This window comes from Rhinolophus ferrumequinum, chromosome 5 (genome assembly GCF_004115265.2).
Source record: "Rhinolophus ferrumequinum isolate MPI-CBG mRhiFer1 chromosome 5, mRhiFer1_v1.p, whole genome shotgun sequence".
NCBI lineage: Eukaryota > Metazoa > Chordata > Mammalia > Chiroptera > Rhinolophidae > Rhinolophus > Rhinolophus ferrumequinum.
Window position 1 is genome coordinate 27291700 of NC_046288.1, and position 72089 is coordinate 27363788.

Sequence of the window (72089 nt, forward strand, 5' to 3'; positions counted from 1 at the left end):
TTGTAAATAAATTTTTTAAATTATATGAAGTAAACAAATTCCTAGAAAAAAATTCAAGTTGTCAAAACTTGACTGACACAGTTACCACTATAACAATTGCTACCTACCCTTCAATCATACCACATTTTGGACTTTGCAAAACTTGAAATAAACTTTTTACTTTACCAGCTCACTGAGATTCAGGAATTTGTAGAAAAGTTAATATAAATATTATCTGTAACTAATAAAGATGTCACATAATATTTACAGTCAATGTATCTTTTTAAAATAAGTCTTAAGATATATATATAGATATCTATATATATACACACACACACATATGTATTTATGTTAGATACTAGTCATCTCATATGCATCTCTTCTTCCTTTCGATTTGCTTCTAATATCAGAAATAACAACTATGAACTGGTACGATTCTCCAACTTTCAATGTTATTCAAGATGAGCCTTTCTTCCATTTTAACAAAGCCTAAAATTTCAGTGTTTATGTCACCTTTCTCCTCTTGGCCCCATAACCGTGGAAGTCCTGTCAGTTATAAAGGAAAAGCACATACATCATGTCATGTTATGGTCTTGTTGAATTATCACAGTTTAGTGAGTGAGTTATAGAATATACACTATTCCAAGGACACTCCCACAGACTGCATGTTACAGTTAATTCAACCATGAAGTTCTGATGTCAGCTTGGACAAGAATTAATTAAATGCTCTGTAGCAACTGGAATTATTCACCCCATGACAGCACTTCCTCTTCCTGGGTTTATATTTTCCCCCAAAGTTTTATGATGGTATGTGTATCTAGATCCATTTATTTTCTTTTTTTTTCCATTACTTTTCTCTAAGATAATTATTTTATTTTATTTTGTTTTCTTTTTTTTTAATTAAACATTATTGGGGTGATAATGGTTAGTAAAGTTACCTAGGTTTCAAGTGTACAGTTCTGTAATACATCATCTATATATCACAGTGTGTTCACACCCAGAGTTAGTTCTCCTTCCATCACCATATATTTGATCCTGTTTGCCTTCATCTACCACCCACTACGCCCTTTACCCACTGGTAACCACTAACCTATTGTCTACGAGTTTTTGTTTCTTTCTTTGTTTGTCTTGTTCCTTTATTGCTTTCAGTTTTATATCCCACATGTCAGTGAAATCATATGGTTCTCGACTTTTTCTGTCTGATTTATTTTGCTTAGCATAATAATTTAAAGATCTATTCATGTTGTCACAAATGGCACTATTTCATCTTTTCTTATGGCAGAATAGTATTCCATTGTGTATATATATGACAACTTCTTTATCCAATCATCTACCGAAGGACACTTTGGTTGTTTCCATGGCCACCGTAAATAAAGCTGCAATGAACATCAGAGCGCCTATATCTTTACAGATAAACGTTTTCAGATTTTTTTGGTATATACCTAGGAGAGTGATTACTGGGTCATGTGGTAATTCTATTCTTAATTTGTTGAGGAACTTCCACACTGCCTTCCATAGCGATTGAACCAATCTGCATTCCCACCAACAGTGTATGAGAGAGAGTTCCTTTTTCTCCGCAGCCTCTCCAACACTTATTATTTGTCTTGTTGATGATAGCCATTCTATTATAATTGGTGTGAGGTGATATCTCATTGTGGTTTTTATTTGTATTTTTCTGATGATTAGTGATGTTGAGCATTTTTTCATATGTATGTTGGCCATTTGTATGTCCTCTTTGAAGAAATGTCTGTTCAGATCCTCTGCCCATTTTTTAATTGGATTGTTTGCTTTTTTGTTCTTGAGTTGTTTGAGTTCCTTATATATTTTGGATATTAGTCCCTTATCAGAGATGTTGTTTGCAAATATCTTCTCCCGTTTTGTTGGTTCCCTCTTTATTTTGTTGATGGTTTCTTTTGCTGTACAGAAGCTTTTCAGTTTGATACAGTCCCATTCATTTATTTTAGGTTTTGCTTCCCTTGCCTTTGGCGTCAAATTCATAAAATGCTCTTTGAATCCAAGGTCCATAAGTTTAGTACCTATGTTTTCTTCTATGCAGTTTATTGTTTCAGGTCTTATGCTTAAGTATTTGATCCATTTTGAGTTAATTTTGGACAGTTACAGATAGTAGTCTAGTTTCACTCTTTTGCATGTGACTTTCCAATTCTCCTGGCACCTTTTATTGAAGAGGCTGTCTTTTCTCCATTGTATGTTTTTGGCTCCTTTGTCAAAAATTATCTGTCTAAATTTAGGTCGGTTTATTTCTGGGTTTTCAATTCTATTCCATTGGTCTGTGTGTCTGTTTTTCTGCCAATATCATACTGTTCTGATTATTGTTGCTCTGTAGTACAATCTGAAGTCAGGGAGTGTGATACCTCCACCATTATTCTTTTTGCTTAGGATTGCTTTGGCCGTCAGGGTCTCTTGTGGTTCGATACAAATCTGATGATTTTTTTGTTCTATTTCTTTAAAAAATGCCATTGGAATTTTGATGGGGATTGCATTAAATCTGTATATTGCTTTGGGTAATATGGCCATTTTAACTATTTTGATTCTTCCAATCCATAAACAAGGAATGTCTTTCCGTTTCTTGGTGTCTTCTTCAATTTCTTTTAAGAATGTCTTATAGTTTTCAGTGTATAGGTTCTTTACATCCTTTGTTAAGTTTATTCCTAGGTATTTTATCCTTTCTGTTGCAATTACAAATCAAAAAAGCAGTGGATTTTTGTACATTGATTTTGTAGCCAGCTACTTTCCTGTATTCGTTTATTGTTTCTAATAGCTTTTTGGTGGAGTCTTTAGAGTTTTCTATATATAGCATCATGTCATCTGCAAAAAGTGACAATTTAACTTCATTTCCCGTTCAATCCATTTATTTTCAATATCTTCAAAATCCTTCAAAATTTTTTATCCATGTCCTCTCCAACACTTGTTATTATTTGTCTTGTTGATAATAGCCATTCTAACAGGTGTGAGGTGGTATCCAATTTGATTTGTATTTCCCTAATAGCTAGTGAAGTTCAGCGTCTTTTCATATATCTGTTGGCCATTTGTATGTCTTCTTGGGAGATGTGTCTGTTGAGGTCCTCTGCCCATTTTTTAATTGGATTGTTTGTGTTTTTGTTGTTGGGTTGTATGAGTTCTTTATGTATTTTGGATATTATCTTCTTATTGGATGTTGTTTGCAAATGTCTTCTCCCATTCTATTGGTTGCCTTTTTTTTTTTTAATGGTTTCTTTTGCTAGGTAGAGCTCTTCAGTTTGATATAGTCCCATTCCTTTATTTTTGCTTTTACTTGCCTTGCCTTTGAGGTCAAATTTATAAAATCCTCTCTAAGACCATTGTCCATAAGCTTAATATCTATGTTTTCTTCTATGCAATTTATTGTTTTATATCTTATACTTCAGTCTTTGATCCATTTCGAGTTAATTTTTGGAAATGGTGAGAGCCATCTAGTCTTTCTTTTGTATGTGACTTTCCAGTTTTCACTCTACTGAATCTTCTGTAGTAACTCTGGCTTACATTACTTTTATTATTTTCTGTGATAAAATTGCACATACCTCTTAACAAATAATTATTATTTATTTTTTATTTGTGCCATGTTTGTTTCTCCAACTAGATATAAGGTCCTGAAGCGTAGGGTTTATGTCTTATATTAATTTTTCATACATTCTAGGTTCTTAATCAGAACTTACACGTTGATTGTCTGATTCCTACATCATAGAACAGGAAGCAAGACCCCTTCTTTCTATTGTTTACTTATTCCTATATAGTATTTGGCTCTTATTAATACTATACTATTTTCTTTCGCATTGGTAATAATATGTTGATTAGCTTGGCTAGCGAGCTAACAGAGGCTCTTTTTTTTCTTAAGCTGTTATTTCATTTAATTTTGTTAAATTTATTGAGGTGACATTGGTTAACAAAATTATATAGGTTTCAAGTATACAATTCTATAATATATCATCTGTATATTGGATTGTATGTTCACCAGCTAAAGTCAAATCTGTCACCAGATATTTGACCCCCTTCACCCTTTTAGAAAAACAGACACATAGAACAATATAATAGAATTGACAGCCCAGAAATAAACTTACATATACTTATATGGGCAAATAATTTTCAACAAAGGAACTAAAAACATACAATAGAGAAAAGAAAGCCTCCTCAGTAAATGGTGCTGGGAAAATTGGAAAGCCAGATGCAAAAGAATGAAATGAGATTGTCTGTCACTATACACAAAAATTGACTCCCAGCTCATGTTTGTCCCATTCTCTTTTATGAGTCCTTCTCATTCCTTCCTCAACTCTAAATCCTGCTATGCTGTTCTCTGGAAGTCACAGTATGTTTTCTTCAAATTCTTCATGTCCCCAGACTTTTCTCCAAACATCCTTGTCATCTTGCTCTAACTAGAACCTGACTTTCCTCTAGTACACAGGTTCCTTTGCCTTTTACTACTGTCCCTATATGTAGAGAGGGTATCCCCAGTGGCCTTGTGAAGCTGGGTGTCAGGGCTCAGTAGGGGCAGGAATAAGGGAGTTGAGAGGCTGTTATAGTTGTCTAGGTGAGAAAAATGGCTATTTGGACTGCACAGGTAATAAGAAATTGTTGAAGTCTAGTATATTTTAAAGGTAGAACTGGCAGGATCTGATGAATTAAAGGTGGTAGAAGGTTTGGGACCTGAGGGATTGGGTTCACGATAATGCCATTAACTGGGATGGTAACATTTAGAGAAATAGGGAATGGAAAATGGAAATCCAGATCTAGGTTTTAGACATGCTCCATCAGAGAGGGCTTTTAGATATCTATGGGGAACTGTTGAATTGGTAATTGCTTATACGAGACTGGAGTTTATTGAAAAGGTTGTAACTTGAAATATAAATTTTGGGCGTTGAGGTAACTGGAGACCAATTCTTGTGATGAAATGCCTAGACAAGTTGATTATTCCAATTGATGTCTAAAGAGAGTCAGGTATAGATTAATTGAGATGCCTCGACTATCCATAAACAAGAAACTGAATTGTAGATAACAGAAACTCAAAGGAAAGAAAAGATTTTAGGGAGCTACTTTGCCGTTATAAATGCTTTCATTTTTTCTTTTCCCAGAATGAACTCTATTCCATAGTAATAACAATGTTGAAAATGATTACTTGACTAATGAAGCTAACGTCTCTGGAATTATAGCAATTCAGAGAATGGGAGAAATGGCAAAGACGTTCTTTTCAAAAGGGAGCAGAAAATTAATTTACTAATAATTGACAAGTGAGCTTGAGTTTAGACAGTATTCTATAAAATATTAATATACTAGAAAAGTGTTAGATGTGGGATGTGAGAAAAGGAGGGGAGTCAAGAGAATAGCAAGTTTTGGGGCCTGAACAGCTAGAAAAATGACATTGACCAAGACAGGGAAGACAATGGATATAACATCAGGAGAAAAGACATGTTGCATTTGAGACGGTTATTAGACATCTGAATGGAGATAACCAACAAGCAATTGGACATATAAGTTTGGATTTGGGGAGTGAGGTTTGTTCTGAAGATAAAAATCTAGAAATATCATGTGTATAGAATTTCAAACTATGAAACTGAATGAGATCACCAAGGAAGAGTAACAAGGTCCTAGCTCTGGAGTAACTCAATGTTGAGAACTTCAGGAGAGGATAGCAACCAGAAAATAAGACGGGCTTATGAGGACAAAGTCTGAGGGTAGCAGGCAGTTGGGAGTATGTTGTGCCCTGGAAGACAAAGAAGAAGGTTAATGAAGCAGCAGGGGGAGGCGGGGGGGATCACCTGTGCCAAATACTATTGATAAGATATGTAAGATGAGAATTCACCATTAGATTTAGCAACATGGAGACTATAAATGTCCTTGCAAAGTGCAGTTTTAGTGAGATTATAGAGCCAAAGTCTGAAACGTGCTTAAGGAATAATGGAAGGAGCAGTGTAGGAGATAGTAAACATAGATCATTTTTTTCAATTTCCTACAACAGTCTTGGAACAGCAACTGATGGAGAGAGTGGTGTGAAGATAATATCTTTTTCTCTTTTTTTTCTTTTTTTGGTGTTTGTTTGTTTTAAGATGGAGGAAATAACAAAAAGAAAATTGACCATATAGGAGAGGGAGGAAAGAGTTGCTGGAGCAAGTTCCTTAAGTAGCTGAGAGAAGGTAGGAGAAAGTGGAGAGAGTGCGCAGGTATAGATATCGGCTTTCAATCCTAGTACGTGATCAACAGGTAGGAAGGCCAAGTGTGAGGGTGTAGCTGCCGGTAAGTGGGTAGAGATAGTGGAGAGTCTCTCACAAATACTTCAATTTTCAATGACACTGGATGGAAGCAAGATCATCAGTGGAGAATGCAGATGGATAAGCAGGTGCTAGGAGAGTTGAAGAGAGGAAAAGATGAGAAATAGACATCTAGGAGAAGGGGAGAGTGAACGGAGCAGTATAGTATGATGGTGGGGGAGCATTAAGAGTATGCTGGAGAATTCTGATCACAAATTTGAAGTTTGACCATTCAGTGTGGTGAAGTATTTTTCTCCTAACAAATTCAACTTCATGGTATAGGAAAAGAGAAGGTGGCGATATGGATTTAGTTAGAGTTATAGGAAAAAGCAAGTTTCACAGAGAGGTAAAACAATAGAAAAGCAAGACAGGAGTAAAAGGTTTATGCAAAACTGTTATTATAGTAATTGACTGTGGTATTAATTTACGCTGAATATGGCTGTGTCAAAGACGTATTGATTAATGAATGAATCATTGTCAACTAAGGGAGATATAATTGCATTTTATAGGCCTCCCTCTTTTACTCCACCTTGAGAGTTGTACAGTAAAAATTGTATTAGAACAAATGAATTATAGAGTCATGGTTATAAAAATTAAGGCCAACAAACATTTATTGATTATATTCCTCTTTTGGGATTTATTCCACAAGTACAGCCTAGAAGCTGATACAGATGTATCAGAAAACCATGAAATATATTGTATATCAGGAAGTGAATTCAAGCATGAGGATACTCATCATATAAACCATGTCTTTAGTGTGTTTTTTTGTATGTGTGTGTGTGCCATGTGGGAAAGTGGAAAACAAGATTTTATATAAACTAATATTGGATATTTGAAGGTACTGTGGTAAAGTCCAGAATTATAGAAATTAGAGCATAATACATTCATAAAGGCAATACTGTTGGTTTTTTCTATCCAAAATAATTTCTTCTTTCCTATTTTATATATGTATTGTTATGTTTGCTTATTGTTATTACCATCTTCACTCTTTATTTAATTAATCTTTATTGAGCACTGCTATAAATAGCATATTTTCCTATGGACCATGAAGTTTATAAAAATGAAATCAGTCATGTTCCCTACCCCTCTGGCACTTACAATCTAGTGTTGAATTCAGAGCTATTCACACATATCTATAAAACATGAGTAGAGAGAATAGGTACACAGAGCTTTAAAAATGGTAAGAAGCAGTCTGGAAAGAATATGGAAGGTTCTTTTTAAAAGATTTTTATTAAAAATATAGCTAACATGCAATATTATATTAGTTTTGGGTGTACACCATAGTTACTCAACATTTATATACCTAAAGAAGTGATCACCATGATAAGTCCAGCAACCATCTGACACCATACTATGCTATCACAATATTATTGACTATATTCCCTATGCTGTAGATTACATCCCCATGACTTACTTGTTCCATACCTGCAAATGTGAACCTCTTATTCCCCTTCACCTTTCTTCCCCTTTTTTCAATTGCAGTTGATATTCAATGTTATTTTGTTTCTTTTTTTTGGTTTTGTTTCTTTTTTTTAATTAATTATTTATTTTAAATTGATTGGGGTGACAATTGTCAGTGAAATTACATAGATTGCAGGTGTACAATTATGTATTACATCATCTATAAATCCCATTGTGTGTTCACCACCCAGAGTCAGTTCTCCTTCCATCACCATATATTTGATCCGCCTTACCCTCATCTCCCACCCCCAACCCCCTTACCCTCTGTCAATATTATTTTATATTTAAGGTGTACAGCATAGTGGTTAGACATTCATATAATTGAAAAAAGATCCCCCTGACTAGTCTAGTACCCACCTGGCACTATACACAGTTATTACCATATTATTGACTATATTTCCTATGCTTTATTTCACATCCCCATGACTATTTTGTAACTACCAATTTGTACTTCTTAATCCCTTCACCTTTTTTACCCTGCCGCCAATCCCCTCCCATCTATCACTCCAATAAATCTAGTACCCATTTGACACCATACACAGTTAATATAATATTATTGATTATATTCCTTACACTATACCCTATATCCCCATGACTACTTTGTAACAACCAATTTGTGCTTCTTAATCCTTTCACCTTTTTCACTCATTCACCTAACCCCCTCCCATCTGGCAACCATCTATTAGAACCATCTGTATCTATTACTGTGTTTAGTTTTGTTTGTTTTGTTCTTTAGATTCCACATATAAGTGAAATCACATTGTATCTGTCTTTCTCAGTCTGACACTCCTCTCAGCACAACACCCTCCAGGTCCATACATGCCACCACAGATGATAAGAACCCATTCCTTTCCATCGCTGAGAATACGGCAATTTCTTAAAAAACCAAACATGTACTTACCATACAACTGTTAATGTACTCTAGGCCATTAATCCCAGAGAAATGAACACTTACGTTCACAAAAAAACCTACACACCTACACGTAAATGTTATAGTAGCTTTATTCATAATATACCCAAAAGCTGTAAACAACTTTGCCCTTCAATGAGTGAATGCATAAAGTGTCGTATATCCATACCATGAAATACTATGCAGCAGTAAAAAAGAATGAACTATTGACACACACAACTTGGATTGATCTCTAGGGAATTAGGTGGAGTGAAAAAGCCAACCTACAAAGGATATATACTGTATGATTCCCTTATGTACCATTCTTGAATTGATAAAATTATAAAGATTTATAACAGATTAGTGGTTACCAGGGATTAGAGACTGGGGATACAGGGAGGGAAGGATACAGGTGGCTGTGAGTAGCATGAGGGGTTGTTGTACTCAAACTATTCTGTACCTTGACTGTGGTGGTGCTCACACAAACCCACATGTGATAAAATTTCATGGAACTAAATACACACACACAGTGATAATTACATGTTTTTAAAACTGGTGGAATCTGAATGAGGTTTAGGGATTTTCTCAGTATCAACTTTCTTATTGTGATATTTTATTATAGCTAAGCAAGATATCGCCATTGAGGGAAACTGGATAAGAGATACACAGGATCTCTCTGTATTATATTTTTCAACTCTACATGAGTCTATGATTGTCTGAAAATAAAAAAGCGTTTTGGTTTTTTTTTTAATAGTAATGAATTACAGAAAGGAGGAAGTCTTCCTCAGCTTAATCCACTTGAGGGAATTACGGAAGGGTTCATGGAGGAAGCATCATTTGAGCTAAACTATAGATCCTGATATAATCCAGTCACCCTATGATTAATAAGGTCTATCATTTTTAAAAGTTGAAATGAAAATTAGAATAACAATCAGAAAAAAAACTGGACAACATGTTTTGGAATGATCCCAAAAAAACTTCTTTTGTAGAATCAGAATTAAAAACAAACAAACAAAATAGCCCATTCTGTTGGTCTAATTATCTCTTCATTTCAAAAATATTTATTCAATCTATTATGATCAAGTACTAATTATTCCAAATAAGACTGTAATTTCATTATAACAATTACAATAGCACCATTTGTCAAGCACCTACTATGTTCCAAGAACTGTGCTAAGCACTCAAACATTACTTCATTTTAATCCCTACTGCAATCATTCAAGGTAAATATTAGTGAGTGTTTAAATCACAGGCTGTAGTCTAACAGTGTAAAATCTGGCAGTACTCATTCCTTAAAATCAAAGTGTAAACAATAATAAAGCTATGTTATCTACATCATACAAAAATAAAAGAGCAATTTAACAACATTTGTTGAAAGACTATTATTAGATACAGAGCACTTTACTAGGTGCTGTAGGAAGAGACATAAAAGATATAGAACTGCTAGCCCTCTGTACAATTAATAAATATTATTTGTCATGACTTAACTTTCTCCAATGAATTGATTAAAACAGACATGTCTAAGAATACTGAAACCCTTTATATGTTATCTTTCAAAAGATAACATCTTTCACTTTAAAAATATGAATCTGTATTATCTATTTCTCTGTACATATAAAGTTTGAACTATTAGTCATATTTTCACTGTGACCCAAGCTCAAATTCTCCAACTTTTGTAAAAGAAAATATCAAAAATATTTTTCTGAGGAATATGATGCCTATATGAAATTAAACTTCTAAAATTTGTCAATTTAAATCTCTTCAAGTTTGTTTGCAGAGCAGATTTTCATGTCACATGTTAATAAATTTTATTTTATTTTGGAAACACCTACAGAAATCTGCAAAATAATAATCATATTGCCAGTTTACATGGATTCATTTTTAAATGCCTTTTCAAAGATGAATTGTATTCTTTAGGTTTTACAAGACACTTTTATTATTACTCGAAGATACCTTTCTTCCTTGTGTCTTCCTGTAGCTTGCAGATGCCACCTAGAGGCCCAATTGCAGAATATATGAAATAAGGGGGACCAATTTTTTAATGGAACACTGAAAGTAATTTACTTTGAAATGTACTTTAAATCTTTGTTTAAAATTCATCATTTCCCTTGATCTTGTTTTCTTCTCAAAATGTTTTATTAAATGGAACAAAAACAGTTTCTGCAAAATCTTTAACTATCAATTCATGCCAGTTTTCATATTTTAGCCAAGTGCCTGAATTTTATCAGTTCATAGGCCAATGTTATTTGGGACAATAAAAGTCAAAATGCTACTGTTGGTTTTCAAAGTGGTGTAATACAGAACTTGTATGAGTAGCTTTATACAATTGAGGAAAGGGTAAGGAAAGATTCAGTGAAATCTCGCCATCAGCATGATGTATGCCACAGCACCATTCCTAACTTTATAATGGCCTAGACCACTTGAATGATGTGTCTCTAACAACTCAGCAGTAATTTACCAAAACTGAAATTATGAAGGTGGCTAATATTAGGTTTGTAATCTTTCATTTTGTATCTAAGCAGTTAGCAATTCAGTGCCATTTTAGATTTAGCAGGGAGTCAGCTTCCAGGATATCTGCTCTATATCTTCCCATCTGGACCCAGATAAGCCCACAGTGGACGCATGGGATGAAACCACAGCAGCGAGGGAAGAAGATCTGCTATTATTTCAGAATGTTGGTATGAACTCTAGCTTTCTTGGCATGATTATAATACATACTAATACCTGGACTTTATTCACTTTCAAGGCTTTGCAATTTGGGAAAGCTACAAACTAAAATACACAGGCACTTGGCTATAATCCCATTTCATTCAATAGTTTGAACTGATTCTCTCTTCACTCCCTCCCATTCAACCACATATAAATCTTACCACATACGTTTGATAGTTGTTCTTAAATAAATTTTCATTTTAGCCTCAGATTTTAAAAAGATTTGCACTAAACTAATTACTGATATTTCTCCATTCTCCCCTGCTTCATAGATTACCATACTGTAATATCAAGCAAATGGAAGATTTATTACTTTTTATTATTATATATTGATATCCTCAGTAGTGCAATTTTAAATAAATATTATTCACTTTAAGTTATTCAGAACAAATACATTATATAGAATTTGTATAAATATTGTCAGTTGCAAGAAAACAGAATCTTCCCCACATTTATTTCTGTAGTTGTTTGACACACACACACACACACCACACACACACACACACACACACAAAAGCTATATCTTGGTTTCTCTCTATATTTCCTTAACTTAGTTCCTATTCTTTTTTCATCATAAAGTATTTGATATTCTGCTGTCTCTGTTTGACCTTTCATAATGAACATAATCATTTTCCTCATTCTGCTGAGAAAAAAAAAGCACCCAATATTTTGCTGTATATAAAGATGTAGTTTTTCCTTTTTATATTTCCGTTTATTCTTTGTCCTGCACCTTAAAAGCAGAAATTTACTGAGATGATAGAAGCTGGGAAAATGAAGGAAGGGATCACTACTTATTGTATATATGCATGAGAAATTTATGTCTACAAGGCAAAAATTTCAATGACAGAAAACTAGAAAATAAATGAATATAAGTTGAGACTGAATCCATCTCACAGAAGCGGGATGCTCACATGTGGAGCAGAGCTAAGATGGAAATTATGCATCAGGCACACAGTTTCATTCTATGGTCAGATCCAGGGGATCTGCAAAGCTTCTTCTGCGATTCTGTTATTTCAAAGAATGGCTTATGAACAAAAATGCATTCCATTCTACTAGGTTTTTCTCTCTTAGATACCAGTTTGGGAAGTGATCCAGTCCCGGAGGGCAGTCACTCTCGTATAAACACCAGGCTTGTTGGGTTGCCCACATTCATCTCCCCAGCTCACTATTCCAGCAAGATACCAGATATCTCTAGCATCTGGACTAACCAGTGGTCCTCCGGAATCACCCTAAAGAAGAAGAAAGAGATTAGTAATTAATAACTCATCCACTATGGAGGAGTTTACTATTTCTCTAACTTGAGTTTAATGAAAGGGGAGCTTTCAAAAATCTTCAGTGTGTTCAGATGCACAAGTGATTCCCTCTAAGTCAGTAATTCACATAAAGGAGGAGCCCCAAGACCTGGAGAATTGGCTTAGCCTCAGGGTTCAGTACACTGATATTAAAGTCTCCATCTCTTTGGAAAACAGTGTTCATAACCTGTCAGGTATGTCAGACAAAACAACTGTCCATACTGGTTGCCTCTTTATCAGTGTGACACACCTCCCGAAAGAAGGGTGATGAGTCTATCACTGATAAACAGCACAAACATTAGAGTCAGCACCTGGGTTTAAATCTCAAGTCTGGCTTTTCCAAGCTGGCTAAGACCTTTAATTTACTTATGTGTAATGCTCCTAATAATACCTACGTCTGATGATTATTTTGTAGATTATGATTATTTTGTAGTTTGATAATTATTTTGTAGTGGGCAAAGTGATTAGCATAGAGCCTGGCACAGAGCAGGACTTAGTAAATACATATACAAAACCACAAATGCCAATTGTTTATTTCTTGTGAACTCCAGAAAGCTATCTCCTTAAAAGGGTCATAAAAACAAGGGACTGACTGATTATTCCTCAAATTCCTGGTATCATTAAGTATTAAGCACTCTATGAAACTCTTAATTAATTAATTAGCATATTATCTCATTAACTCCTGTAATTCTGGCAATGAAACATGGGATTAGGTTTTATTTTCTCCATTTAACAATAAAGAAACTGGAACTCGTACAAATTAAGTTATTTGCTTGCTGTCACATGCTATTCAGGGGTAGAACTTAAATTTGAATAATCTAGAGTGACGTAATTCAGAAGCCCATTTCCCCCCCACACACACACACATTATACTATCTTCCTTGTGAATTTTTCTTTTCCCATGTAAAAAATTATTTAACACTTATAATAGCTGAATTTGAAATAACATGTTTGTAATTTTTAAATCAATTACCAATAAGTGTTTACTGATGCCTTCATATGCAGCAGGAGATATAAAGAGACTAGAAACATGCCTTCAAGGAGCCTACAATCTACAGAAATAAGATGTGCCATACTATGCTATTTGAAAATAAATCATTTTGACAATTGAAACCTAAGTCTAGGCAGACCAGTTTAGGATAAAGAAATAGTCGATGCCAGAGACAACAAAGTTTAAATCTGTTTAAGAGACAGGAGTAAAGGAGTCTGAGAATAAAGTAATCAAAGAAAAAAGATGGCAAATACTTAACAGCAATACAAGAAGAAAACTACGGTGATGTCCAGCAAGCATCAAATTGAGAAAGATATAGTCTGTTCTGCTAACACAAGTTAGCCCACACACTGTTGGTGAATTGGGAGTTGTGTCAGTATAAGATGGAAGTGATGGTTTATATGTGTTTTGTCTCACTCAGGGAAGCCAGAATAATGGGAAGAGAATTATAATCTTTAGGAGAAAAGGAAAAAGCTATCAACTCAGCTATTCATAGGCAGAAGCCTTTGGGGCCCTATTTTAACAAAATGTTTAGAAAGTGTCTGTGCCTAGAATCACCGCCCACACATATACCACCACCACTACCACCACCACCGCCACCACCACACATACACAAAAATGCACAACCCAGCCTGGCTTAGTTCTTAGATCTTGGCTTGTTGCACTGCCTCCTCTGCTCAGGGCTTCATTCCCACGTGCATTGTGTCGGCCCCAGGAAGCTGGTATTTCCACTCTATTGTTTCTGTGCATTTTTAACATCCCGTAAGGCAGCCTCCAGCCACCCAGGGCATTCTACCTGTCTACACCATCCAAGTTATTTTTCAAGATACAATTATTTGTTGTTGTTAGTTCTCTAGTTACAAAGTTGCATAGCCTTTGCAGGGTCTGTTGGTCTGTCTCTAACCCTATTTTTTCCATAAATTCTAATATTTTTAATGAGTGGTTCAGTAAGAAATAGAACAAGAAGTCTATTCAGGGATGCACATAACAGAAACTTTTAAAATTAGAAGAAGCCAAACCAGGAAGCAACTTTAATGATCAAGATATGAAGTAATGAAGGAATAGAGTGTTAACAGAATGAATGGAGACAAAAGAAATAAATCTGGGAGAAATATTCTAGGACTTGATTAACTCCATATGAAGGAGATACAAGAGTAAAAGATTCCAAGAATCCTGATAACATAAGTGAGAAACTTGAAAATGGGAAATCCCGTTTAACATTGCATGATGCCCATTGAGTTTGTGATTAAACATATACAAATTTTAGTCTTACATTTACAACTTAAAACATATACACATAAAGGAAAATGAGTTGGGAGTAGATGGAAATATGAGACTAAATTTTGACAAGAGGTTAATTCTGGACATGTAGATTTAGAAGTCATTAAAGTGACAGATGAGTTCAAAGAAAAGATAGCTTCTTTCAGTAAATATGTAGAGAACAGAAAAATTTCATCTGAGATTTGAGTCTTGAGATAAAGCCAGGCTTAGACAGAGGGATAGAAAGAAGAACGAAAAGCAGAAACCAGAATAGAGTGCTTGGAGAGGAGGGGAAGAAAATAGCATATTTCGGAACCATAGAACCAAAAGAAGAATCATATTTTAACAAAGAATAGGTAGCAAAATGCCACTGAGATGGGAAAGAATAGGAGACACAAGTAAAGATTTTTGCATGTGAGGCTATTGATGATTTTTGTGATATTAAAACATAGGGAGCCAGTCAAGAGACAAAATTGTCGGTGCTAGACATAAAAGAAAAAGAATAAAAAAAGATGGGTGCCAGTTCCCTCCAGAGATAGCAAAGTAAAGTATTGTAATCCAGGGCTAAACTTGGTTATCCATCTTTAATTTCCCAAATTTGTAAAGAACATTCATCTTTAATACCATCATGAAAGTAGCATTGTAGAATACGGGATATATTTTTCAGATGAAATTGTATGACATCTGTGATTTATTTCAAAATAGATCTGGAATTTTGGAGTGGAGGGGAGGGCTGAGGGGATTGCGTTAGGATATACAGGGAGGAAATAAGATTTGCTACGAGTTTAAAATTGTTGAAACTGGGTGATAAGTACATGGGGGTTCATTGTACTGTTCTCTCTACTTTTGTGTGCATTTGAAATTTCTGTAACAAAATTAAAAATAAAAGACTAGAAAATAATACAGCTGTTCCTCTGATGCTTTTAGGAAGAAAGTTACTATAAATAGAGGCTGAGGTGTTTGAATGAAGATCATAAATGATGATCACAAATGTGAAAGCACAAGATGTTGTCAATGGTTTTAGTAAAGTTGGAGGCAAGTAGGATGAAGGTGATTAAGATGAGAGAAGGTCTACAATAATGTCTAAACAATGATTATAGATTCTGTTTTCTATGACTATCAAGAAGACAAATAAAATACAGTTGATTCTCATTATTCATGGTAGCTATGTTCTATGAAATTGCTGTAAACACTGAATTAGTGAATAGTCAATCATTGCTCTTAGGGGAAATACAGGGTTAGATTTCCCTGAGTCTCTAGTCAGGTTTTTGTCAACTAATCAATACATAAGCACTTCTGATGTGTGTTTTCTGTTTAAAGACACATTATTTAACATATATTATTGATTAATTAACATGGAACTCACAGCCAACAGAACTAAAACTCATGCCTAATGAAGTTTACCTAACATACACATTTTCTCCATAAAGCACATCACAGCCTTCTTGCACTTCAGAACTACAGTTGGGGACTATTTTAAATAGCAAAATCACCAACAAAAAGCACAAAAATGTGGCACTACATAGGCCACAAAAAGGACATAAGTTTGTGGTACTAAAGCCAGAACATGAAGGCAGCATCACTTTTTACAACCTGAGGTGGGAGCATGCTCATTGGGTGACTCAAATTTTTTACCACTTTGCACATGTTCGTGAATGACCATGAAAGCGCCTTGAGTACTGACTTTGAGATTTTCAAACAAATCTTAATAAGTAGGTAAATTCACAAGTATGAAATCTGTAAATAATGATAATTTAGTGTATTTTCCAGTGAAATTTTTATTAAGTTGGTTTATTTTAGTACGTTTATTTACAGAATCAACTTCAATTTTCTGTAGAATTTTGTAATGGACCCAATCTACATTGTTTCATGTCTTCCTTCGTGAACAAATAGGGCCTCAGAGCAGAAAAAGAAACAGTTCAGTTTTGAGCATGAGTTCAGTTTTGAGCATTTGCCAGAAGTGTGCAGAAAGGTTACAGTTGGGTAAAAGAGTTTAATGTAACCAACTGAACTAAAGTGACTGACTCAGAGGTAAATGTTGGAAAAGGACTATGGTGAAGTCAGCTGTGCATTAAGGGAAGTGAAGCCCATGAATGGAAAAAAATAGGTGCAGTGTGCACGAGAGAGAGGAAAAAATGGAAAGTTGCAACAACAACAAAAAAATCTTAGAAATGAATGATATCCACTCTATGAATCCAGACTGGAAAACATAAAGAATAGCATGAAATCTCAAAGACCAATATGAGGCTTAAAGAGCACATTAAGTATTAAGTCTGTCAAATCACAAGATAAAAATTATAGGTGTATTTAGAGACATACCCAAGGAATCAGTTATTGATTCCTTCAAAGATTTTATCAGCAGTGTTCGTGAAGCTGTAGACGTCATGGTTGTCATATCTGACGAAAGTACAAAGTTGACAGTGCTAGCCTATGTACTGGAAAGCAAAATCAAGGTTCAAAAAGATGTCTGTGCTCTGGACCCAGATGGAATAGACACTCCTTTTACCCAAGCGAAATACAGATAAAAACAAAAACAAAAAATCCTGGACATTAGAAATAAATATAAAAGGATTCTGAAAGGTAGAGCAAAGAAGGTCAATAAGCTAAGAACCTCAGAACGCAAGGAATGACACAGCAGTGAGCTCCCTGGACCCTGGTTTTTTGTTTTGTTTTGCTTTTGTTTTGTTTTTGCTGTTGTTGCTGCTGCTGTTGTTGTTGCTGCTGCTGTTGTTGTTGTTGTTTTCCCTTCATTTATTCTGAGCATGGAGCTGAAGAAACCAGCAACCTGGCAACAGGTGCAAATGAAAAAGAAGCCTCAAGAAAAGTTTTGTGTCTCTAATCAAAGAACCAGAAAGGAAAGTAACCTAGGAAGACAGAAAAACATTTAGACAATATCCTCTCTACTCTAGCCAAACACAGAAAACAACAAAAACAACAAGCAAAAAACATGTGGCCCCATCCCACCCCTGTCAGTACAGGCTACGTGGGGAACTGGGAATTCCACCCTTGCCATTGTGTTGAGGCCCAACGCCCCCACCAAACTGGTGTCAGAGAAGACTGAGTGGGGAGCCAGACTTTCATTTTTGCCAGGTGACAACAAAGGCTTCCTCTGTCTCTCCTGTGGTGACCAGCTAGGGAGATACTAGAGCACCGTCCAGTGGTAATGAGGTATAACTTTCCCTCCCACTAGGGTAATACCAGAAGAGACCTAGAAGAGAGTCAGGACTCTCACTAGTGCCAAGCATTAATGAGATCACTACCCCATGATGTCAGTGGAGGCCCCAAAGGGAACAGTAACAAGGTGTTCCATCCAGACTGATATCAGCGGAGGCCTACTGGGGAGCCTGAAATTCCACCTCCATCCAGCAAAATGAGGCACTACTCCTCCACCCAAGTGTCAAAGGAGGATGAGTGGGGATGAGGCAGCACTTCTCTATCTCCTCCAGTGTCATGTCAGTGGAAGCCTGCTAAAATAGAAGATTTAAATAACATCCAGACTCTCGTAGCAATACTCAAAATATCAAAGGTACATTTGAAAATCACTCTCATACCAAGAACCAAGATAATCTTGAATGAGAGAAGGCGATCAACAAACACCGACACTGAAATGACACAGATGTTGGAATTATCTAACATAAAATTTTGAAGCAGCCATTGCAAAAATGTCTTCACAAGCAATTACCACCATGCTGGAAACAAATGAAAAAAAAATAAGAACTTTCCGCAAAGAAATAGAAGATACAAATGGAAGAGTCAAGTGGAAATCTTAGAACTGAAAATACAATGATCAAAATAAATATTTTAGAAACTTACTGGATGGTCTTAACAAAAAAATGGAGATGATGGAGATGACAGAATTAAAAATCAGTGAACTCGAAGATACAATGATAGAAATTACCCAATCTGAACAGAGAGAAAGAGAAGTTGAAAAGAAAAAATGAACAACAGAAGCTTAGGGTCCTATGAGACTATAACAAAAGAACTAATATTCCTGCCATTAGAGCCTGGAAGGAGGCAGAAAAGAAGGTGGGGCTGAAAAATATTCAAAGAAATAGTAGCTGAAAATTTCCCAAATTTATCAAAGAACATAAACGTGCATCTGAAAAAGCTTAGCAAACCCTAAACAGGATAACCCAAGAGATAGTCTAGTCAAAAACACTAACAGATAAGTAAAAATAGAATTCTAAAAAAAAATTATTGTATGATTCTATTTATATAGCACCCTTGAAATTACAAAATTATGGAGATGGAGAACAGATTAGTGATTGCCAAGTGTTAGTGATGAGAGAGGGACTGGGGGAGGAAAGTAGGTGTTACTCTGAAAGGAGATCTTTGTGGTGATGAAATAGTTCTCAACTGTAGTGGTAGTTACATAGATCTGTACATGTGACAAAATGCCATAGAACTAGAAGCACACACTGTACCAATGTCAGTTTCCAGATTTTATATTGTACTATAGTTATGTGAGATGTAACCATTGGAGAACATTGGGTGGATGATACATGAGACCCCTTTGTACTCTCTTTGCAACTTTCTGTAAATCTATAATTATTTCAAAATATAAGGTGAACAAAAATTGTGCAGCATGCTAATAGGTCAGACTACTTACCTGGCATGCATCTCGTTTTCCTTTCAAGGAACCAGCACATAACATTCTAGGAGTTAAGGCATTATTGTAAACTTGAGGTTCATTACAGATTTTAGTGTCTATGAGATCCACCTGTACTTGCCGAAGATGATTTTCACTGTTACCTAAAGGGAAAAAAAATAGTCTCTATATTTGTAGATGTACATATATTTTATAAACCTGAAGAAAGTCTTTCATAATTATTGGACAAGATGTTGGTATAGAATCTTAGGATATGAATTTTTTCAAATATAGTAATATTTGGGGAGAGAATTCTTTCCTGTTTTAAATAAAAATTTAGATGCCTAGGAAAGAACCTCAAGTTGTTTAAGTAATTTCCATTTAATTGTTAAGCTTAAAAGGTATTTTTTGGAGTGTGGGGAGGTGGGCATAGTGGTTTTAGGATTCTCTGATCTTCATAATTGGATATATTAATGACCCCTGATCTCTTATGCTGTTAATTCCCTGGTTAAAAAGTTCAAATATATTTACTCTTTCAGACACCTTGCCAAGCACTATTGCAACAGTAGTACTGATGCACTTGATAGTAACCTACGGCATAAAGGAATTGATGTATCTTCTAAGTGACTTGGTTTACCTGCAGGACCTGACTTGGCCCAGGTTGATATGACCAACCCAGTAACATATTTTGGCATAAGACATTCCATTCTTTGAATGCCTTAGAATACTAAATTAGATTACTATGATTTGAGTTTCTCTTCAGATCCTCACCGTCATTTTTCCGTGCTCCAAATCCAGTCACAAACATCTCATCACCTGGGTGGAACTCATGGGATGCATCAGGGAGACAAATTCTGTGCACCGTGTTTGTGTAGGGAACAGGGCTGGAAAGCTCTGCAACTGAAATATCATAGTCATGTGATGGATATTTGTACTTTTCATGGACAATTATCCTCCGGATGTCTTTTTTCATTTTTGGAGGATTTATTGTTACTCCAAAGGAGGCAGTCCATCTGGCTGGGTCATTATACCTGGGGAGGAAAGTATGAAGAATAAATTCCACTCTACCATGCTACAAATATAATGATTTCTACTAAGCAATTTAGTCTACAGGTGTCAGTATAAGTTTTTCCTTTTAAAATTATAGTTTCTGTGTATAGAAACAAACTCTTTCCAATCCAAGAATCAGGTTCATGGGTCAGATCAGGTAGAAATGCCACAATGGCATGTTTCTTGGGATATACGTGCTGCTTTGCATGACTGAGTCACCCACTCCAGATCCTAAAGCCTTTAGACATTTCTGGGCATCAGTGACTTCAAGGGACATAAGGAAAGCATATCCTGTACAGAATGAGAGAACTAAATGTATTCTATGTGTACCATGTTAACTAACTATAAATATACATACACATTTCTCTGAAAACCAAAACGGCTACACAAAAATTGAACAAAGGATTACTACACCGTAAGCATTTTACACGGGCTTGAAAGGTTTCCATTCCTTGGAATATAACTATTCATTTGCATAATTTGTTACTACCAGATTCCTTCACATTTAATTGTCATCATGTGAAATTTCAAACCTACAATCTACCTATCCTCCATCTTTGATAGATATGCAGCAGAGAGATATGGCTCTTCTCCAGCTCAAAGTCCAAAGATGACATTAAAATTCCTGTTCCCTTTGACAAATTATTATTATTTATCAATGGATAATTTACCTACAGGGACTTCAGTGCCATTTCCATTTTCAGACTATAAAACGTCTTACTACAGTTTGTGTTTCCCACTCTTTGTGACACATATGTTCTTTACTATATACTAAACTCTTTATCAAACTTCATAAGGTATTTCCTTCTTCCCAAGCCCCGATACACTCTGCTTACTCCCAATCACTCTCGAGGTTCAGGACTTACATTCTAAAGCAATGAGCGGCACTCACAAGCCATGTGCCATTAATTAAAGTTGCTCCACAGCGATGGATCCCATCCCATTGCAGGCTGGCTTGCCACGGCCATTCACCCTCTTCTACCTGTGTCCCACCAACAATCCTGAGACTCTGTTTTGTAGTTTTACTCCTTCGAGTCCCACAACCTGCCAAAGAGAGATGATGCATTAGTTAGCAGTTGTTTTTAAGTATCAAATTATGTTACTATGTCCCAAATTTCTGATACTTTGTGCTCCAACGGTATCAAACATTTTCTCTTGTTCTTACCTTTCCTTAAACTGTGTGTTTCATTATTTAATTTTTATTCATCATGTAAGATTTAAATCAATCATTACCTCCTCTAGGATGCCTTCTCTAACAATTCCCTATCCCCAAACTGCATCAATTATGCCTTTCTTAATGCTTCCATTAAAAAAAAATTCTCTCTCTCTCTCCATATATACATGTATATACGTATATATATATATATATGTGTGTGTGTGTTTATATGTGTGTGTGTGTGTGTGTGTGTGTGTGTGTGTGTATGGAAAGAGAGAGGGAGTGCCATATATATACCCATATATACTGGGGCTGCCAAAAAAATGTATACAAGTTGACACTTTGGACACAATGGAAAACAGATAGTTTTCCGTAATCTGGACTTTCCAATAAGTGTCTGGACACTAATGGTAACCACGTTGAGCACCTCTCATAATTGCAAAAGTCAAACATGACTTGTATTCATCTTTTGTTATCAGTATATATTGAGTATTACAATTTTAATAGCTTTTTCCTTTCTTAAAATGTGTATACATTTTTTGGATATATATAATCTTCTTCAACATTGTTTATTACAGGGTTTCTCAACCTTGGCAGTATTGACATTTTGGGATGGATAGTTCTTAGTTGGTGGGGTGGGGAGCACTGTTCTGTGCATCATAGGATATTTAGAAGGATCCCTGGCTTACACATATTAAATACCAGTAGCATTTCCCACACAAAAAAAATGCCACCATGGGACATGATCTCTTGGGGGTCAAAATTGCCCTAGTTTGAGAACTATTGTTTTAGAATTATGTGTTCATGCACTAGTCTTGTACATCTGGTCCCATTAGAATATGAGCTTCTTTAGGCAGGGATAATGTCTCATCCTTTTTATATCCCTATTGCTTAACATAGCACTAGCACATAATATGTACCTAATATTGGTGGCAAGAATATATGCCATTTAGGTCATGGGATTATTCTTTGGTTCCACGTTTATTGAGTAGTACATTTTCTTTCATCTTTAAAGGTACATGTAAATGTATTCTGCACTAATTCTGTAACTATCAAATACATTCTCCAAATCCTGGTGGAGTACTTTGCTCTGAGGAAAGAAAATACTAGGCCTAGCATCAGTACTTTTAAAATATGAGAAATATATTATCTGGGCCTTTGGTAATTTCATCAGTATGTACTCCAACCCAATAATTGCCTGTGGTTTCCATAATATAGGTTTTAAAACATCAAGATTTTATTTATTGTAGAGTAATGCCTTTCTGCCTGTAGTTGAAAAATACTGATGTACAGATTACTTTTATATAATCTTTAGAAAACTTTTGTGAGAGTATATTATAGATATCTTTAATCAGAATATTAAGAAGTATTTTTTGTCTCTTCTTTTACAACTGCACAACTCACTTCCACTACACATCTGCCATGGGTCCCCCGACACATTCACTCCAAAACACTACCAATTTTATTATTCTTTAGTAATAAAATGTGCCTCAGAGATAAGATAAAGCACCATGAGCTGTGCACATATGAATCAAACTTTGTTCTGACCCTATAACATCACACAAAGTAAGGCTAAATGATTTAATGTTAACTCTTTACATTCAAGTAATGTAATTTTAATAAATATGTTAAACTTACAATTGTTCAGAAAGTTGTCTGTTTCCGTGTTGTTGATTTCTGAAATACACAGAAATGGTAAACAGGGTCAGCATATCAGAATTTCATAATGCCTCTGAATACTTCAAATACTAAAGGCTGCTTAATTCCATTTTAAGATAGTATCTCTAGATTGTGAAGAAAGTAACACAGTTAGTTTATCATAGATATGGTATGTGCATTGCCTTGGGGGAAGGGGAGAAAAGGGGAGATCTGAACAGTGTTTCTTAAACAGTGTGGATAAGAGTCACGTAGCGAGCACTGTCCTCATTTAAATTCCTGTTTCTCTTCACATTAATTCTGATTCAGTAGTTTTGTATTGAAGGCCAGGAATCTGAGTTTTATACCAGGAAATACATTCAAGTAGCCCATCTCTTTGGGTTAAATAATGGTCCAAACCACAGTATTGATTCCTCAAATGCAATGATATTTTTATTGAGCATTATTTCAGATTAATTTACTAACCCCGTAGGCATGGTCCAATTTGTATAACATATCCAAGAGGCATCTCTATAAATTAGTTCTCACTCCCATTTGAAACCAGTGTTATCCCTTTATAAGTTTTTTTTTTTCTGCTGAACTTGTAGCAAGAAAATTTGCTCTCATATTGTCATTCAACTCTAACCAATGGCTCCTTAGCTTATTGACTTCTCAAAAATTGGGCCCAAACCATAAGCAAACAATAAGCCAACTAACAGATACATAAAACTCTAAGCATTCAAATGTCCTGACTCAGGAGATTTCCAATGACCAAAAGTATTCTCTTTGAACATGGCAAGATGGGACCTCCAAATGCAAAAATCATGATGTTATTTTTTCTTTTAGATTTAGTAGTATTGATTTACTACAAACCTGTATTCTAGAAAGGCTTCTTTCTGACTTCCTCTATTCTGGCTCTTTTGGGGAGAAATGGTGAAAATAAGATAGAAGTGACAATTTATTCTTAGTAAATATTAAAAAGCACCACCACTGATCTCCCTGTTTCAATTAACCTGTTCCATTCTATCATTAGCTCTTCTTAGAGAAGGTTCTGGCTTTGCATGTTGATGCTACTGACAGGGTCAGCTTCATGTATGGGTGACTTGTGTATCCACACTGGGTCCTGCACTCAGCATGGCCTTGCACTTGGTTTCATGTGTGCGGTCTTGAATCTCTTATTAATTTTGTCTCATAACTTGCATTTTGAAAATGAAGTCCAGTAGGAAAATGGAGTATGGCATGAGCAGAGGAGATACATACAATACGTGTATCCACAGGTTTTTGTCATACCATTTGTATATAATATTATTAATACCCTACTAATTCAGGATTCTGGTGGACCCACAATGTTCAGCAAACTCCAGGTGAGTACAGGATAAGTGTGTGATGTCTACTACTAAAGTAAGCAGAGTGCAATGACAGTCCCAGGAGGCCGTGTTTTCTTTTTCAACCAGAACTTGCTTAGAATGCGGAAAGAAGGCAATGACGTTCTAATAGATATGAATAACCAAGGGACCCTATCATATTCTTTCTTGCTCTCATTATTCTTTGTATTCCCAACAACTTCTGCTGAAAATAATGACGTAGAAGGATTTTTTAGTCCACCCTCACTTAAGCTGAAGGTAGAGAGCATTCATAAAATGTGCATGTGTCAACAAGTGAAATAAAAAAGGTCGAGTTAGCCTTGTACAGTGTTTTCATTGATCTGGTAAAAACCAAAATACATGTATGTATGAGCTATGAAATACAGTTGTATAATTTTTGTGATTCCACGTAGAAGTTAAATGCTCTTATATTTGCATTTTAAATTGACATTTCATAGTATGAAGGTGAACAGTAAAACTCATGGTAGTAATTTAAATTTTTAGGTTTTTTTTTTTACTTAGAATGACATTAATTAACAAATAAAAATACCATGACAAGTCAAGAGACACCATGAAAGAAAAAAAGTCTTATATTTTAGTACCTTTAACAGTCCTTTTTAATTGCTTTTTGAAGAGTCCAACATTTTCATTTTGTGCTGGGCCCCACAAATTATGTAGCAGGCCCTGACTAGTGAAGTCTCCCTTTCTAAGCAAGTAAGGATAGCTGATCATCAGGTTAGGCCCTTACTTAAGTCTACCAGCTTTTATATTAGCACTATGTGTTCACTGTTTCTATTTGCCCCCTATTGTCTAGTTTCTAGTGCTGCCATATTCCATATTGTATCCACTAGCCACATATGACTAGTGACCTCTTGAAATGTGGCTCATCTAAATTGAAGTGTTCTATAAAAATAAAATATACACTAGATTTTAAAGTCTTAGTATAAAAAGTATATATAAAATATCTCATAAATTATTTTTACATTGACTACTTGTTGAACTAATAATACCTTAGATACATTAGTTTAAATATACAAACTATTTAAATGAATTTCACATGTTTACTTTTACTTTTTTAGTGACTACTAGAAAGTTTAAGATCATACATTTGGCCTGCACAGTATTTCCATAGACTAACATTGTCCTATAGCACATGACTTGGCTCTTAACCAGATTTTTATTACTACTGAGTAGCTCCTATGTTTCTTACTTACTAGTAGTGAGGACCTATCACTGCTTAATTTTCCCCCTGCCCCACAAAAACATACAAACAAACAAAAACAAACCCTAAGACTTTTTATATTCAATGTAAAATGTAACAAAAATATTATAATTTTTTTCATTGGTAAATGATCTAAGGGAAGAAGCTATAACAAGGTATATCAATGACATTAGAAGGCAAATATGTGGAGGGCATGAACCTTTCACACATCACACTTTCAGAACATAAAATATATAAAATACAAGCAACAAAAAAGAAGAGGAATAAATATACAATGCCACTTTCTCCGTTTATCATTAAATTCTATAGCTAAAGTGTAAGGTCCAATATAGAAATAGAACCCAGGCCCAGCAATTAATGACAGACTTGTATGGGAGGCATAAGTTTGGGATAGTATTAAAAATTTAAATACTTTATTAGAACCAGTTTGGTCCCAAAGAAATGTTCTGTTGGTTGTAAGATCCTATAACTAAAGGACATCCAAAATAATTTTTAAAAATCATTGCCCAAGACCAAACTTAACATGGAGCTATTCGATGTAAGAGAATTAAATTATATAAGAAAAATAAACTTACTTTTTATTTCAATTGATTCAGGATCTAATTGAGGGGGTCCTACAGCATCTTGCAGCTTTTCATGTAGAACATATTGAATAGTTTTATTTATGGTTTCAGGATCCTCAGTAGAGCGAAATCTAAAAATCAGCAGCATATGAGCCAACACTCCATTTTCCTCTTTACTATAGACGAATAAAAGAAAAATGTGGTTTCAAAAGATACAGTTCAGAATAAGATCTATGGTAATATCACAGTATGTTTTTTTCTTTATCATTCATTTTGAAACACGGAGACACACAAAAACAAGTCCGAAAATGTAATTTTAAAATATCCAATTTGTTTCCCTCTATATTCCTGTTGTTAACCACACACAGAACTCCCAAGTCAGCTTCCCCAATAGTAAGCTACTATGCTCATGGTCTCTGTTACCACCAAAGGATCTAGTTAAGTACATGTTTATTAATATAAAAAGACACTTGTCAATCACTCAAAATTATCAACTATAAAACATAATAAATATGAAATCAACTCTGGCTTTAACTTTCAAGTTTAATTCCCAGTGGCTTAAATCCAATCATTTCTCCTAAACAACCTTCAGGCTCTCCTAAAGTCCTAATCCTAAGCATATTAGAAAGCTTGACCAAACTGTATTGACTTCATGTGATTGTATTTTCAAGATAAAATATTAATTAGCCTTAGACTAAGTCACCATCTTTGACTGCTCTTTCTCATTGTCAGCTACTCCACCCCCTTTTTTTCACATACAATCAGTTCCCAAGGAAACTTACTCCTCCCTCTACCCTGCACTGACCCCTACTCACATAAACTATAAATGGGAATATAAATTAGAATCTTAGTTTTAGAGCTCAGTTTTGTTTATCTATTATAAAATTTATTATCTATCCTCCCTGATACAGTATTTCTACTTTTAGAAATTTAATCTTCAAATGCACTCTTGTTTGTGCAAGGAGATAAGTATGCATGTTTTCATTGTAACCTTGTTTTTAAATCAGAAAAATATGTAAAAAACAAGTGTCCATCAAAAGGGCATTGGCTAAATCAACCCTGACAAATACTTGTACAGCCAGCTAAAGAATGAAATAGGTGTATATGCAGTCATTGAAAAGATGCGCAAAATAAATGTTTAAGATGTGTTATTTCTGAGAATGAAGTTATTGGGAGCTTTCACTTTCTATTTGATGTAATATTGTGTTATTGAGATTTAAATATTTTGTGTTGCTTTTGTAATTTGAAGAAACCAATAGGGCTTTAAAGAGATTATTGTTATATATCTCATCACCTTTCGCTGCCTCAGCAACCCTGTACATCAATTCTTTCTTCTTCTTTTTCTTAGATGATCCCTATACTGGATGGCTAATGGAAATAAAAATAATAATAAAACACTCTGTCTACACCAGCCATTCAATTAATCTCTCACCTTCTTATCACAGCAAACCTTCTTGGAAGGATAAATTATGTTCTGCCTCATATTTACTTCATAGCACTCTGCTTCCTCCCCTTCCACTCCACTGAGTCTTTTCTCCAAAAGACTTTCTTGTTGATATGTTTAGTTGATTCTTTTCAGTGATACCATATTTCTTGGTCCTTCAGGAGTATTTGTCAATGTTGACCACTCTCTTAAAACTTTTTGTCTTTAGCATCAGTGGTGCCTCTCTCAGGACTTTTCCTTTTTTCCTGCTGCTTCCCTGTCTATTTCCTAAGTACTGTTTTTTCTTACATTTTCTTCAGTATTGTTGTTCTTCAAGCTTTCTTCATCGAACATTTTTTGTCCAGCATTACCCTTTTCCTGGGAAATTCCATTTATACCCACACCTTCTGATACTTTGAGTTGATAAGCAAATATAAATCTTCATCTCAGTTCCCTTTTCCTCACCCAAGTCAGACTCATATTTCAGGCTCATATGGTCCCCTAATATCTGAATTCAACACCTCTAAGACTATTTTCATCTTTTTAATAGTTCTACTTCTTCTTATTGCAGTAGCATGAGAAAAAAATAATGAGTAGCAAGATTACAAGGATAAAGAGGTAAATTGGAAAGGGATTTGGAATCTAGAATTGGTAGAACTTAGTTATTCATGAAATGTGAGGGGCCAAGAAAGGAAGAAATGTATGATGACTTGCAGGTTTCTCATTAGTGTGATTGGGTTTTCCTTGAGTTCAAGAATTTTCTGTGGAACTCCCATGAGGAAATGTGCATGGGCAGGTGTATAGTTCCAGAAATCAGGAAAACAGTTTAAACTAGAAGTAAAAACTTAGATTTCACTAATGTATGAAGACATGTGGGTGGATGAAGTCTCCTTGAGAGAGTGAAAATTTAAGGGTTGGAGAAGTAGATACAGATCCAAGAAAGAACAATATTTCAAACACCAGAGAGTATGGAATTTTCAGCAGAAAGTGGTCAAAGTAACACCTCAAAGTAACACCTCAAAAATGTCAGTGAAATAATAGAGTAAGAAATAACTGGGAGTTTTGGTCATTGGAAAATATTGGAAACAATTCCTATCCTATTTTTGAAAAATACAAATAATTTGCATTTAGACAATATATTATTTACGATCCTCATATAGTATTTTGCCTAAAATGTTATGCTCTGAACTTCTATTTCTTAATAGTTGATGGTCAGATCTGAGATCATCTTAAATATTTGGAGCAGAAAATGGTGGTGTGGAAGAACGTAAAGTAAATTCATAGGGAGAGCTAAGAGGTGAAAACAAACCTCATCTACAACTCTATTTCCTATTAAACCAGACAATGTAGCTTAGGTCCCTATTTGTGCTCATTGGAGTTTCCCAAAAAACAGTTCTATAACATAACTGCCGATAACACCTCTGTCCCTTGCAATCATCTTGCAAATGCTTTCTTTTGGATTTAGAGAAGGAGCAAGGCACCTTGTAACCCATGACTTACACAGAAAAGGTGCCAAATGAGTATTTGTTGAGTTGAATTGCATCACATCACAACACTTTAAACAGTATTTATTAAGGACCAGGTTAACAGCTTTAGCTTTAAATTATATTCGGAAGTCATCGTTTTAGATCTACTTACCTGAATCTGATAATGTGAGACTTGACAAATTCTTCCCTTAATGAAGATTTTTGAAATGCATTTTTCACCTGTTCCAAAAACATTCAAATTATGTCAACAAGAACAATTTTCTGAAATTCTGCAAGTTAATTCGAAGTTTAAAAACATTAAAAAATTAAAAACAAAAGAAAACACATTGACCGACCTTTCACAATGTGCTGAAACTTGAGGAATCTTTTTGGTATTCTACTCAGTGATTTCCACTGAACTCTGCTTTGGGAATTGGAGGAACCTGGGAACCATAATAGAGGGGCCCAGGAGTGACATCTGCTGTGCTACACTCAGAAAGAGATTTTAACATACTGTTTTTTGAAAAGTGTTTACACCCTGAGATACAGGCAAAGGTAGACAAAGGAAATGAAATAATTCTGCCCAGTGATTGTTGAGTCATAAAAATGAGTACATAAGAGTATCACATGATTCCCAATCCTGGTGGAAAAGTTGCCCAATATCCTGGCATAGTCTGTACCCAATTCACTCAAAATGCTCATAAGAAGGCCCATGTGAACTGGGATATTTGGCCTAACACACCCTATAAGGTTTACTCTAATAAGGTGGAAGAATGTATTTTGTGGAGATATTTCTTACTACTATAAAAAAGAATTCTAGCCAACTTAAATTTTTAAATTAGGAGTCGAAGTAAACATGTCAAGTGTTTCTTGTTTTCTGTGTGAGGATATTTACTACACACAATTACTACAAACTATTGATTAAAAGAAGCAAAGCCTTTTTATTTTTATGCATTTCATTGACTTTTGAGTCTTTGTGCCCAAGGACAGTTATTTCAATTACGACACAAATCAGCACAGTACAAATTTGTCCACTAATGACAGCATTCACTTAAACATTGTTATTTAAGGGTGTTGTTAATCAAATAATTTCAAAATTACTGTTCATTTTGAAAAGTATTAAATAAAGAGCCCCACCTATATTCCTTAATATTTAAGTCAGTCTGGGTCTCGTAAAATTTACTTTAGTGAATGGCACAAAGAACAAGGACAATAGTTTCATCTTTTCTTGACCTTTTTAGTTCCATTTCCTTTCCTTTATTTTACATATATACTTAGCTTTAAAGAAGAGCTTATCCACATATTTCCCTGGTTGTTTACCAGTAGAGATACAGTCAAGATTTGACCTCCTCCTCACCAAGGTTTCCAAATCCTCATACTTCTAGTCTACTAAGCAGTTTCCAGGTGAGTCACTGTCATTCTGTTTTTACTCAGGGTATTAGAACTGGAAGACAATTTAGAAATTATCTAGTCCAATGCCATCACTTCATACCATTAATTACCTCACAGACTATCAGGAAAAGTCCAAATAATTCTCTAAGTAATCTTACAATGAGAAGTTATCACCTAGGCCCTTGTTCTTTTGGCCTATATTGCTTATTTTTCCACTTTTTAAAATATTTAATTCATCCCTCAGGATGACTATTGATGCCTTAAGGATATTAGGTTGGTGCAAAAGTCATTGCGGTTTTTACAATTATGTTTAACCTTTTAAACCGCAATTACTTCTGCACCAACCTAATGGAATGAGTAGCCATGGATTTCCTGTACATTTATGTACCAAACATTGGTCCAAGTTTAGAAAATTTTAAATACTAAAATACTATTCAAATATGTGTTTGAATAGTTTCCATTTTGTGGTCTTTTGCTCAAAGTGTCTTCTTTAGGAAGGCTAGGAGACAACAACCCTCACATTCCAAGAATTTCTGGATTCTGCTGATTAGAGTGTAGCCTTAGCTAAGGAAGGAGGAGTAGGAGGGACTTGAAAGAATGGCTAAGGTTATTTGGTTCGTTTCTGCAAGCCATACTTTCCCAAGTCATGTGTTACCAGTTTTGTTTTATATCTCTTACATAGTGGCCTCTTCTCATTTTGCAAAGATATGCAAGATCATTTGAATAGATGTTTTAGAAGCTAGAGTACAAAAAAAATTATAGTATAAACATGATAGAAAATGCCCTAGAAATGGAAAAAAACAATGCTTACCATTGATTCAATTTTCTGGCTCATTTCTGTGAAATTTTTAGAAGCCTCTTTTCCAAAGTCACCATATAGTTTGTCACTTGTAAATGACAATGTGCTGTAGTAATTATAGGTCTTTCTTTGATCTACAAAGAAAGAGATAAAAACCCATCATACTTTTTATCAGATGTGTGTAAAGCATTGCCATTTCCCTATTTGGTCGTTACTGGAAAGACTGAGAAAGGAAAGAATGTCCTCACCCAGGTCATCTCCATCATCCTGCCCTGAGCTTCATGATTATCTCAGAAGGAAAGACAACAACATTCATCATCATGAGATTTAGAGTGTAAAAGCCATAAGAAATGCTTGGTGTTCCTGTGGGCTAATTAGTCATGTGTTATCCATTCCTGAGTAAACCACAGACGTAACAAGTCACACCATCCTAGCATACACACAAGGATGGATTCAGAAGCTTCCCATGAATAAATACATTTTTATATTCCAAAAGTAGATATCTTTCAATTCAGTAAACTACACATCAATTGTGGCCACAAGCACTCTGGTGTAAGAAAATTTATTTTGGCTAGAGAAGGAGATGAAGGTAGGGCTTAAAATGCTAGGAGTTCAGTATATAGAAGTTTAGGAAATTAGAGCTGCCACCTGTTAGGACCTTCCGGAGACACTACTTTATTTCACTTGGCTCCCCTGTCACTCTATTTATTTCCTCCCAACAGCAACGGGGATTGGCTTGTCTGCTTACTTAGCCACTGTCTCCACTTTCTGCATCCAGTTTAAACAGCCCGTGTTTTGAACCTGCTGAAGAATCAATGAAGCAAAGATTCTGTCTACCCTCCTGTACATGAACCAAGCATAGAGCTCTCAGAAGATTCATTCGACAATTATTAATGCCAACGACCTTTTCTGTGACAGACTCAGTGCTGAGCATTAGAATACAATGGTGATGATGACTATTGTGTATTTTTATTACAGGAAAATGGGGAATGCCTCCTCACCCAGTCTCAATCTCTCTCCTCTTCTCTCTTCTCATTCTTTCCCTTTTTACTTAAACCCCAGAAGAAAAGGAAACTAACATTAGGCATTTGTGTCCCAGGCGTATGTACATATTTCATTTAATATAAACCCTATAGGAAGATAAATGTATCTACATTTATCAGATACAGGATACAGTCTCAGAAATGTAAATAAATTGCCCAATCCCAACATGACATAGCCAGAAAAGATAGAACTGGGCTTCAAGCCAAGGTCTAACTCCCTAAGCACAAACTTTCTTTACATACTGCTTCTTGGGGTGGGAAAAAAACAAACCCACACACTGAAGCTACAACTTATGCAAATTAAAAAAAAAACACTGGTAAATTTCAAAAGAACATCCTGCCTGTCCAGAATACTTGGTGGGACAGAGAGGGAAGCCACCAGTCATACTCTGACAAGGCCTGGAGTGACACATATAGGAGATGGATGACAGGCTGGAAACACTGAAAGGTCAGGGTCTTCTGAACATTAGCCACCTAAGTGAGGGCCTGGGTGGGGGTTGCCTTCCTCCCTCCTTTCTCACTTCCCTTCCTGAATGGCCAGTGGAAGCTGAAAAGCAGGCAGGTCCCTGGAAATATACACAATTTCAAGTAAGGTTTTTAACTTATTGAAATAGTGACCAATAGTTTACCTTAGGTTAAAGTTGGGCCCGAGACTCTGCATTTCTAACAAGCTCCCAGGTGACGCTGATGCTGCAGGCACCTAACCACATACTGGATAGTAAGTTTCTAAAGAGAAGGAGAACACTCTTCTATATCCTTAGACCTGTTTGTGTTTGTTTGTTTGTTTTAATTATTATACTGGATCATTTGAAATTGCCATTTGTATAAGTCAAAAATGATCAAATATCAGCAATTTCATATGCTTCAACCAAATGACTAACTTATCTACAGTCACTATTTTACTTTACTTGATAGACTCAAGCAGGTCTCTAAGTGTCAAAATATATTCTCAGTTGCCAGAATTATATGACATGTGTAGTTGCTGAAAAATATCATTGGGAATATTAGCAGAAAAGTAAGAAAAATAAGGATGAACATGAGTTTGTTAATAATTTTCTAACTCATTTGTGATTCCATAACCTGCAATGATGTTGCTCATAGTAATAGATTCACCATCTGTCATTCAAATCACAGAGGGGACAGAAATGCAGTCCCAAAGAACACTGGACATAAACTGCATACACAATTGTACGCTATCCTGGGCTTTATGCCAAAACGATGTTTCTCCAAGTCTGATCGCTTCCATTTTTATCTCTCTGTTTCTGTAACAGATTTATTTGTTTAAGTTTGGTTATCTAGGTGTGCCATCTTCTAAATGCACATGTGCTATGTCCAGTCTGTTTTCAGTTTACATCTCCAAACAGAGCGCAGGTCACAAATATGACAGTAACACACATCACGACAGTTGATGTTTATTCAGGTGTGCTGTGTGGGTAGCGGAAGCTGTGTGTTCCATATTACTCAGCTGATCATCGAAACAATAGGATCCAGGAACAGGTTACTGAAAAAAATCTTACCAGGTTTTCATTGTTTGTATATGAATGAGATTTGTAAGCCTTATAAACCTTTGGCTTGGGAAGAGGCAAAGGAGAAGTAGTAAGAAAATTTTCCTGTCACTGAACAAATGAAACCTGCCCTCCCCACCCCAGCATTACTAGAAATTCCTTATGAAGTCAGACAAGCCAAAGTATGCCCCCAAGAAACTATCATAGGTATGACTCACTCATTTTTATCATTTAGTATTCAATAAACATTAATTAAGTTGTTAGTATGTGCCAGGATCCTCTTATGTTCTGGAAATACAGAGTGAATAAAATGTAGTCCTAGGCATCCGTGGAGAGGAATAATGATGCTTACAGTACCAGGGGACTCTATATATTCATAAGAGAACTATAGAATTGTAAACTTATTTTAGCTATTTTTTTTAATTAAAAATATTCTCCAGAGAAATTATCAAAATACAGATACTCCAAATTCAAAGACCTGTATGTGGACAAATTCCACTGGAAAAAAAAAATCTTTACATGTAATATTTTTTTCTTTAAACTGCTCAGAAATGATCCACCTGGATTGGAAAATTAAGATTGTGTCTGCTAGCAGAAGAAGATCACCAATTTAGAGATCACCATTTCTCTTTACAGGAAGACAGCTTCTGCAAATTCCCAATTAAATTAGAATCAAGTGACTAGATTCTTTGGTTACAGGGTCTTGAACATCAAAGCATTATCTAATCACCAAGGGAGATATTAAACCAATAGGTGATAGTGGAGTCGGCTAATTAAAACCTGAGGCAGATTAGAAGGAAACTTCAGAAGAGTTGTCATACTCTGGAAGAACAGTTCGGAAGTACCCTGGGGACCTTTCCAATAACATAGCAGTGTTCATGTTCCATCTAGCAGTGAGGTACCCAATTACCATAGAGTGAACCTCTTTATCATTAAGCTTCTCAGTATATCCTATCCTCTTTAATCACTTGTAATATACCCCAACATGAGATTTAAAATAACAGAAATAGGCACTTATTCAACAATATATCACTATGAACATTTCTCCAACTTACTAGCACAGAATAGAGCCCACTTATTCTCTACGATCCCTGATTATGCAATAAATTTATTAGACTGTCAGGGTTTCAGTGAATTGGAATTATTTTGAATCAAGGTGATTGCCCTAAGACCTCCAACAACTCAAAATGCTGGACTCTAGTCTGCCGTATTCTTCCCCTAATTAAAACTTAATGATTGCGTATCAATGAATATGAAAACTGGCATGCTATTCCCAGCAGGAAACATTGCTTCATCAAACACAGAAGAAAGAATCCGCCGCGGCTTGTGAGGATTAAACATGAGACAAGGCAGGTAAAGAGTTCTTTGTACCAGCTATGCAAATGAATTGTACTAATGAATGAATTCACCTGAGGCGAATCAAAACAGGAAGGTACTGTGAGAAACTATTTGGGGTAAATCACATGACGCCAGCACGGCCCATACTTACTGTATCTCACATAATGAACAGTGAGTCCAATGCACACTGCCAGGACAATCAGGGATATAAAGGTGAGGAGGCCAATAACCCACGGCTGGAAACAAGCTCTCTTCCTGGCCCTCACCACAGAAGACCTGAGAGAGAAAGCAAATGGATGGATTATATCACAGTGCACACCACACTCTCTCCTTAGGTGAAACAGATGCATATTTCTGGGGAATTCAGGACACTCATTTAGATGGTAGAGTACTAGTTTTGTTTAGAACACACCCTGGTTCCAGTCTGCTGAAACCAATCTGGCTCTCATTGCCTGAACTTTGGCAAGGAGTTTGACTTCTCTGTGCCTCAGTTCCTCTTCATAAAGTGAAGATGATAATGATAGTATCTATCTCACAGGATTGTTATAAGGATTAAATGAATTACTGTATGTAAAGTGCCTATAACAGTGCCTAACACATAGAAAGTGCTATGTCAGTGTTAGCTATGATTTATTGAGCTGGCTCTGTGCCAGACATTGAGCTAGGCACTGTAGGAGCGATGAAAATGTTTAGCCTGTTTCTACCACTCTAGAATCTTAAATGGCCTATGAAATGTGTTAGAGCTTGAACCATACCAGGTTCCAGATAGAGTTTCTAATTCAATCTCTTTCTATTTTTCTGATTTATTTCCAAACAAGCTTTGAGGACATAAGAGATGACCAGAGGTCTCTTCTAAAGAACCTGAGTGTTTGAGCTAATATTTACCTCTAAATTTCAGCAATGTTGCAAGAAATCTCTTCTTCATGAGGCTCCCACAACCTCTCTTATTTGTACTGCCTTCAAAAACATGTTACTGAAAAATGTTGGTCAACCTGTTTTTTTGTTTGATTAGTAAAGTTGGTGTTTCCTTTTGCTATAGTAGTTGCTAAGCAAACTCAAAAGCTGGAGAAAATGAGACAATAAGTCATAGTTGGCTAAAGAGTTTGCCTATGGTGCTGTTTAAATTTCTTGAAGTATTTATCATGCTGGTAGAATCAATAGCATGTATTCATACCCCCAGAGCACTGTCTGGTACATGAGAACTCAGGGGAAAGTGTGATGTTATCCTGGAAGAGCATCAGGTGTTGGATCAGAATACAGAGAATTCCAAAGTCCAGCTCTTTCCTTACCAGCTTGGACAAATCATTTAGACTCTGAGTTAAGTTTCTCCATCTGTTCACAAGGGACAGGATACCCATTCTGTCTAAAGCACAGGGCTGACTGTGGTACCCAGAATGAGATCATGAATGCAAAAACTTGCAAACTGCAAAGTAGTTTGCAATAACTATGTTTTGCTTACAGAAATCAAGGGGATTCTTTTTCCTGGTGATATATGACCCGGAAGTGATATTATCATTTTTGGTCCCAGCCACACCAACATAACATCGTATCTCTGCCTCCATGTTTTGTTCTATGAGAAAATTGTTGCAGAATTTAATAGCATCATTATCACTATATGACTCTGCCTCTGCTGAAGGCTCTGGGCTGTAGTGGAAGGCTCCCAGGACTCTCTACTTTGTCTCCTTCCCTTCCTCCTGTGACTTTCCCACAGGGTCATAGTCAAAGAAACTTCATCTTCCTCTTCCCAATCTCTTCCATCTCCAGCTCTCCCTTGAGTGGGATTCCAAACACCTGTTCCTAGAATAGCAATTACTGCAAGATACAAAGACTTCTCCACAAGGAGGTTATTTTTTTATGTGTAGATGTGCCTAAGAAGTCTAAAAACTGACTCCTGTTCCTTCATCCCTGAATGTTTGCTATCCCCCTGCTACAGAAGACAAGAGATGTATATAGCAGATGTAAGCAAAACTTGGGGGTGCGGTATACAGGGGGCAGAAGGCCTTCTCAACTAATATCAAAACATGCCAGATGAAGAATATGAATTTATAATTGTAGAAAACATGATACAATTATCTCAGGTATATGATCACTATGCAGAATTGTGAAATATAAGACAGAAGTTCTATTTGTTCTATAGGAACTTTTAATCAAGACAGAAAAGTGAAATAATGAAGCCACTAAGTTGATGAGATAGAGCTACATGTGTGAACATGCAAAAGGTCAAGGATATATTTTAGTGAAAATATGTTACAGAATAATATGCATTCTGTGTTCAGTTTCTGTAAATAATAAAATGATATGTGTGTGCATAGCAAAATATATAGAAAGAGATACAAAATTATGAACAGAAATAAGAGAGAAACTTTTATTTTTATGTATTTTTTGTGTTATGGTGGAGTTTTCCTAACAAGAAACATCATAGCTTTTGAATTAAAAAAAGAGAGAGACAGAAAGACAGAGAGGGAGATTGAATTTCAAAAAACAGAAAAATAACAAGGAAGATTATACACCTTTTTATGAGTTCCTATCACTGTCATGCCCAAGGATCAGTGTGACCTGTCCAGACCCCACCTCTCACAACTATTTCAGTGATGCAGTTTGGTGGCTTTGAAGGAGGTAAGAGGGAAAGAGAAAAGACAAACCATCAAAAACATTTTGAATAAACAAGAGAGTATGTTGCTGAGTCCTGCCACCAACTTATTTATTGTATAGTCTTACAGCAGCAGATTCAATTCACTCTCTTTTTTTCTCCGTATGAAAAACACAAATAATAATTCCAGACCCCTCCTAACATGATGAGCTATATAGAGATAAATATGATGAGGTATGTCATTACTTTGAGCTTCCAAGTAGAAAATCATTGAACAAATAGCAAGGACTATCGTTATTATCCTAATTATTTTAATTAATAATAATGGTAATAACCGCATTATTGAGATGTTTGTCATTTGAAATATTATCTCTTCCCTTTCCAGTCTGTACAGCATTGCTTTTAAAACAGATTCACCGTGTTTCTTAATTACTTTTTTTTTCTTTCTCAGCAAGTGATTCAATACTGAATTGCTCCAAATTAAATGTAATAGAAGTGTGCTAAAAAAAAAAAATAGTAAAATGAAGAAATAAAACCATTTCATATATCAACAGACACATTTAATTAACCTCCTTCTGCACATAAACCCTTATCCAATCATTATTGGTGGTCCGTTGAAACTTATCCGAGCCTCCTCATGTAAAATCACCTTCAGGCAGACGGTCTAAATTCTAATAGCTTCGGTGGTATCAGATTGCTTACTTTCTATTATTTTTCTATTCCATTTGGGGACATGTGTGATTAGACAGTGAATATACCAAGTGAATAGAGCAATTAAATATGGGTACATCTTTATGAGCCCCAAATTACCAGAAGACAAGTAATATGTACAGTTATATCGTCATTATCACTTTTTAATGTGTCATTTTAGAATAGTACTAAAAAAGAAAAGCAATAACAACAACAAAAAAGCAGGGAGGAAAAGGATACTAATACAAACTTCATGGCAAGCACTGGAGAATAAGTCAAGACTCACGGTGCTTCAACGTAAAGTTTACCAGGAAAACCCCGACTCAATACCACCACCGTGAACTGATTGATAGGGGATCTTGAACTCTTTGCTATTTCTCTGTAATGGTAAGCAGCACTGATATTCTTAGTTTGCATGTTTCACCAGGTCAGTCCAGCTGAGGTATTTTGAATAAATATGCACACTGTATCTATTAAGCTGGTGATGCCAAAGCATTAATATCAACTACTTACGCTAGAGGTCAGCAACCTTTTCTGTAAAGATCCAGTTGGTAACTATTTCAGGCTACATGTTCTCTGTTGCAGCTACTCAACTCTGCCTTTGTAGCCATACACAATATGTAAACAAGTGAGCATGGTTGTGTTCCAAGAACACTTTATTACTATACATTGAAATTTGAATTTTATAACATTTTCACTTGTCATGAAATATTTTTCTTCTCTTGATTTGTTTTCCACTATTTAAAATATAAAAATTATTCTTAGTTCAAGCACCGTACAAAAACAGGTAGTGGGCAGGATATGGCCTTTGGGCCCTAATTTACTGATGGCTGACTTAGCAATAGCCTACAAGTCAATGCTAATTGTGTTGGGAAGCTAGAATGAACTTTTCATTTTCTAGCCTCACTTTCATGGCAAATCTCATGTAATCTATCTCCAATCCCACTGCCACTGACCTTGTTCTCGCAATTCTCACTAAAACTTATCTTATAGCTTGATAATAGGTTTCTCTTGCGTCTCCCCAGTCTCTAAATCATTCTCCATTACAGTGAGCTGTGTTTCTAGAAATGATCTAGTCAGCGGCTGAGACTACTTGGGACCCAGTCAGCCTCAGTTAGCCTGGCATTCCCCTTCTGTCCCGTGAGCTTTCCAGCTCTTTGCTTTTGCTCCTGCTGCCCCCTGTGAGGAGTAACTTAGAGTGTATTCTTTGCTTACATCATAAAAGCTGTGTGTATTAAAGAGCCAGTTCAAAAAGCCCCCTCCCCTTCAGTTAGGTCTATTTACCCTTGAGCATCACGTAGAAGTATGGATCCTTGGGGATAGGGTCTGAGCCTTACTTATCTCTGTATTCTCTGACCATATGCTCAAGGATTGTTCTCAGAGGGAATTGAATTGAAGTTGGCTAACCCAAATTGAACCGACCGTTTGTCAGCACCACAATGTGGATTTTAATGTCTCTCAGAGCACTTCTGCTCTGCCTTAGTTTTAGAAAAGATTTGGAATGTTATACACAATGAAAGATAGGCCAGACATTGTGAAGAATAATTACTATTTAAGCCCGATTTCCATAAAACACTTTATATAATGATCAAGCCTTATAGTTAGTATTTCTGTTGCACCACTGTTTAAAAATACATGATTTTCCAACTGTGATTTGACCTATCAACTGTAAAGTGCTATCATAGTACAGAAAGTGACAAATGCAAATAAAGGGACATTAATTTCAGGAGACACATTTTATTTGGGATCATTGAATGTGGGATCATTTGGGATCATTGTCTGTATATTACAATATCCAAACAAAAGCAGAAAGAAAGAGACCACAATGAAGTAACAGGGTAATTAATACCTTATGACATTGCTGATTCCCTAAGTCAGCACTTAAGATTTAAATTTCAAATTAATAATTTTTTTTTCAGTTTTTGTTTTGTGTTTGGCTCTAGCTTATTTCTTTAGCTCATAGGCTTGACTCCTTGTCCTATCCAAACAAATACTTCAGATGCTTTTTACTTTGTAGAAGACTCCTATCAGCAGGCATTGGTGAGATTGTCAATCTTTTTTATACTTTCTAGAATAAGATTATAAAAATACTCCAGGGTGGAACTAAAATTTTGTCTATGTGTGCATGGATCATATAGTTTCACTGCTATTTAAAAAAAAATGGAAAGAAATTACTCCTTAATAAAATCACAAGGCATATATTCTGTCCTGTCTATTGTTAACACAGATACATCTATAAAGTGTCTAATAGCACCAGCCAGGTTCTTGGACTGAATCCTGTGTGCATTCCCTACGATAATAACTATGAAGAGTTCTCATAGAGAAGGTATAATTATAACAAAGTAGTCGTCTGATTACCAGACAACTCTTTCCATTTTCTTTTTACAGCACCAAGGCAAATGATGGGAAACTCAGTATATTTATTATAAATGTTTTTACTTATATTCCACCTTTTTCTACTCTGAATTAAGGTGACTTATAAAGAGGTACATGTAAAATACACAGTATTAAAATAAGTTCAGAGATACAAGAAGAAAGCAAAACAGAAATGAAAATGTAAGATGGGAGTACTTCTAAAACTATATTTCATAATTCCCACTTAGACATTTCCTTAAGTCAGTCCACAAAATTGTAACTTTCTAGCAGTGATCTCAAAAACAAAACTAAATAAAATAAACAAACAAACCTTGCTCAGATACATTATTCAGCACCCATAAGATAAAAACTGAGCAGTTGTTCAGCGGCTATACAACTGTTTTAATTCCTCATAAAAATGTGTAATGTAATGAACTATGTACTCCAAAATATTGGCACAGAAACAAACATTAGATTTATAATACTCTTAGAATGTTCCTCAATACTAACAAATGGCATCAATACTATTTAGTAAAAGCAATTTGACAGGGGAACAGAGTGAAATAGTTCAGATACTAAGCTCTGATAATTTTTAAAAATATCTGACAATACTTCCCTAATTATTATTGAAATGCCTCCAGATGGCATTTTCCCATTATAAAGACTCTAAAGATTATTGAAATTTTACACATGAAAACATAGTATTGCTTATTACAGTAGTAAGTTTTTAATAAACATAGTCTTACTTAGCACAGTAGGAAGCTTTTAATAAATATTATCAATGACAGAAAACCCTACCCCTCATTAGCTGTTAACTTAGGCAAAACCCATAGCAAAACCCATTCCTGTATTTAACCAACCGTAAAACTCTAGTAATAATATCTTCCCTCCCGCCTACTTTAATAGGAAGTTGTGAAGATAGCATCTGATATCATCAGACTTTGCTAGATACATTTATTACATAAGTATTTGTAGCAACTCAACACTAAGGAATGTCTCCGTTCTTCACTGTGTTATTATCAAGGTCTTTATTGAGTTCCCAACCAGATATGGGGCAGTATAGGAAATTGCAAACTGAGATTTAAGTTGACACTTTGCCTGACCTCTACAAATTTACAGTCACACCTAAATGGGGTGCAAAAAATGTAAAGTTATTATTAAGTAATTAGGTATGAATTTATAGACTTATAAATTGAGATATTTTAATCCTTCATTTCACTAATATACTTGTTATTTTTCCTCAAACTTTTTCCAGTTCAAGATAATAAATTGGTATGATCTGAGAGTAAACAACTTTAAAAGCAGTGTTTCCCCACAGAAATACTGACAAGGAATGCCATTGCAGCTTGTCATAGAGAATGTACATACTTTAAAATGTGGAATAAAAACAAGAATTAATAGGGAGTGTGTGAGTATGTCATGGCAGGTCTATCAGAAGAAAAATGATTGAGAAACCTGAGTCACAGACACTCTTGAGGCTGCTAACATGTAGCACAGACTTTCATTAAGCTTCTGCAGTGTTAGATGTTTTCCTACCAAATCTCTCTCATGACTTCGAGAGTTGGTGTGATATAGTGGAAATATCTCTGCAATGAAAGACCAATGACCTGCATCTGAGTCCTAAGGGCTTTCGTTTAAGGACTCAGTGCTTTCATCTAAGTCCTAAATTTCTCAGATGAGAAATCCAAGAGCCTAGTCAACAACACACAAATTTCAGCGTTCCCTAACCCCCGACTTGTGGGATGTTCAATGAGCTCTCATTTCCTTCATTTGTTAAAAAAACAATGGGCATTTTAATGGACTTAGATGCTCTCTAATTTTTACCAAAGCTAGTATTCCATGCCTCAAATAACCTAGAAATGGTTAATATTGTTATAATTAAAATTCAGCATTTATGAAACAATAAGCTGTAACATAATTCTTAACATGCTTCATTTTTCTGGTGGCTATCTGCCGGATAATTTGGAATGATAAAAATAAAGGACTGCTGGTCACTTGAAATAATCCAAATATCATACATATGAGGAAGACATAAAGTTGATTACTTGAATCCTAAGCCAGTTTTAAAATCCGTAGACCATAAGATTTCATTTTATGTAAACCACTGAAGGACCTTAAAATTGAAATATGCCAGTTGGAGCACATGCTGAAACTCTGTGGTATCCTCCAGTTTGCTATCTCCCTGGCAAGCACTATAAGCCATACACTAAAAATCCTTCAAATAATCTATAAATTTCTGTATATAATAAAATTGGATCTGAATTAACTTTGTAATGAAAGACAATTGGAAAATGTAGTATTTTAATGTTTATATTATTCTTCCAAAAGTGATATTTCTTGATTATTGTACTTCCTGCCCCAATTGCTGACCTGTAATATGTGGAAGTATTGAGTCTTAACTTTTGGATGGAACACAAGATTTGTGAAATTGATCATTATGCACTCACCCTGATTATACTCTAATATATTGGCATTTTAATAACATACAGTGAAATATGCTCAGATTCATGTTAGAATAAAGTAAAATTTGTTGTGCAAATTAATACCATAATATTATAAGGAAAGTGTTATTTACTCCAAAAGAACCAACTATTTTGAGTTACCAACATGTGTGGCTTTAATTCATATCTATATGGTGATGGCTACTAAATCTATAACTGCAGATCAGATCACTTGTCTAACTCCAGACCCATATATCCACCTGTTCATCTCAACAGAATATGACTCTCATCATTCAAACTTAACATGTCTGTGGTGGAGATTCACAGGAGCCTATCCCAAATATTTGTCCTTTTTCCTTAATAATAGAATCTTTGATTTTTGGTGGGGCCGTGCCACCTAGAAAATAGAATAATGTCCGTTGTCCATAGGAGTCTCCATCTGAGTAAGTTCTGACCACGGGAATCTCTATTCCAACGGCTAGAATCTTGATGCGTGTGTCATAGCCAGAATACACATGTGCCAGTTGGAGGTCGGGCAACCATTTTGAACCATGATTTGGAGGATATATGTTTATGTTGGTGGCACAGCATGATAGTAGGAGCCTAGATTCCTAATTACTTTGTGAACCTCCCTATCAGCCCTGACCTGCTTACCTCCAGACTTATGTAACATTAAACTGAAATAAAATTACATTTCATACACTACAGCCACTTTACCCTCCGTTTCCTGCCTCTCACAGCTAAATCTGATACTATTGCAATATGCAAAATAGATTAGTTACAATTAAGGTAAATTGTTACTTTTATGTAATTCTTTGGGAAAAGAGGACATGAAGAAATGTATTTACTAATTCTCTTACAATTTCTGTATATGAGAAAAATGATAAAGATATTTTTACTTAATATTCTCTAGCAGCATGATTTTGAGATAAATAAAATACATCGAATACTGATAAATCAGGAGATCAAGATTCCATCAAGGATCTCATTGTAACTAGCTCTATGACTTTAAGCAAATGACTTCCATTTTCTAGCTTAGTGGTCAAAGGTCTGGGCTTTAGCACCAGACAGATTGGATTTAGTCCTGACTCTGCCTCTCACTAGCTAAGTGGCTCTGAGCAAGTTAGTCACCCTCTCTGTCTACATTTCCCCACCTATAAATGGGGATGACGATAGGACCTAACTATAGGTTCTTCTAAGAGTTAAATGAAGTAACACTTATAGAGCAATTGGCATCCTGCCAGGCACGCAGTAAACACTCAACAAATGTTGGTTTTGTCATTATTCCTCCTTCATAATGAGAAATTAAATTGCTCTTTTTTTAATTTTTAAATTACTGTTCACATTCAATATTATTTTACATTAGGTTCAGGTATACAGCATAATGGTTAAACATTTATATAATTTAGGAAGTGACCTCCCCGATAAATCTAATACCCATTTGGTACTGTACATAGTTATTACAATACTATTGACTGTATTCCCTATGCTGTACCTTACATCCCTGTGAACTATTTTGTAAATACCAGTTTGTACTTCTTTATCCCACCACCTTTTTCACCTAGCCCTCCAACTATTCTCCTATCTGGCAACCATCAGTTTGTTCTCTATTATCTGTGAGTCTGCTTTTGTTTTGTTTGTTCATTTATTTTGTTCTTTTGATTCCACATATAAGTGAGGTCATGTGGTATTTGTCTTTCTCTGTCTGGCTTATTTCACTTAGCAAAATACCTTCTAGGTCCATCCATGTTTTCACAACTCCCCCCATAGCAACTCTGTCCCAGGTGACATGGCTTTACATTAGGCCTTACATGCAAAAGAGATTCAACTGGTAAAGGAAATGTGGAAAACCACTCATAGTTGGACCTGCCTGACTCTAAGAATCTGTGAGTGAGGCCAATAGTCAGCCATGAAGCATAGTTTAGTGCAAGGATTTAGAACTCTACTTATGAAGCCCAAATCTAGCTTTGCTGTTGAATCCAGCCCTATATGTTCAAGTGCTTACTTATGGCTTGAATGTATTATATAGATTGAGATATTGGTTTGAAATATTTTGGATTTATTATTTATTATCTCTGGTATTCTCTTGATTAGAAAGTTGAGGCACTGAGATTAAGCTGGTTGTTTGAAAAATAATGGAAAGTTAGCTTGCTTAGCCAAGGGAGCACTTGTAATTTCGGGAATCAGGACGTGGTGCAAGCAGCAGACAGTGCTAGGAAGTACAGAACTGGAGTTAGAGCACGCATGTTCAACCCCAGATGGGCCAATCACTCCCCAGAGACGTGGAAGTCTCAGTCTTTCTAATCATTGGTTTCCCTGTCTGTAAAATCATGGTAATACTAACATTGTCTACCTCACAGGTTTGTTGATAAGTACCAAATAATAAGAAAATATATGTTGGAATTATGTATAAAGAACATATACAAATTATATGTAAACACATATATGAACAATCTCATATGTATTCCTACTATAAGTACCTTCTCTGACTTTTACTACATGGGACCTGACAAGCTTTTAATCTGCAAAAACTAATTTTTCAAAGGCCATATGTTGCTATTTAAATGGTGATAGTAATAACAATCGCAGTAGTATCTCCTGGGTCACGTAGACAGCTGTGTTAATTTCCCTCTTCTACATGACAATATTGGATTCAATATACAATATACAGGTGAACTGGGAGGACAGATTCTATCTCAAGTATTGACTGGCACACATTTCTGTGACCACATGCAAATTATCTAATCTTTGAATATTATATCCCTTACTTTATAGAATGCACACAGCAATGCTTCCTGTCTACCAGCCTGGAAGGTCTATTAAGAAGGTTATCTATTGAATAATAACATTGCTCTTTGCAAATTTAACTTTTGTATCTTTAGACACACAAGACAGTTAAATTAGCGTAACAATAGAACCACCTCAATAGAAAAAGGAGGATGGTATAGCATTGTGATTAAGAGCATAGGTTTGGAGTCAGATACACCTGGCTTAATTCCCAGTTCTGCCATTTATGGCCTCTGAGCAAATAATGTTACCTGTCTGAGCCTCAGTTTCCTCACCTATAAAATGGGCATAATAATATAACCATAGGTTGTTATAAAATTAAATGTGCATGATGTATTTGAAAAGTAGTTGGCACATAGTATGTGTGAAACAAATGATAGCAATTATTTTCTTCTGTACTGACTCATAGTTTGACTATGAACAGTGCTAAATCATTCTATATCTGCTTTTGCAGCTTCAAAAATAAGATATCATCTGACAACCTCAGATAAAAGGTTGCAAAATAGAATTTAAAAATGACTGTATGGTATTTTGGATTCCCTGAAGCTTAGTTCTATCATCTCAGAATTACTATTCTAAACATCTCAGAAATTTCCTAACAACACAAGTGATACATGTGCCTGGGAGAAGGTTGGGTTTGCAGGTTCTGGCATGATTTGGTGTCTCTGCAGCCGATTTTTCTTTCTCAACCTCTCAAAACTTTCCTAATCTCTAATCCACTCATTCCAAATCTATTAAATTATACTTGAAACTGGACAGCATTCTTCACAATTCTCACCCACCATCTTTGACGAGACTATGTCCAAAAGAATGTGCTTAGAGAAGTTCTTAGTGCAGTTCTTTTAAATCCAAACCCTGACAAAGCCAAGATATACAACCAAAGCACCCAATTCACCACCTACCATCTTAGAAGACCTGCTCAACTACTGCCCAACTCACCCCATTCTCAAGCACTAAAGCCATCAGGCATACTTACAAACCTCAGTGCTGATACTGAAGCACATTATGTTGCTTTTTTATCTCGAATGTTTCTATTTATTCCCACTTTATATAGAAACAATGACATATTTTTGGAGAAAAGCAGACACCAATAAAGAATAACAGAGGTCTGTTGGACAGTTATGGTTACTACAGACTGACAAATTCCTTCAATGTAATGCTGCACTAAGATGAACTTGGTGTTCACACAGTAGCAAATGTTGTAATCCTTTTTATAAAATAGTGATGATGTAATTGAAGTGCTATACTCTCAATCACCTTTGAGATAGTGTGGAAAAGTTAGGTCACATTCTTCTTATCTTATTTAAATACAAAGACAGTTTAAAGCAAATTAAATAAGGGCAATCCGTGCATTCTTTAAAATGTTGTTAAAAACCTATCAATAAATATAAAATTATATCACCACCCTTCGTCCTTGAACGTGTCTGTGCATTATTTCATATTAATCTGTATATGATCTGTTTCTCTGTCTATACATTGCAGAGGCATGTATATGTATATATCCACACACATTTTCTCCATTTGTGGGTATGTTTGTGTGCATGTTTTCCATTTCTCTGTTAGAGTAAAAATGTTGCCCACACTCTTCTTTCAGGTCCCCACACGTGATAGACAATGTGTTACAATCGAAAAGGTGTAGACTTTAGAGTCAGAAAGACCAAGGTCAGACTCTAGATCCAACACTTACTAACCCTGGACAATCTGAGCTGCAGGTATTTCATCTGTTAAAAGAGTAATCACAATAACTGCTTCTCAAGGTATTGTCAAAATTAAATGAGATAGCATTTTACAAAATCTGCAATCTATAATCGGTGCTCCATAGATAGTTTCTTCCACACAGGACTGGGTACATAGTAAGAACTTGCTGAAAGCTGTTATATGCATCAGGAGTGATCTCGGTTGAAGGAGGAGTGAGACCCCGAGTTAAGCCCTTGCGGCACAATCATGTAACAATTCTGGGCCTAACCCTCAACAGAGGGGCCCTTCAGCATCACTGTCTGTTGCCCAATTTCAGGGGGACTATTACTAGATTAGTTGTATGTTGAGTTGTTTCCCTGTATGCAAACAGGTTTTTAATCCACAAAAGACCACGCTCCCTGTTTGACACCAACTACACAAATCACGTCAGGATCGTCTCTTCAGGTTCCCATACCTTCTGAAATTATCCTCTCATAAATGAGTACTCTTTTCCTTTTGTGGGAAAGGTGAGTAGGGAGAGAACATCTCCCATTAAAATATAATTATACCTATTTAAATAAGATAAAGAGCTACCTCTTTTAAAAGCTGACCATTTCATTTCTGCTTTAATTTCTTTCCGTCTTACAAGTTTTTCTTTTTTATAGCTTTACACTGTAGCAGTTCTTCTCAACCTTAATGCAAATAAGAATTTCCTATATAACTTTTAGAAATACATTTTCCACGCCTCAACCAGAGATTCATTAGAATTTCTGGAATGAGAACTGGACTTTTCTATTTTTAATAAGCATCCAGTGAATCTAATGCAGGGGGTCTATGGACCATGTAATGAGAGATAGTCTTACTCTACTGAGGAAAAATTAAACTTGTCCATTATTGTTAATTTGAATATTACTCATTTAACCTTCATCTATATAAAAGTATATAGATATTAATGTCTATAAATTTTGTCTCATTACCTTTAATTCTTATCAGTGGTTGCTGATGAATAGTTAGCATATATCCCCATCACCAATAAATATATGTAATAACTATATTTTTCTCTTCCCAACTGTCTTCCCTATAAACTTATTCCTGATAAAATATTATTTAACCTTCTACTGCGGACATGTGTTTATAAAATCCATGTGTTGATCTCTTCATGCTCAAAGAATAGTATAAAATAAGAGTTTGGGAGAAATAACAGCATAAGAAGAATGTTTATCTGGTCTAAATACTATCTTCTTACCCTTAAATTCTAAAATAGTGGCTCTCATTTAAAACAGGTAAAGTGAGGGAGGGACTATCAGAAATTTGGCAAAAGAGGAAGGAGCATGCCATTTGATAAAAGCTCTCTGCCTGTTTCTTATATGCCTTCCCAGTTATGAACAAATGTCTACATATATCCCAGTATTTCAATCATACCTCTTTCATCAAAGCATTCTTTTTGGTACACTTACTCTAGCAAATATGCATAGTAAATTTAATCCCTTTCCAGTCTAGTCCATTCTCTTAACATGTCCTAGGTCAACTCAAACATGGATGTGCTCCACTTTTTAAACGATCTTTAGATCAGGAAGATGTTTCGTTTGTTTGTTTTTTCCTTGTGAGGTACCTTCCATCTACTCAGAAGCAGAACTAAAAATAGGTACATATTTTCCTTCAAATTAGAGACTATATGCAGAAAAAGTCACTCCAATACCCCCACTTTATAGCTCCTCTACACAAATTCCAGACCCACCCACATCTAGCACAGAAAAAACCTGAAATCTACTTAATATATTGAATTTGATAGAGATTATATGTTTAAATAAAAGCACTCTTTTTTATGGTACTATTCTCAAAGATAATGCAGGTAAAAATGGTAGAACACAAAACCATCATGGATTATAGGGAAGTACTTGCAAAAGGCAGGGTGTCTTAAAAAGTCTGACTAAATTTGTAATATCTGTAGTTCTTAGTTGCTTCACTAACATGTGTAGAAGAATATTAAACTTCTCATAACAAGTACGTAGAACTTTCTATCAACTACAGAGCCTGAGTGTTTTTCCCTATTAAGATTCCACTGGAAGTTTTAAATTTTTCAAACTATTTTCATCTCAAAGCAGAAATTAATTTTTTAAAAATATACCAATATGTCAATCAGAGAAAATAAAAACTTAAGCTAAAGATAAAATTCTTTTCAGGGTCCAAACTAGTACACTGAAACCTTGTTATTGTTTAGTTTCAAGTTTGATAGAAAACAACCACAAAATAATTATGATTTACCTGTTAGAAAAGTTGACTGTAGCCAGGTGCATCATTGGATTTATTTTAAAAATCCAACTATAAAAATTTAGTCACATTGTCTTCTTAAGTTATTTTTTATTCTTTCAAAACATCTACTTTTTAAAAATTTAAACTATTTACCTACAGAAATAAATGTGATTTGGATCTTCATGATTTCAGATTATTTTATCATGTATACCTTCTAAAACAAGAGTTTTTTCTCAATAAGACAAAGCCCAAGCTAAAAGTATGTTCTGTTCTTCTTGAAACAAACAGAAAAACTAGCTAACTAAAAGACAGCTGTAAACACCATGTAACTTTATCTTTTGTTGAACTCTTCTGAAAGGGTATAGAAAAACATTTTGGAAGGGGCATAAGAGAACAGGAAACACTAATATAAAAATAATAGAAATCTATTTCTTGACAATTTCATGTTAACTATCAAAAATATTTTTCTATATTAAACAATAAATTAGAGATCTACACATTCTTTGGTGGGGTTTACATTATTTTTAAACTGCAAGCTAACTTTAAGAGGAAGGAAAAGGGAACTCACGGATACATTGTTGACCAGCAAGGAAGAGTCCTGTGGAGATCGAGGTCTGCAATCAAGTGTGTGCATTCGAGCTCTATCAGCAACTTAGTGGGTTGGATGGAGGTGAAGAAAGAAGTCACTGATGATCTAAACAGAACCAGTCTGACTGGTCTTGGCTAGTGTGGTGGGGCTAGTTGTGTAAGTAGTAGGACAAAGTCAAATTTATAGGCAGCTAGAGAACATAAATCATTTATAAGAACTTTCTAGGAGTGGGAACTTGAAAGCTATTGTCTTAAAATTATAACTTAAAAGGGTTAACATAAACCAGAACATTTACAAAAGTCAGATGTTTAAATCTAGAAAGAAACTTTAAAATCATCTTGATCAGCCTCCTCTTGTTTCCAACAAAAACACCAAGGTTTAATTAAGTTAAATGACTTGGTCAAAATCACATAGTTTATGAACCACCAAACCAGGAAAACACCCGTATTTTTTTAACTCATCTGACATGCATTCCACTCTACCATTCATATAATGAAAGTTTTCCTTGGGTACTGACTGTAAGTCAGTTGTTGAAAATATAACAGAGATTAGAAAAGCATTAATATTTTTAAATTATGTGGCATCATTCTTCTAGAAAAGTCAAATAGTTTGCAAATGTTAACTGCCAGTTGAGACGGTATATTTCTTTCATTATACTGGAGACAGGCATATCAGCCAACACTGAGTCATTACTGTCTTATTTCTGGAAAGTAAATAATGTACTTTTTAAAGTGTGTTCATACATGTGTATGCAAATATCTGTGTATTTGTGTCAGGTATAATCTTTAAATTGCCTTTCCTAATCGCCATAAACTAGGTTAAGTGTTTCTCCTCTGTGCTCTCATGGTATCATAACACACACCATGTTATACTAGAGTTTTCTGTTTACTTGTAGCTCAACTCCACTAGACTGTGAATTTTTAATAGACAGTAACCCTATTCCTAGCACAATATGGGCTCTCAAAAATATGTGTGGGAAGGAAGAAGGGAAGGGAGGTATAAAAGGGTGTGTGTGACCAGTCCTGAAAATCACCATAAAGAAAGCAAACAGATACTGTTTAATATTATTACACATCCATTGAGTCAATTGCTCATCTGAACAGATGTAGAAGTTGGGATGCACAGCAAAGTGTGGGCTTAAGCTGCCAAGAATTAAATCACTCTCTAGAGGTACCCAAAGAAACCTCTATTTTGGGGCACACTGTACTAGAGACTAGAGAGAGCAACTCCTCTACCCTTTGTTTCTAGCCAATCACTTAATACTTTAGAATAACATGTATATTTACTTGAAGTTATTCAATATTTAGTATCAGTTTTCTGTTTACTCACTTAAAAGTATAATTTAGCCAAAAACAGAGAGGCAACAATAATGAAGTAAAAACCTCCATGTTATGAGATTAAACTGTTCTTATACAGCCTTTAAAAAGTGAAATCCTCACTAATAAAATGTTAACACTGGCTTAGTGATACTATATTGTATTTTATACTCATATTCTATGAAAATATTGATTACACTCTTGCTTTCAAAGAAAAACAGATTCCTTCTCAGTGTAACTTTGGGCCAAGACTTGTCAGACTCGTTTTAACAGAATCTCATGACTTTATTTATTTTTTTTACCAAAATCCCAATTCCAAACCCAAATAAATCTTTTTATATGGTCCTATGGTCCTGTATACTTAGGTTTAGGTATACCTAAAGATGAATTTTTTTAATCCTACGAATATAAGCTAGAATTTATAGAAAATTAGAGGTTAAAGCAATATTAAATAGAGGCTAAGTGGATGTCGGCCTAAAGATATCAAAAGATAATCACAAGAACTTGCTATATTAATGGCCTTCATTCAAGCTACGCAAAGAGCATTAACAAAAAAATGAAGTTGGACCACCTCCTTACACCATATACAAAAATAAATTCAAAATGGCTTAAAGACTTAAATGTAAGATCTGAAACCATAAAATACCTAGAAGAAAATATAGGAAGAAACTTCTCAGACATTACCCGGAGTAAGATTTTTACTGATACATACCCTCGCTCGAGGGAACTAAGAGAAAAAATAAACATATGGGATTATATCAAACTAAAAAGTTTTTTCACAGCAAAGGAAACCATCAATAAAACAAGAAGGGATCCTACTGAATGGGAAAAGATATTTGCCAATGATATATCTGATAAGGGATTAATATCACAAATCTATGGAAAACTCACTCAACTCAACTCCAAAAAAAAAACAAACGATCCAATTAAAAAATGGGCAGAGGACTTGAAGAGACATTTTTCTAAAAAGGACATACAGATGGCAAACAGACATATGAAGAAATGCTCAACCTCACTAACCATCAGAGAAATGCAAATAAAAACCACAATGAGATACCACCTCACCCCAGTCAAAATGGCTATCATCAATAAATCAACAAACAGCAAGTGCTGGTGCGGATGTGGAGAAAAGGGAACGCTTGTGCACTTTTGGTGGGATTGCAGATTGGTGCAGCCGCTATGGAAAACAGTATGGAGGTATCTCAAAAATCTGAAAATGGAACTACCTTATGATCCAGTAATTCCACTCCTAGGTATCTATCCGGAGAAATCCAAAACTTCAATTCAAAAATCTTTATGCACTCCTATGTTTATTGCAGCACTATACACAATAGCTAAGACATGGAAACAACCAAAATGCCCATCGGTAGATGACTGGATTAAGAAACTGTGGTACATTTATACAATGGAGTATTATGCAGCCATAAAGAAGAAAGAAATCTTACCATTTGCAACAACATGGATGGATCTAGAGAACATTATGTTAAGTGAAATAAGTCAGACAGAGAAAGATAAGTACCATATGATCTCACTTATTTGCGGATTCTAAAGAAAAGAATAAGTGAATGAACTAATCAGAAACAGTTTGGGAGACAATGAGGAAAAACTGAGGGTTGCTAGATGGGCGGGAGGGGTGGGGGGTGGGGGGGAGGGTGAGGGGATTGGAGGGCAATCGGTGACCATAGGATGGCCACGGGCTTGAAAATTAATCTGGGGAACGTAATTTGGTGGTTACCAGAAGGTAAAGGGGTTGGGGGGTGGGGGATGAGGGTGAGAGGGATCAAATGTATGGTAATGGAAGGGGAGCTGACTCGGGGTGGTGAACACACAATGTGATTTATGGATGATGTGATACAGAATTGCACACCTGAAATCTATGTAATTTTACTAACAATTGTCACCCCAATAAATTAAAAATAAATTAAAAAAAAAAAAGAGCATTAACAGTGTGTGTCCTCAAATTCCATGATATTACTTACATTTTAGTAGAAATTTGAAGAATGACAGGGAAAAAAGGGAGGAATGAAAGATCAGATCTAAATTATTCATAAAATAGAGCATTTCATGTATTTAAGTTTTTCTTTCATAGTTATTCTTCGAGTCGTAGGATACAAAAGCCAAGTCAATCATTTTAAAATTCATTGATCTCAAAGAGAAAACAAAGGCTCTTAGAGTAAAACTTTGTCTTTTATTCAAATATTTATTTCCTGTGTTGCTGTTTTTTCTGAAATCACAAATATTATTCTGCAATCCTTTCGTCCTAAACTATGGCATAAAGAAAATGTATGTAAAGATTTATTGTCCTCTTTGTCTCTGAGGTCAGAGCAGTCTGTCTTCCTGTGTCCTTCTGTGTAATGTGAAAGCAGAGTCAGAAGGAATATATTTGTGGACCTGAAACCCACAGGAGATATGTTACATTGCATAACTAGTAAAATAGCAACATGACCACAGGTGTTTTTACCAGCCAACAAACTATCCCATAGGCCTTCCTATACTTATTAATGTCATAACAATGAGGCATGTGATGGCTGTAAGCATGAGTATGCTAAAGAAGTACAGTGCCAGTGTGGCTAGTCATGGATGATTTTTATCACTGTTTAAATATCCCCTACATTGAAACAAGTTTCTTTTTTATATGCCTGATAATACATGGATGTGTATACATGGTAGTCTGATTAATTTATGGAAGCCCTAAAAGTTATACCTAGGTTATGTCTCTGTAATGCTAAAGCAATCCTTTTATTGGTCAATTTATTGGGTCGTACATTGCAGACTGACCAATGTGAATAAAGTAGTGAATGAGCTACTTATCAGATAAACACAGCTATTGTCATTTTCCTCCAATCATGTGTTGTTTTGAAGGTACCTATGCACCTTAATTTGTTTAAGTTGAGAAAACAAAGAGCATCAAAATTATTAACCTTCTGTCTCAGCAAAAAGAGACCATGTAAAAATACCGCTGAAGAGCAAGCTATTACTAGTTTGTCACTAACTTTCCTTTTCTCTGTCTTATTTTCTTAGCCAAAATGTGGTTTGTTTTCTCTGTTCCTCTATTAGATATTCTGCATCTGCTATTACTATCTTCATGATGCTGGAGATATTTTTTTGCATTGATGGGAGGCTCTGCTCAGCTTTACAGTCCATAATGATACATAAAGTAAAAACCAGAGATAAGGTTTTTACAATTAATAGACAATAATAGTGTTAAAACAGTATTTTTATTGTGTAATTTATGAGGATATACAATACAGACTGGTTAATATTATTAAGCTAGTGAGTAAATGACATTTTGGGGTCCACTTTAATTTTAGAACAGTGTTTTACAGTTAGTCTTATAAAACTTTTTAAGATTAATCAATTTCATGTTGAGGGATCAACTTTCAATCTTCTGAACAGACTCCTCCTGGGATATGAAGTAAATTTATCTATACGCCATCTCTTTATAAGTAGCCACTCCCCAAAATATAAAATAAATTGATAAAATAGCGATCAGATTAAAGAAAACAGAACAAATGCAGATAGGTTCTACACATCTTTTTAACATACTTGCTCTAAGAGCTGCAAATTTGGCTTTGAACTTCCTAACAGTAAGGATAACAAAGGAAACTTAGAAAGTTTATAATTCTCATTATTGAAAGGAAAGAAACATATCAAGAGAGGAATTTCCCTGCCACTAAGTGGATGAAGATATTTCTCATATATGGTTACACTGAGCAATGCATTGAATAGTATAAGTAATATTTTATCAAAAACTAGAAGAGTTTTATATAACTATTTCTTATAACAATTTTTTTAATTAAAGTTTATTGAGGTGACAATGGTTATTAAACTTACATAGGTTTCAAGTGTACAATTCTGTAATACATCATCTTATAACAAATTTAAAGAGACCTAAAAACATAACCTTGAGGTTGAAGTTGGTGACAGATTTTTATAGGAGATGTATTTATGTGGTCATGAACGTGTATTTCCACTGATCTGGCTTGATACAAGGTAGAACTCAAAGTACCTAAACTAGAGGTATCATGTTCCTTAGATGAACTTTCTTAAATATCACTTCACTCAGAACAGACTAGGAGATAGTCTGAGTTCACATCCTGACAAAGGCCTGGAGATTTAGTATTATATGTTGCTGATTGAGGGAAGATCAATCTTTCTTAAACCAAAGGGGCAATTGACAGAATCAGTACTTTATCAAAAGAGAAGAGCAGGATGAAGTTTCACATTTAAATAAAATAAAATCTAATGAGATTGTGATTTCAGATTTGTGTACTTTGACTCCTTAGTAGATCTGGTGTGGTTTGTATTATTATGTTTCATTGCTTGGTTACTTGTGTAATGTATTGCAACAGGTACATAAATGAGAAATAGTTTTATATATAATAAATGAGAAATAGTTCCAATCAAGGCTTCTGCATCGAATCTCCTTTTCGTATTCCTTAATGAAATCTTGGCACATGCCATCATTTTCTACGAATTTCAGTTATTAGAACCTTTGTCTAGATTAAAACTTTAATTGTGCATCTGATACAACTATCACCTGCTTTTCCCCTCAATTCAAGCTTAAACTTGCTGGCTGCTTGGAGTGGAGAAGTTGGAAGGAAGTCTGGCTTCTCAACTCCTCTCTCTTCAGCTCCTCTAACTTTGGAATCAGAGAGGAGCTAGAGGTAGTAGACATCTTACATAATCAGCCATGTGTACAGTGTAGGAAAGTTCTCAGGTATGTTCCTCGTTCAATTCAGTTTTGTCTACTGCTAATTGAGTCTGCTATTGAGAGCTCTGTGCTGCTGATATGCTTGGTTTCCTTTGGATGGTGTTCAGCTTTACCCTCGCCCCTCAATCACTGAGGAATCCCTCAGGGAAAGCAACTATGTCCAGTTTGGGTTGTGACACCATTTCTGTCCCTAACTCCTTCCTGAGTGGAGTTTCCCTACTTAGCAGCCATCCTGCCCCTTTCCTTTGCTCCATGCTACTTTGCACATAGCCATTGTAACCACTGAGATCATCTTCAGAATCCTCCAAGAGCCACAGAAGACCAGGAGAGGGTAGAGGCAGATATTTATTCCCTCTCAAGAACTCTATTCCCTCTCAAACTCTAGACTACAGCCCCTTCTTACCCCATTAGTATCAGCTATTCCAGGGGGCTCTTCTTCAAAAATATGAAGACTAGAAGTAAACAACTGCCTTTGGTTCATAGGTGGCTCCCAAACTTCAGGTGGCAAATACTGAACTTCTCCAGATGGACCTGTGTGTTCAATAGCTTCCAGCCAGCCAGCTGAGGAAGGAAAGGCCAGTCTCCCCTCTTGCAGACACACTGACACAATCATTACACATGATTCTCCCAATGGCCTTCCACCATTTGGCTTCAGGAGGAGACAAGAATACTCTTTCGGGTTCCTTTGGAAAGAGGAGTAACCTTTTCCTATGAACACTGTGCTCTCTAGGAGTTTGCTGCTTTTCATCACTCTTCTCCCTAGTTTTCTCCTTATACATATTGGAAGCTGGGTGCTGGCTGTTGTTAGGAGAGCAAGTTATTTCACCTCACTTTATTCCTACCCTTGGTAGGGGAGAGTGTCGGTCCCCAATTTTTGGCATCTCTTTGGATTCTCTCATAGGAGGTAACTTAGCTCTTCTTGTCAATCATGAGCAACAGAAAAAGCCTTACTCAACATCCTAAAATCTTGTTTACAAGTGTATCTAGTTATGTGCCTTAATTTTCATAAGATTTTATACTTCTTGTGGTGTTTTATATCACGATGTTCCATGATTTTTGTTGATTCATTGAATGTATCTATTATAAATCTAAAATTATTGTTTTCCTACGATTTCACTCCACTCCACCATGTGAGCCTTTGATGTGCTCTTAACCCCCTGAATTCAGTTCTACCTTTCAGCCTTTATACTTGTTGTTCCTACTTCCTAGAATTCTCTTCCCATTGATTTTCCCAGCACTTATATAACTTAAGCTAGGTGGCACTGGTAAATGCCTAGGCTGGGATTTGAACCCAGTCATGCTAATTCTAGTTTATAGGCAGGGTTGTTAGTTACTATACTTTAATAGTGCATTTTTAACTTCTGGATTGGTGGTTTTCCGGTCTTGAAATATTTTTGATAAGTCATTAAATTCAAGACTTTTAAAAAACACCTGTAAGACTGAGTTTTGATCTGTAAGACTAACCAGTAGAATATATGTATTATTTAAATTGCCGGAGGGGAAGCATTCACTCTTCAACATCAAGTGAAAGGTACAAAGTCTAGGTGGATTTCTTTTTTAAATTTATTTACTTATAGTTTTATGTAACTCCTCATTCTTAAAAGTGAGAGAGAGATAGAAAGGAATATTTAACAATATTAATGATTTGATGGATGACTGTATAAAAGATATTTTCTAATACAAGAAGTCTAAATTAAATGAGGTTAGGTGGTACTAAATTAATTGAATTTGAACTGCAAAACCTAGCAATGTTTGGCACATATGTCTCTGTTTGGAAGTTATAAAATGATTTTGATTATAATGAAGGGAAAGGGTAACTGATTTTATAGTCTCCTTTAAGGAAAAACTTTGTTCTTATTCATTTTTTATTCCTCATAGCATCTAGCACAATAACTAGTACAGCAGAATCACTCAAAAAACATTTACAGAATTATCAGAAATATTGTTATAAAATATGTTGTTTTTACTTAGTATTTAAAACTGGACCTAAGTGAACAACTCTTTTATTTTTTTCTCTAAAAATCACAAACAAAGCTATTTCGATTACTGGAAGCCACAGCTTCCTGTCACCATCCTGAACCCTAGTTTACTATAGTAATCTGTTTTTGTATGTATTAGTGACTCGTATTATTTGTTACAACAATAAAATTGTAACAAATACACAAGTGATAATGAGACCTGCCTTAGATGCAGAATCTCTAAAAGTATGAGATACAGATTATTAAAATAGAACCCCTGAACGGACTGTCAGAATGAACATGCTATTTCTTCATGATTTGAAAAGATTAAGTATCAAAGATCCAGTATCGAAAGTCACTGTATGTAGCATTTTTATGCCTGGTATATATATGAAAGGAGGGAGAAGGGAGAACTAAAGTTGCAAAAGAAAATGTCCAGACATAAAATAGTCTTGCTGAAATAACTTGAGGTGCAGTACATACTATATATTTGCGGGAAGACAAGGAAAGGTTAAGTACAGGCCTTTCTGCCTCTATTTTCTCATTCAACTCCATTACTCAGACCTGATTAACTGTATGTGGACGAGGCCTATCCCTCTATCTCCACCTTAGATGAGTTCATGATGATTGGGTGTATTTGCTTCTGAATTACTCAATGGGAAATAAGTTTCCTATCATATTTACCGAAGCAAGATGGCTTCAGAACAAATGCCAACGTCACCACCATAACCCCATTCTTTTGTTGAGAAACAAGAAAAACTAAATGTAACATTTCTGAATACTGAGAGAGTATAGTCTTTTAACAATAAAGTAATCAAAATAATGAGTTGAATATGAAAATAAAATTATATTTGAATTAGTTGAATGCATATATTTTTAATATTTACTATATTTAAGTACTATACAGAGTTCCGTGGTTAGAAGGTGAAATGATTAATTGATCTCTGCAAGCAGGGAGGCAGAGCAAGAGAGGGAGATACAAATGCTCCATGTGTGGTAAGAAAACAAAGGGCTGAGGGAGGAGGAAATGGAGAAATTGATCCTGCTTGTCAGGGACTTCACAGAAGGCCAAGGATGCACAAATGATCAAGATTTCACAAGGATAACAAACAAAGTTCATTCTGGGAAGAAGAAGCACCCTGAGCAAAAGTACTGACACTTGAATAAAATACACAATACATTCATAAGATGTTCACCAAAAAAGTTCAATGTGAAAGGAATATAGTTCTTTTTTTGAACTCACACCCCTAAGTAATTAAATTCTTTGTGCTAGCCCATTCTTGATAGATCAATGCATAAGAATCCTGGAAACATGTTCCATATTGAATGCCATTTTTTACAATCCCTTTACTTCTAAGAAACCATTCTGCATGGGGCTGAATAAGAGTAAGTTTTCATTCAAATATAGAAAATTACCACCAAGACAGCCTTTCCTTTTCTCTCTTCTCATTATAATGCATCACTTTCTCTAAAGACATCCCTGAGGCGCTTAAGCGACCCGGCTTTGTGCTCCCTAGGACATAGTACTTCACCTAATGTAGCACTTACTAGCCCATTTTGTAATTGTCTCTACATTTGTTTGTGTCCCTCATGACAATGTACAATCCTTAAAGACGGGGATTTGTCCTTTTTAACCACGGTGTACTCGAGTCTTTCTTAAGTACGAGACACATAGTTGGTACTCAGTAAAGATCTATTGAATGTACAAGTACCTTCACACATGTGGTTTGTGAGTCCAGTATCCTCTTGCAGGGTACTGATCCAGGCCTGACCGGGACAAGATTCATTAGGGTTGGCATCCGAGGAATAATTCCTAAGGTAGGGCACACAAGCTGAGGAGGTCTGTGGTGGGAAAAGCAAGAGGACTGAATTGAAACCAAAGTCCTTAAAAAGAATAAAGTTTTAAAGTCAGAGAAACAAAATTGAAGGGCAGAAGTGTGGTTTTTAGTGGGGAGAAAAGCCTAGGCTGTGCCTCTGAAACGAGGGACCTTGTGTTCATAGTGATGTTTGTCAGGGTGTCTCAGTCGACAGGAAACTATAAAACCAGCATGGACCATCTTCCTACAGTGTCAAATGTATTCAATGGTGAGTAGTTTTAAAACATTCTATTTCTATTGAACACATATACATGCAAATTTTCACAGATTTTGAAAATAAAAATGAGATTTCAAAATAACTCTACTTTAAGTGAGCCATTTCATTTCGTATACCCAAGTTCCTAGAGTCATGTACTTTCCCCCCAACGTTGGAAATACTACAGTACAAATTTTCGATAAAATTTAGGGTAAAATGATGAGCAAAACCAAACTTTCAAAAGAATAATTGAGCATAATTTGAGAGGGATTTTTGGACAACTGACAAGAAGAATATTGAGCTATCTTTAACTTAATTTCTCTGATTTGCATAAAAGTGAGTTGTATGGATTAAAGAACAATGTTACGTAGGTAAATACTTCATAATGTTCAAATTTTTCTTTTTATAGAACATTACATAAAACAAAATTGATCAAAATTGATCATTGAAGTTAGGTGATGGGTACTTGAGAGCTCATTACATTATTCATTTTTTGGGGGGATTTATTTGAAAATTTCCAACTAAAAGTTTAAAGAGACAAAAATAATTCATGCTTATTTATAGATAATATTACATACAGGTAAGCAAAAAAAGAAAGAAAAGAAAATGTAAAAGAAATTCCATTATCCATATACCAAAGTTTTATAGTATTACTTTTCCAGACTATTGATAGATACAGATAGACTGATAATTTTTAAAAATCTCTAAGAAATGTAATTCCACGGCCCCGATACTGTCATATTGTAGGATTAATTTTCTCGTAGATAGATAGATACATAGATAGATAGATAGATAGATAGATAGATAGATAGATAGATAGATAGATAGATAATTTTTTAAGTGGTGTTAGACTCTCCAAATGCATTCCATCCTACTCTCCAATGACAAGCAGCACTCTGATTTGGGAAACTGACTTTAGCTCAATGAGTGATTCTGATTCTGTCTGGTGTAAAGAGGATCACATTCCCTTTGCCAAATGAGTTTATTAATCGACATCTGATGCAATTCTAGCAAATGATACATGAGAAGATGGTTGCTAGAAACTTCTAGAAAAGTTCCTTTTATAATATCCATTCTTGCCTTCTCTATCTGAATATGAATTAGGAAGCAAGTAGTTATACTCAATTGCACCTGCAATCTATCTTGTAATTATTTTGGGAACCCACTATAGGATGAAGCAGATATTTTGGGTAACAGAGCAGAGAAACAACCTGGTTCCTTGATAATATTGTTGGGTCACTGAATCAACCAACCCTGAAGTCTGCTTTACCTCTAGACTAGATCAATTGGGTTAATAAATCTAATAATTATAATTATAAAAATAAATATATTATTTTTAATTCATTTTGAGTTGGATGCTTTGTTAACTTGCTGTCAAAACTATCCTAGCTGACACCATATGGTTTTGTCTTTTTGTCTACTTAATGTTATATCACAAACATCTGTCCATGTCAATAAATTCAATTCCAAAGCATCATTTTGAATGTCTCCACTGTGTAGTTGCACCTTTCCAACATCTCCAGAGTTAATTATGAATTCTTATTATGCTGTCAAAGGTATGAAGTTCTTCAGCAGTGAATCCATTAAGGACACAATCCCAATATCCGTACCCTTTCTGCAGGCAGAAGTATCCCTCCAGTGAATGACAGCTATAATAAGGTAACAACTTTGTGTTTAAAACCATTTTACCTAAGTTCAACCAAGATGGCAGACATTTCTTGTGGACCCATGGAAAGTTTCAATTGGGGAATAGGTTACTATAACTTGATGTTAGAACAATTTTGCCAGCGTATGTAGGATGCTATGCAAAATTCCTCCTCACTGAGCTCCAGGCAAAGGTAGGGCTCTGGCACAAGATTTGTTATAACAGTTTTCCCAGGATACTCATGTATTATTCAGAAGTGTCAGAAAGTAATGACTCCCAAAGAAATGTTGGCTGTAATAGATAAAGGCAAGTTTTGAGAAGGTCCCATTTAGGGAGTTTTAAGCTTGATCTGTCGTGTTAACCAATTATTGTTTGACTGGCTGCAATCTCCTCAAAAAAGGACATTGTATTACCAAATTAGTATTATCTAAAGAGAATATACAATAATTTCTCTTTTAGTCATAGCATTCCTATATGTCATTCAAAACCTCCAATATAGGTGAAGAAAACATGAAAAAGAACAATAGTTCATATGTGAATAATCACTCAATAAATAGTCATATCAAATACTATATCATGATAAAAAGAATATGATTATACCATAAATATTGCAAATGTCAGTGATATACTGAATTTGACTGCATCTGTGCCACTTTTCTGGTTACTTTCCTTTATTTAAGGTGAATGTTTTGTCAAAAATCTCAAATACTCATATCATTTTGGATTTCATGCACAGGCAGGTCAATTTATGTCGTGTTATACCCCTTTGTTCTAATAAAACAATGCTGCTGGGGTCCAACTGGCAAGGGTCCTAATCCAGATTGCTTTATAAACAGAAAATTAAAAGAAAAATTATTGGCATAAAATAGAACTACAGTGGCTATTTACTACAATTTACTCTTCAATTGCCTAGAACATAATCAAAGACATACCTATAGCTCCAAAAATATCCCCACCAAGTACAATCCATGTGCCTCCAAAAACACCCCTTTCCCCAGGGGGAAATTACACAAAGTCATGTCTATGAGACTTTCACAAGCAAAGTCCTAAGGTCAGTGTTCAAGTCGAAGCTTTCTGTACAATTTCTTTCAGTACAGTTGAGTTGGACTCTCCTGCGCAGTTTCAAAATACCAGTCTTGGGTTAGATGATGAGTTTCACTGTTCTATCAAATCAGGGCCCCAAGAAGAAATAGACGGCCCAACTAAATAGGAGTAATTGTTTCAAGGAGGAATTGTTTACAAAGGGAATATTTACTAAGGTGTGGATGTGGGGGAATTACAAGGTATAATGCAGGAACCCAGGGTTTTATAGCAGCTGAACTATTGCCTCGAGGCCAGAAGTTACCAAAGGAGAGAGAGTCACCTAGAGTGATTTGGCTTGAGACAAGCAGTGACCTTCAGTTGAGGGACACAGAAGGCAATTTTGAAGGAAGAGAATGAAGAGATAAGTACCCTGACCTTTCCTTTCCTGTCCTTCTAATCTGCTTCTCTGCCTCCCCATTAGCGGAACCCAATTGGAATCCCAGGACATAAGAATCCTTCGATGTTGTCTATATGGTCAACCTCCCAGGAGTAAAAGTAGGGTAAAGAAGGGTGGAGGTTGGACAATGGATTTAGGACAAATAAAGGCACATCAAAATCAGAGTAACTACAGTAAAAGACCTCATTTAGAGAAAAGAAAGGGGGAAAGTGATCTGTTGTTAGAAGCATGTACTATAAAATGTTGTGACTTGGTTTCTGGGAAGTAGGGAAATGTCCTTAACGAGCCAATCTGCACCTTGCTTCCCAGAAAGACTCCTTTGTCCTGTAACTTTCAAGGCTGCTTCCAGGAGGGATATTGGGGGAGAGTCTCCCTAGATTGCTGTATTACTTTTGCAAATCCAAATCATTCCGCATAGGTGTAGATATTTAAGACTGAAGATTGCATTGCAAACTGAGCAGTATCTGTTTCTAGGTCTAGGGCTTTGCCCCCTCCTAAAAATTCAGTTACGAACAATCCCCAACTTATCCCCATGGTTGACTTACAATTTTTGACTTTATGATGGTGTAAAAGCAATACCGATTCAGTAGAAACCGTACTTCAAATTCTGAATTTTGATCTTTTCCTGGGCTAGCAAGGTGCAGTACTTTGCTCACTCATGACGCTGTGCTGCAGCAGCACCGCAGCTGCCAGTCAGCCACACCATCGTACAGATAAACACCCAGCACTCCACAGTGTACTGTGTTGCCAGCGTTTTCTGGATTTTGTGTTCTGAGCACATTTGTCACGATAGACTAGTCTGAGCTATGATGTCTGGTAGGTTAGGTGTGTTAAATGCATTTTCAACTTGTCAATATTTTCTTTTTTTTTTAATTAAAGTTTATTGGAGTAACAATTGTTAGTAAAGTTACATAGATTTCAGGTGTACAATTCTGTATTACATCATCTATAAATCCCATTGTGTGTTCACCACTCAGAGTCAGTTCTCCTTCCATCACCATATATTTGATCCCTTTTACCTTCATCGACCACCCACCTTCTCCCTTATCCTCTGGTAACCACTAAACTATAGTCTGTGTCTATGAGTTTTTGTTTCTTCGTTGTTTTGTCTTGTTCCTTTGTTGTTTTCAGTTTTATATCCCACATATCAAAGTTGAAATTACATGGTTTTCAACTTTTTCTGTCTGACTTATTTTGCTTAGCATAATAATCTCAAGATCCATCCTTGTTTTCACAAATGGCACTATTTCATCTTTTCTTATGGCAGAATAGTATTCAAATGTGTATACATACCATATCTTTATCCAATCATCTATCAAAGGACACTTTCTTTGTTTCTATGTCTTGGCCACTGTAAATAAAGCTGCAATGAACATCGGAGCACATATTTTCAACGTACAATGTGTTTATCAAGATGTAACACCATCATAAGTCAAGGAGCATCTTTAGTTAAAAACCTCCTCTGGGTTCAAGTCAATTTGAGTCTCTATTTGTTAATTACTAAGCCAGAAATCTTGTGGGGTAATGCCCATTGAAACCTTTGGTTTCCTAAAGAAAGAAACAGAGTTGGGCCCTCTCTGCATCATATCTGAGCTCTGCTTTTCCCTGTAACTCTTGGATTAATGTTCTTTGTGTAGATGTGGATGAGAGTTGTAACAAGATACTTACTTCGATGTAGAATAATGGCTATGAATATAGATACTGTTTCTTTTTAAAATAAAAGCCTTTCACAGATTCAGTTCATAAAAACTCAGAAGACATGCACAGAAAGAGTCTATTTGTAATTTGCTTGTGATATTTAAGAACGAAAAGGAACTCAGAAATAAAAGTTCACAATAGCAAATCAACAGAGTTGAACACAGCTAAACTCTCCATGTCAAATACCTAGTTAAAAAGAAGTGTATTAATTATGGGTCCACTGTATTAATAACTTTAAATTAATAAATAAAAAATAATATTCTTGGAAATAAAAAAAATTTTGCCTGTTAGGACTGTTACTTGGCCTGAAGAAAGATTCCTTCCTATAAACCTTAATATTTTGACATTAGGAAAAATTAAAAGAAGGAGTATTATCAGGCTGTAAGTAAATAACTTAAAATCTAAATGAATGCTTCACCCACCTCTGTTCCATAGTCATAACTACCGTGTTTCCCTGAGAATAAGACCTGGCCGGACAATGAGCTCTAATGCGTCTTTTAGAGCAAAAATTAATGTAAGACCTGGTCTTATTTTACTATAATAAAAGACCAGGTCATATAATATAATATAATATAATATCATATAATATCATATAATATAATATGATATGATATGATATAATATAATATAATATAAGACTGGGTCTTATATTAATTTTTGCTCCAAAAGACACATTAGAGCTGATTGTCCGCCTAGGTCTTATTTTCAGGGAAACAGGGTAATAAGATTAAAAGTCAACTGTTTTAATACTGTCAACCGTACCTCCCAGTTGGTCTTCATTGCTTCTCCATCATCATTTAATGAAGGGTTATGGCTTGAAACTACAGTAAATCGACCTGTAATGCAGTCTTTTCATATCCTAAGTGTATGATGTGTATGTGTGTGTACATGTATGTTTTGGGGGAAAATGGACAGAGCTGAGGAATGAGAACTGAGCTAAATGTGTAAAGAACAAATATGGAATACAAGGGAATAATCTAATTTTTTTAAGTTTAATTTTTGATATAATTCCATGGATAATTAATTATTTGACCATAATATTAAGCACAAAACACACATATTAATGAATAAAACGGTGAAGGACATACTTCCAGTTTCAAAATGATAAATATTTGATGTAATCTCCTCTCCACTAAATTCATAGAGATTAAGGAAACTGTATTCTTAAAATAAATAAAAATAGCCATAGTAAAAAACAAACAAATAAACATGAACTTCTAGAACTACTGAAATCGTAATTGACCTTTGAAAAATACAGACAAGGGAGAGGTCACAGTCCAGGATTCTCTTGGGAAAGTTTTAATCTAGAAGGTGAGACCAGCAACACAAATGTTCCATGCCTATAGATGATGAAATCTAGGGAAAAAAGCTATGTCTATAAGCAATTGGCAGGATGATTAGTTGGAGTATCACAAAAGAAGGATCCAGACAGGTCAATCCTGGCATATCTCGCTCCTCCCCTTCTTGCAAGGAAAATAGCAGTATTTGCCTTCAGGCAGGAAAGATGAATATGGGCACTTAGGACACTTCAGAGCAATAGGGCAGTGTCCTAAACAGCTGGTGACACTAACAGAAACTGAGAGCACTCATAACCCAAAAGACCAGTCATCAAATTACTCTACCAGGCATAACATTTTTCAACACGTTTAGAGAGAATGTGGTAGAAGAACTATTCAGGAGGTGATCACCCAGAATTTTCCACAACTACACACAAGACATAAAATCTCACAAAGGGCCAGAGAATGCCATGCAAAATTAAAAACACAGAGACAAGATGGTGAAATCTTAGAATATCAACTTAAAGAAGAAAATCCTGATGATGCTAGAGAGAGAAGACAGATTCCTTACAGAGTAATAAAAACAGACTTTTTATCAGCCTATTGCTTGCAACAAAACACCGAAGCCAAATATTAAGTGTAAAAAACTTTGAACCTGTAATTCTATGCCTCGTCCAATTATTAAGATACAAAGCTATTTTCAGAAAAAACAATAACTGAGAATTGATGGTCTTATTTTCTAGTACTGCGTAAGTTTAGTTTAATGTTAAGTATTTAAATAAGTTGTAGTCATATTTCAGATCTAATATATATCTGACCCTATCCTTAGGCCTCCTGCCAATTGCCTACTATGGAGGCATGTATTTGTTAGTTTCTCTGCCACTAAATTGATTCTTTGGAAGCCACACTCAGTTTGTTCCTTTGACTAATATGCTTATTTTCTACCCATTTCCCCGTGCCTCCCACGACCTTACAAAGGATGCTCTAGGTTTTAAATTTACTTGAAGCCTCAAGCCTCTGGCTTGATTCCCAGATCTCTAAGGCCCATCCTTGTACAACGTCACATCTGCCAGACTTGAGTCATGGCCTCTCCCAACCTGGTTCATTCAAATACCACTTAAACCTTGGTTAGGGCAGATTAAAACTTTTAGAAACACACACAAGATTATATGTTCTTTCAGAATTTTAGGCTACAATGTGTCAATAATAAATCAGAAGAAATAAAAGAGTCATCTAGCCTCTTTAAATTTAAATTTCGGTCCTGCAATTTATTAGTTGTGTGACTGAGGGTAAGTTGTAGTAAACATGCCTAAACCTGTTTTTATAAAATGAGAACAACTTGTTTTTACCCCAGTCTTATTGTGCAAATCAATGGCATAATATATTTAAGGGGCCAAATAAGAGTTGGCTGTCAGTAAATGTGAATTTTCTTCACTGCCTCCCTCTTAACAGCAGTGTAAATTCTGCAAGTAGAGAAATGTGAATTCATTTAACCTTGAAAAATAATTTGAGAAATAAAAATAGAAATTTATTTTTTCAGTCCATGAATAAAGAAAAGTTAAAAATGAATAGCATGCACAAGGTGATATTTTAATTTACCCATGTTGCCTTCTGTGAATCCCTATTTAAAATCAAATTATCAAATATTTGAGTAGGTAAAATACATAAAGCAGCCCCAATGTATTTATACCATATAGTTATATAATCTATTTGTGTAACTAAAGTATATAACCAGAAAACTTGTTTGTTAAATTTACAATGAGAAATATTGACAATCTAGTTAAGTGGGCCTTATTTTTTGGTTTGGCCTGACCAGCATGTTCTCTTCTGGTAGGCAAATCTACAGGACAAATCAAATTATCAGAATATTTTCTTGGGAGCATGAAATCACGACAATAGACTTTAGTTATATAATTCCAATGTACCTGACACATCTTCCCCACAGTGGATATTTACTTACTGGGTTATCCAAAAACTAGAGGTGGCCTCTCGCCTTCTCCCCAGCATGATGTTATTACTGGTGGTAGACTTGGCACTCTGCTTATTTCTGCTTCTGTGACTGAATTGTTCTTTCTTTAAATGTTTTGCCTTCAGTTGAGGTTCCTAGACTATCCAGTGGAGAATGAACTTTAAATAATCATCATGGTTATTTCTGTCATTATATCTCAAGTACCTAGCACAATGCTTAACACATAGTAGGAGTATACGTGATGTTTGATGGATGAATAAATGAATGAATGAATGAGAACCAGGATTTGTTTACCATTGTGACAGTTCTTTTCACTGTGAGGACTCAATGAGATTATCCATTTAAAGGACAGCACAGAACCTGGCACACAGTAAGCTATTGGTTCATGTACTTACTTATTCATGCAGCAGATATTTATTCGTAGAAGTACTTCCTAATGCAGGGACTTAACACTGTGGTCTTGTGACTTAACCCAATCTAGGGTATGGGATACATACATCCTAGAAATGTACATGCAAGCATGTGTATATACAGATCTATCTACCTATTTTTTCTCTTGAGATAGATAGATAGATAGATAATAGATAGATAATAGATAGATAGATAGATAGATAGATAGATAGATAGATAGATAGATAGAATGTATGTTCTTCTTAGTACTAGAATATTTTGTAACTGCATATACTTGTTCCTGGATTATTTTATAAATTACTTACAAGAAGAGAAAGAAGAAAGATGGGGAGGAGGAAAAAGGTGAGAAGGGAAAGGAGAAAGAGGAGAAAGCATTAATCCAATGATATTTTGAAATGATTCCTTTCCATTTTTATTTTCTGTACGGTCTGAGTTATTTTTTAAAACTAATTGATGTACATTCTAATTTTCTCAGTTTTTCTTTTTCATCTTCTCATTTGTTTTCCAATTAGCATGTATAACTTTAGAGAGTATGCAAAAAAAAAAAAAAAAGAAAAGTAGAAAAGCTGAAAAAAGAGGAAACAAGATACCTTAGAGGTTATCAGTTACCACCATAGCCCATTTGGGCCCTTATATAGACTTGGTGTATGGGCCTGGAAGGGTGATCCCCGTTGGCAAATTGTAGTTGGCTGATTTTGGCAGCTAATGTGTGGGTTGCCTCAGGCATAGGCATTATAAAAACAACAGCAGGTAAAACTAAATGAGGGCAATGACAGCCAAGAAATAGGTGAGCCACAAAACCATCCCCGGATAGTTCCAATCTACTAAAAAAGGAGTAGGTGACTGGGGATTTTAACAATCAATGGTAAGACGTCCTTTCATCTCAAATCAACCACAGCTAGGAGCCAGGCAAATAATAAGCCTTTTCCAAAGAAAAGAAATAAGTCATCCGGGACTATCTCATCTGAAAACTCTCTCACCTGTTCTCCCACTATTTATTAATTTACATCTTTACCTGGATTTTTAAATAACTTAAGATATTTCTTTTACTGCCACTGGAAAGGGATATACGTTAATAATTTCTACCTTGCCCTTTTTTTTGAAAAGTTGTATTACAACATTTTTAATGGATTAATTGCCAAATGGTTCTGACACAACCACTTGTGTATAATACACAATACACAAGTTCTCATTAGGCATGACAAATGCTGAATAACATATAGAAACTAACTTTGGCAAAAATCCCGACACGTAGCATGTGCCCTTACAGTATACTTGCCTAGTATGACACATAATGCAACTAGAGGCTTTGCCTTAGGAAAAGTACTATTCTACTATAGGTACTGTAGGTGCATCTATTTTGCTATTCTTCCTGAAAGGTGATTTGAAAACATTCATTTACATCACACAGAGGCTTTGTATTGAGAGAGGTATGTCAAAGTAAATTATGCATTAGAAATATTTGCCGAAAGAATAAATTATTTTTCTTAGGTGAGCCTATGATCATAAAATTTCCCTCTCACATTGCAGAAGGATAAATATTACAAGGTAAAAAGGAATATCTACTTTCTTTAAAACCTGTATACAGTCTTCCTAGAAGAGAAAGCTGAGACATTTGGGAGGGATCTTTCTATAATCTTCTTTAATATTGGATATATCAATGTCTATGCTTCAACCAAACTATAGCCAATGGTCAACGTAAGGAAGAAATAATCAATAAGGTTTGTAATATGCTTCTATTTGCCTTCTAGTCTCAAAATTAATTGGAAGTTTTTCCTTGATTAGATTTCTTAGTTCAATAAGTATTTATTGTTTTGCTATTAAAATTGATATGCCTAAGACTTTAAGCTAAAATGTATAATAGAAAATATAAAAACAAAAAATAAACAGATGTCTGTCCTCACAAATTAGCACTTGAAAGTTGGGGTTTCTATACATTTTGCAAACCAGAGAGGCAGACTTTTCTATATCAATATCCCTCACCTGGGGGAAGGGGAAAGCCTTAAAAAATGTGAGTACTACAAATAAGACCTGATTCTCCACGTAAGCAGTACTCCATTTTCAATGGAGACAAGGAAACCTGCTTATTCCAGACTACCATTTGGAGAATTTACAAATCAGATGTTACTTAAGAATCTGGAGCAATTAGAAGCAGAAAAACAAAAATGATCAATTCCTATAGAAAAGTTGGTATCTTTCCAAGTTTGCTATTCTTAGAATGAAATACATTTTCCCTCTGTAAATGTCATTTAGGGGGGGAAAGTTAGCAAAAAAATCCCCTAAATCGTGGAACTCATAGCCAACCTTTTGTTTTCCATTTCCGGTATTGAGTTCCTCATCCTGAAAACCACATATAAGTGTATATAGGTTTTCGGTTGAATAATAGAAGGTTAAAGAAAAATTCTTCCTCCTATTTTTGAAACTCCTCAATTCTGGGATTATGTTCTCTCCAACTTCTCCTTTCTTGTCTACATGAGGTCAAGGCCAAATGCTTTCTACCTGATGCCTCTTTTAACATCCTAATTCCAGCAAGAGTTTCCTGCTTTATTCAAGGACAGTAAGGAGAGAATCTGTGAATCTGTGATGACCCAACCCTATTGTGATGACCCAACCCTATTGCAATTCAAAACTAGAAAGGTGGTCTGGTGAAGAGGGAAGACAGTATCCTGCCTTCAGATGCGTAAGGAGTCAGGGGTATGGAGCATAAGCATTCCCTACGTAAAAAAAGCTAGTGAATACATGCTCATTGGTTCAGAAGCCTCTGCA

General features: G+C 35.3%; 1 protein-coding gene across 1 annotated transcript; it reads right to left on the bottom strand.

Moving 5' to 3' along the window:
• Positions 1–11804: 11804 nt before the first annotated feature.
• Positions 11805–50869, bottom strand: LOC117021950 (transmembrane protease serine 11E-like). The gene is made up of 10 exons (XM_033105373.1): positions 50762–50869; positions 35552–35676; positions 31527–31648; positions 29496–29563; positions 26447–26610; positions 23289–23327; positions 21361–21538; positions 20216–20475; positions 19466–19608; positions 11805–12542 (listed from the first exon to the last, which is right to left on the bottom strand). The coding sequence occupies exons 1-10, from the start codon at positions 50767–50769 to the stop codon at positions 12381–12383; spliced, it is 1269 nt and encodes a 422-aa protein (XP_032961264.1). The 5' UTR covers positions 50770–50869; the 3' UTR covers positions 11805–12380.
• Positions 50870–72089: the final 21220 nt, after the last annotated feature.

What these genes read in the sequence shown, in the direction of transcription:
- LOC117021950 (XM_033105373.1), bottom strand. An exon ending in GCCAGAAAATTGAATCAATG is followed by an intron (nt 29,564 to 31,526) that starts GTAAGCATTGTT and finishes TTTTTGGAACAG; the next exon opens with GTGAAAAATGCATTTCAAAA. An exon ending in TGGAGCACGGAAAAATGACG is followed by an intron (nt 19,609 to 20,215) that starts GTGAGGATCTGA and finishes TTTTCCCTTTAG; the next exon opens with GTAACAGTGAAAATCATCTT.